General features: G+C 33.7%; 4 protein-coding genes and 1 non-coding gene across 7 annotated transcripts in view; 4 read left to right on the top strand and 1 right to left on the bottom strand.

Annotated features, from left to right (window-relative positions):
* Positions 1 to 3,665, bottom strand: part of LOC115725749 (uncharacterized) — a 6,195-nt gene extending 2,530 nt beyond the window's left edge. The window contains exons 1-8 of the mRNA XM_030655353.2: positions 3,492 to 3,665; positions 3,184 to 3,412; positions 2,866 to 2,991; positions 2,305 to 2,451; positions 1,917 to 2,046; positions 1,113 to 1,154; positions 594 to 815; positions 441 to 483 (exon numbers count right to left, since the gene is read on the bottom strand). Of these exons, the coding sequence (XP_030511213.2) occupies positions 441 to 483; positions 594 to 815; positions 1,113 to 1,154; positions 1,917 to 2,046; positions 2,305 to 2,451; positions 2,866 to 2,991; positions 3,184 to 3,412; positions 3,492 to 3,568 (1,016 nt within the window). The 5' untranslated portion in view covers positions 3,569 to 3,665. The remainder of the gene's footprint in view (positions 1 to 440; positions 484 to 593; positions 816 to 1,112; positions 1,155 to 1,916; positions 2,047 to 2,304; positions 2,452 to 2,865; positions 2,992 to 3,183; positions 3,413 to 3,491) is intronic.
* A 36,953-nt stretch (positions 3,666 to 40,618) lies between these two features.
* LOC115696029 (small nucleolar RNA R71) lies at positions 40,619 to 40,725 on the top strand. Its single transcript, XR_004007630.1, has one exon. It is a non-coding gene; the product is annotated as a small nucleolar RNA R71 (small nucleolar RNA).
* Positions 40,726 to 48,224: 7,499 nt separating this feature from the next.
* On the top strand, positions 48,225 to 49,247 carry LOC133039506 (uncharacterized). Its single transcript, XM_061118407.1, has 4 exons — positions 48,225 to 48,472; positions 48,559 to 48,777; positions 48,856 to 48,948; positions 49,022 to 49,247. Exons 1-4 carry the CDS (start codon positions 48,272 to 48,274, stop codon positions 49,145 to 49,147), a joined length of 639 nt encoding a protein of 212 aa, XP_060974390.1. The 5' UTR covers positions 48,225 to 48,271; the 3' UTR covers positions 49,148 to 49,247.
* Positions 49,248 to 54,687: 5,440 nt separating this feature from the next.
* Positions 54,688 to 62,563, top strand: LOC115725584 (disease resistance protein RPV1). 3 transcript variants are annotated; one of them, XM_030655158.2, is made up of 8 exons: positions 54,688 to 54,823; positions 54,912 to 55,387; positions 55,581 to 55,698; positions 56,560 to 57,655; positions 59,022 to 59,318; positions 60,043 to 61,047; positions 61,304 to 61,807; positions 62,068 to 62,563. In XM_030655158.2, exons 2-8 carry the CDS (start codon positions 54,946 to 54,948, stop codon positions 62,176 to 62,178), a joined length of 3,573 nt encoding a protein of 1,190 aa, XP_030511018.2. In that variant the 5' UTR covers positions 54,688 to 54,823; positions 54,912 to 54,945; the 3' UTR covers positions 62,179 to 62,563. The 3 variants fall into 3 exon arrangements, with proteins under 3 accessions (XP_030511018.2, XP_030511019.2, XP_030511017.2); XM_030655159.2 differs by having other exon boundaries at positions 54,690 to 54,823; positions 54,920 to 55,387; XM_030655157.2 differs by having other exon boundaries at positions 54,733 to 55,387.
* A 4,580-nt stretch (positions 62,564 to 67,143) lies between these two features.
* Positions 67,144 to 69,162, top strand: LOC133039342 (uncharacterized). The gene has a single exon (XM_061118214.1). It carries the CDS (start codon positions 67,144 to 67,146, stop codon positions 69,160 to 69,162), a length of 2,019 nt encoding a protein of 672 aa, XP_060974197.1.
* The last annotated feature ends 2,927 nt before the right edge of the window (positions 69,163 to 72,089 follow it).

Below are 72,089 nucleotides of genomic sequence, written 5' to 3'. Positions count from 1 at the left end.
GGTTCCTATCAATTGGTGTCAGAGCTGACTCTGATACCAACCACTTAGGTTGAACTTACTTCAAAAAGGGGTGCCTAAGTGGTCAAAGACCACCAACTAAACTAATCCCACATACTTAGGAATTGTGCGCGATCCTAGCACATCTATAGAAACATATGCATTAAAATAATCTAAAATCTTTCTTGAAAAGAATACACAATTGCTAATGCTAGCAGTTAAAAAAGATTATAGGACATTTAATGCATTAGAGATACCAACCCTTTCAATGATGTCAGAGAGAATCTCATCAGCAATAGAATGAATCCTATTCTATACAGAACAGCTATTTTTAATCTCAAGAAATGCTTAACGTGGTATAAAAAACAAATTTTAATAACAAACTAATACAACACAAACCAATTGGCAATGTATCAAGGGGAGAGAGAGGGAAAGAGAGATACCCGGAAGACTCGTCAAACACATAATCACTTTGTGAAGTCCCACCTGCAGCCCAAAAAACAACCCCAAACCCAAGCTCAGATAATATATCAAATTACTTTATCAGAAGATGGGTTGCAGTAGTCTTTTTACACGCAGAATAAATAAATTCTTACTTCCAGAGTCAGCATTTGCAGCGTTGGATGGTTCATCAGTTCCATCAGAAGAAGGCTTAGCAGCAGCATTTTCATCATCCCCAAACATATCAAATGAATCCTCAGATGGATTAACAGACCCTGAAGAAACTATTCCAGCATCTGTTAAACCAGACAAAATGTCCTTCCCTGCACTTCCAGATGGGCCTTCACCTCTTAAACGAGCAAGGTTTTCATATCCTTCTGAAATAATAACAATGCAAGTTGCAAACCACAAGAGTAAGTTGAAAAATTATGTGGAACTTTACAATAGAAACGAAATCGCATGCTTCAAAAATCATTGATACAATTTAATAAAACTTTTGTTTTCACATCCACATTCAAATATGAATATTTCTGGAGAAGCTCACACACAAAACATAAAGACTGGTTTAGCAAATATATTTCTTAATCAGGACGAAAAAGGGACCGAAAAAGAAATCCACAACAACAGTGTACTCTCACCCAAAACTAAGATTATGAAAAAACTAATTATCGTACCTGCTTCACGCTCGAAAACCTCTTTCTTTTCACTGTAGACATCTGTAAGAGGGTAAGTAAATTCAATAAACAACCAAGGAAGAGAAAAATAAAGACCAAGTTCTACTCCTTCAAAATTAGTGACCATTAGAAAAACCGTAACAGCTTTCTACTATAACCATTGTAAACAGCATAAATGCACTTTTTTCTCCTATGAGATTTAATGCAACTATAAAATCATGTCCATTTTGAGATTTGAAAATTTTAATTCTAAACTACAAAATTTTCCAATATATGCGTATATGTATGTAATGTATGAAAATTCTTAGGTAGAAAAATCAATTTTTCTCCCACTGTGGAACCATTTTTTTGTTTTTGACATCTATAGAAATTATAACTTTTTATTTATTTTTTATTTTTTTAATATGATAATGTATATTATAAAGAAGCATTTCGGGAAATTTCAAAAAGAGATTTCAAACAGCTAATCTCATGCATGATTATTTTTTTTAGACACATGAAATTGATTATTTTGAACTTTGCTTTCAACATTGAAAATTATTAATAATTTCTTGAAAACTGATGGGATGCCTGCTATGACCACAATCTACATCACCATATAAAAATAATTGAGTTATAATTTGTCTACAATAGGGACAAAAGTAATGTCAGAGCAAAAGTAATGCTGCTAGGGGCAAAATTGATGCCACTATCTAAGAAGCTCCCTATATGTGTATAAAATTTCATAAAGTTCACATAATAAAGTATGAAACTGTGTTTGTGTTTCCATTCAGCAACAAACATAGACGAAAATTAACAAACTACCATATTCTCCATTCTCCAACAACTTCATGGCATCTTCAGTCAGCTGGTCAAATATGGCCTTTGTTTCTGGCGACATTTTATCCTTTTTGTTATTTGAAGTTCCTTTCAATCTCCTCAAAGCTTGCAAAACCTATCAAGTGAAACAACATTACTCTATACTTAGTCAATCATACAAAACTAAAAGTTCAAGTGTTGTTCTGGTTCCCAGCTAAAGAAAAGCATATAGAATACAATATAGGGTATTTAATGATGTTACCCACTATAGAAAACAAATAATGGACTGAGAGAAAATGTTGCGGACAGGTAAAAGATGTGTTTCATGAAAGCAAGAATGTAAATTTAAGAAGAGCAACGTATTGTGCAAAAATTATAAATAAAACTAGATTACCGTTTCGCCTGGCTCAAGTGCATCTGCTATGCGTCTTTTCATCTTTCCAATATCACGAGACGTAAGCTCTTGAATATCGTCATCATTTTTTATTACTACTTTACCAGCGTATTTTGGTTCCACTTCAACACTATCAAGCCAAGCATCCTGCAAGAATTAACATGATGAACAAGTATAAATATACTTTTCTCTAAACTATACATATAATGAACAAGGATGTAACTACAATTCGTAAAAAGGAGCTGGCCCCAGTTCTTATCTAAATAGTAAAACTCAATAGTATTAGTGTACACATAATTCTGCATGAAAGTAAAGTAACAGCAATGCACAAATTGAATTAAATGGCGGAAAAACAAGAATAATATTAACCAAGTTCGTATAAATTGAGCATTACGTTTAATCAAGTACTAACGATAGCTAATCTATTTTGGCTACATTGTTACATTAATTTAGTCAAGCTTGCACACACTTTTTGGCTCAAAAGGCCTACATCCAGAGTATGAATATGCATGCATACGGTATGTTCGTTCATTCAACACAGCTCGGTTCCAGAATGTTTACCTTGATTTCATTTTCATTGACATATTCCACAAAATTTCCGTCAGCATCAAAATAACCTTCTTCCCTCTCTTTCTCTAAGTTGAAAGGTTCAATTTGAATGCCATCATCCACAAAATCCTCGTTTTCCTGTCAAAAGACACTCCGCATCATAGGCTACCCTTTATATTTCCATTGATCCCAATAAAGAAGAATCTGGCCAAATCATCTTGAATCGAAAAGAAAAAGAAAACAGCAACAAAGCTACACCAATTCAGTAAGGAAACATACAAAAAATCTCAAACGACCTCCATTTCTACAGATAAAGAGCTTGAAACTCACCTCATAAGTTACTTCAGCTATAGAGATATCGTTGATAATACCTCTGTTATCTTCACTCAAAAGCTCCGTAGTCATTTGACTACGACGCTTTGAGCGTTCCGTAGCAGCCTGACGAGGGTCTGTCAGCGGAGCGGGCTGAGGTTGAACCTCGTCTATTACTAATTTCTTCACCGCCGCTTCATCTCCTTCCTTCACTTTCTTCCCCTTAGGAAATCTAACCCTTTTTTTCCTGCAACAACAATAAAGAAAACCATCAACAAAAGAGAAATTAACCAAGAAAGATGCTATCTCTGTGAACACAAACTTACATTTGAGGTTTGGTTGATTCTTCATCGTCGTCTGGGAAAGGGCGCTTGAGGTTAGGTCGAGAGGAATTCGCCGCCATTAACAAATTGAACTGAGCTTTCTTTTCAATTTTCACCGTTTGGTTTGGCTGTGTCTCTGTCTGTTTTTGTGTACTAATTTCATCAAACAAGGAAATTGGTAAACTCTTGTTCTTTGTAGAAGAAAGACAATGCAGGGCCCACTATGTCGGAGAGTAGCCCATTAACATTGTAATGGGCCTTATTTTATATTGGATCCGTAACTTGGGCAAGGAAATTATTCGAAATTTTACACATATATTTTGTGTTTATTAAAACTTCAAAAAAGATTTTTTCAAAATGACATATAAAATAAAATTCAGCCTTCGTTATTAAATTCCAAAAACATTTACATTTACATGAAATTAAAATAAAAAGAAGAAGTTTATGTCTTGTCTTTTGACATGAGTGTGGGGCTGTGAGGATTTAGTGATTTGTTGTGCGTTTGTTTTTGTTTCGTTTCTTCTGATGGATTCTAGTAGTCAACAAGTTGGTCAATTGAATGATCAATACGACAATATACAGTTGGAGGAAGAAGAAGAGGAGGGTTACTCTGTGATGTCGTTGAGGATGTAGGCCAACCTATCGATGATAGGTGGTGTCTAGTTGGAAAGTTCTTAACCAAAAGAGTCATAGATTTTGACTCCATGCAGAACACGTTGGCTTCACTGTGGCAACCTGGCAAAGGTATGTTTGTAAAAGAGTTGGAACCTAATCTTTATGTTTTCCAATTCTATCATGAGATAGATATCCAGAGAGTTATTGAAGGGAGTCCTTGGACCTTCAATAGGTTCAAATTAATTTTTGAACGTCTAAAGGCAGAGGAAGATCCGAGGAGTGTTCGTTTGGACATGTGGGTTCAGCTGCATAATCTTAGAATGGGATTCATGACTGAAACCAATGCTAGGAACGTTGGTAATTATACTGGCTCTTTTGTTAAGTCCGATCCCAAGAATTTTATGGGCATCTGGAGGGATTACTTACACATTAGATTTACTGTGAATATAGAGCAACCCCTGAAGATAAGAATTAAACTAAAGAGGACTAATGGGAAGTGGCTGTGGTGCCAATTTAAATATGAGTTTGTTTCAATATTTTGTTTTATATGTGGGATAATTGGTCATTCAGAAAAGTTTTCCCACAAATTATTTGAGGTACCACTAAAGCAAATTGAGAAGCTATATGGTTTATGGATGATGGCTGAGCCACGTCGAAGAAAGAAAAAAATTGGTGCACAATGGTTGCATACTGAAACGGAGACTGATAAGCATTTTTTAGATGAGTTCGAGTCCTCAGGTGAAGCAGGTCATGGTGTCGATACTGGAAATCAGATATCCCGTGAAATAAGGGACTTTGTTGGCAAAAATTAGGGTATGAATGGTGGCAAATTTCGCACCATGCATGATGGAGAAAATAATGGCGTTAATAGTGGAAGAACTGGTTACAACCAAAATAGTTAGATGTTGAGAGCGGGAAGAGAGGAAAATTTGAATATACCTACCTTGATTGTCACAAATACGAAAAGGAGAAGGACAAATAAGGAAGGTCATGATGTTTTGAGTGATGGTGAAGAGGATATGAGCCCTGACTCTATTGGGCTCTCAAAAATTGGGTCATTGGTGGGTCCTGGGGTCCAGGCCCACTAAGGATTATGAGTATCCTTAGTTGAAATTGCCGTGGGCTTGGGAACCCACAGGCTATACAATTCTTTAAGGATCTTATGATCAAAAAGTGGCCCAAGTTTGTGTTTTTGTGTGAGACACTTAGTAAAAAAGAATCTCTTGAAAGACTCAGAGTTTCTTTGGGTTTTGAAGGACTCTTTGCTATCAAGGGTATTGGAAGAAGTGGAGGTATAGCTCTTCTATGGAAAATTCAAGCAGATGTACAGGTTATGGGTTTCTCTAGCAACTATATTGACGTGAGTATTCTTAATGATGAGAATGGTGTTTGGCGTTTGACTGGGTGTTATGGTGAGCCTGATGGTAGTAACCGTATTAAAACATGGACTTTACTTAGAAATTTGGCGGAGCAATATGATCTTCCCTGGTATATTATAGGTGATCTCAACAATGTGGCTAGTCATGATGATAAAAAAGGTGGTAACCCATACCCCGAGTGGCTAATCGAAGGCTTTAATCGCACCTTGACCGACTGTATATTGTGTGATATTGAGTTGACTGGGTATCCTTTTAAGTGGGAGAAAGGCAAAGGCACTAACAACTGGATTGAGGTTCGGTTAGACAGAGCCCTTGCAAATTAAAAATGGCTAGACATCTTTAACTCAGCAAGACTCTTTAATTTGGAAGGGTCTAGTTCAGATCATTGTCCCATTCTCCTTGATACCTGTATTGGTAATTTTGTTGCTACTAAGAAAAGATTTAGATTTGAAAATGCTTGGCTAAGAGAGCCAATGTATACTCAGATTATAGGAATCATCTTTCACTCATCATCAATAGGAACGGACAGTGTGACATACTATTATATACAATGAATGTGCAACTAGGGATTGAATGCTCAAATCAAGAGAAAGGGTAGCTTGTAAAGTTGGATATATATTTATTTATATCTTTTTATTTAAATATTATTATAAAATCTATAAATAAAAAGATTTATGCCCGCGAACTCTAGATCCCGATCATTATTCGCTAGATCTTCTAATGGATAAACTTTTACTTATGCTTGTTCTGGAACGGGCTAGGCTATAGTAGAACGGATGCCGAAATATTGTTCAAATCTATCTATTTCATGCTTCAAGGATTAAAACTGTTCTCTTCAACTTCGGCTTGCAGCCTAGTGAGTTAGGTCAAAAATTTATTGTTGTGGAATGGAATAAGTTGAAATTCAAAGACTTCTATATGCCTTGGGTTTTACAAGGAGTAATATGCCTTTTTTAAGTATTTGGGTATTCTTATTTGTGCGAATAGACTTTTGACTGCACAATGCTCATGTATCTTTGAGAAATGGTGGCTCGCATTAGAGTGTGGAGCTCAAGGAATATATCTTTTGTTGGAAGAATCACTCTTATTAATTAAGTTCTAATGTCCATTAATTCATTGCAACTAGGTCCAAATAATGTTGCTCTCAAAGAAGATTCTTGAAAAACCGTATTTTTGTAAATGTCAATTATATATACGAAAATACAAAACTGTATGCGTCTGCAGAAGCAGAAAGTAATTCTATTACTCCAGAAACCAGTTTTGCAGTGACAAAACAAAACAGGCACAATATAGAAATATTTGCAGAAAAATAAAGGGAAATTTGCGGCAAAAGTCCCCAAAAAGGTCACGTTGATACAGATTAGTCCTCAAGCTCCAGAAATAGCGGCGATAGTCCTCAAGCTCCAAGTTGTTGTTTGTCCGTTAGTCTTTTTTCTAATGATCCGTTAGTTGCTCCAAAAATAGGTCACGTGTTGATATTTTATTGGTTCAAATTAAAATTTCAATTAAAAATAATTAAAAACACTTATTAAAAATTAAAATAAAATCTTTTAATATTTTTAATTATTTTTTATTTTAAAATTTAAAAACATTTTTAAAATTATAAAACATTATTTAAAAAATAAAAAACCTTTTCAGTTTTTACTTTTTCGTTCTTTACCTCTCTCAATCTATCTACCTTCTTCTTCCTTCTTTAACCTTTCATCTTCTTCCTCCCATGGAAAATGCTTTCCAAACCCTAGTTCTTCAAAAATTCGAATCTCAAACCCACCGTGCCTATTACATCTCCGCCTTCCTTCTCAAACCGAGATATTTCGGATTTGGGAGATTCGAATCTCAAACATTAAGATTTTTTGGGATAATGAGGATTTATCAATCTCGGTTCTCCAATTCTTGAGCATTTTCCAATGAATGATTATCTAAATGAACCCCAGATGTGAGATTCCCGTAGCCCAAAGCCTGAAGGTACTTGTTCATATTTTTTTTTCTTCTTCTTTTCTTTTCGTTTTTGGTTATCTCTCTCTCTTTGTAGGGTCACGGATCTGGTCAGGTTTGAATGTGTGTATGTATATATATATAGTACATGTATAAAGCTAATAGCAATCTTTCTTTCAGAAATTAAACACATCAAAAAGAAAGCACCGACCTTCATTCTTTTTCCTTTCTCCTTCTTCTTCAACAAATTATCTTGGGCTGTGTTTTTCTCTCTTACACAGAATTTTCATTCCCAAATAATTCATCATCATTAACCCTAAAAGAAAGAGAGAGAGAGAAGGGTTTTGAACCCAAAGCCAAGAAAAGAAAGCAAGCCCCAATCGGGGATTTTTGTTGTAATCTGGCCAAGATCTGTGAGTTGAAAATAGAGTAATGGTTTTGGTTTTGATAATGGATTTTGGGTCATCAGCGAGAAGAAGACGAAGAAGAAAAGAAAGAAAAAGAAAAAAGAAAAAGAAAAAGAAAAAGAAAAAGAAAAAAAAAGAAAATCATTTTTAAATTATTTATTTATTTATTTTATTTTATTAATTAAAATAATAATTTGGACCAGTGATATTTTGACACGTGGCAATATTAAAAAAGTAAAGGGCTCAGTTAAAATTAGGATTAACGGACAAACAACAACTTGGAGCTTGAGGACTATTGCCGCTATTTCTGGAGCTTGAGGACTAATCTGTATCAACGTGACCTTTTTGGGGACTTTTGCCGCAAATTTCCCAAAAATAAATAACTTGACACAAGAGATTTGTACGTGGTATCAGTGTTCTCCCGAACACTCCTAGTCCACGGGGCCACGCCCAGAGAATGAAATCAATTAATAAAGCATCAAAATTACAAAGATAATTGACTTAAACAAGTTTAGACTCCCTCTAAAGTATTGTCGCAATCCTTTGTAATCCACTTTATGAATCTGACTTCTTGAAACACCTTCAAGCCCGAACTCCCTTCGTCTTTGAAGTGTGAGTGCTTACTTCCTCCCGAAGTAAGGCTTTAACAAGTCTTCTCCCGAAGACCAAAGTGCTTACTTCCTCCCGAAGTAAGGCTTCAACAAGTCTTCTCTCGAAGACCACTCTCTTGTTCAGTCAAGCCGTTCTTAACAAACTCTAGGATAGAGTAAGAACTGGTATATAAAACACTAGAACCTAGATGAACAACTAGGCTCTCACATAACAAAGAAACTCTATTCTCTCAAAAAAGATAAGTGCAAAAAATGAATAATGGAAGAGCTGATTCGAATGGCTGCTCTCTAGGCTCTATTTATAGAACATAGAAACCTTAGAGACAGTCACAAGATCGAATCTACAGCTGTATAAAAACTTTCCTAAGAAAACACGATCTGCAGCATCAGATTCGGATGCTGACGCAGCATATCAGACCAGAAACAGGAAACTTGCTAAAATTGGGTCCGATCCTCTATTAATACTTGATTCCTGCCAAAAATAGATTAGATATTCTGATTGTATCAAGATACAATCAAAATCATTAAGGAAAAAACAATAATCAAAGTTTCCTTAAAAAACCAACTTTCCATAAGAGAATTGCTTCTCTTACAAGAAGTTTCCAAACTAAGGAAAGTCTAGCTGAAAAGTGCATCTTTCCTAACATAGAAAAGAGCAACTAAAATCGAATAAACAAGGTAAGAAAATCGTGTATGAATGCAAAACAATCTTACCATAAAAGAAAAATATTTTGTCAACTAACTTGCCAAAAAAGGACTTTACAATCTCCCCCTTTGGCACTTTAGATGAACAAAATATTTTTTAACACATAGGTACTTGCAAATTAAAGTTAACAAGAAAAAATAACAACTCCCCCTGAGTGACACAATAGAAAACCAAAAACAACAAACAAACATGCTAACTTTAATCCAAAAAGATCACAAGTACCAAACACAACTCCCCCTCGAAAAATGGTCCAGAGTTGATAAAAATAAATTGAAAGCTTAATAAAATGCACAATAATTAAAAAATATTTTGACAACTAAATTGCCAAAAAAAAGGACCTAACAATCTCCCCCTTTGGCACTTTAGATAATCAAAATATTTTTAATTAACAAACACCTACAAAACAAAGTTAGTGAAACAAACATAAAAACTCCACCTGAGAAGCACAACATTAAACCAAAATAAAAAGCTAACTTTGACCAAAGACGAACACAAACACAAACACAAACCCCGAACACAAACACAAACCTCAACTCCCCCTAGACAATTGAGTATACAATTAAAAACCCAATTACTCCCCCTTTTTGTTTATCTATAAGGGCCAAAGACAAAAAGAAATGAAAATATAGAAATATGTCCAATAAAAATAAAAAGAAAGAAAACGTATGCCCCATAAAGCTTGATCAATGAGGATAGCTGCTTGGACATATCTTGCTGAACCTCCTCCATGGCAGCAAGACGATTGGAGCAGCAAGAGGAACATTTGAGGGGGTTTGTTCGGATTCCACCATTTTCCTTGAATGCCCTAGGTTCTTAGTTTTAGCCATGAATTTCTGAAAGGAAGAATGAGAAACAAAGAAGAAAGAACACAAAGAAATAGGAATCGGGTAGCTAGGTTATGAAAATAAAAGACAAAGGAAGTTGGTTTATATAATCATGTGAGAGAGGATAAAAGAGGAAACCAACTTAAAAAGAGAACCTACCAGCCCAAGAACACAAAAGGAAACCGCCCCACTATCTTGCAAATTTTTTTTTTCTCCTTTCCTTTTTTTTTTAAAAAAAAAAAATAAAGGAAAACTAGAAATACCAACATTATTTCCAAAAATATCCTATTTAAGACAATCTTTCAAGATTAAAGACACATTTCAATATGAGAGATCAAACTTTAAATGGAAACATATCAAAATAAATCAAGGAAGAATAAATATTGATACTTACCAATTAAGCACAAATTTCCTTAGCCCATGAATCAAGTCACCAACGCCTCCGTCTCTTTATTATTATTTTTATTTTTAAAGAACTGAAAATAAAATAAAATATGTACAATAAATATAAGGAATTCTAAACCATGCAATTTAATCGAAAATCATTACAAATGAAAAAAAAAATACATGTTATGCTTTCAAAAGAGAATAACTAATTAGTATCTCAAGAACAAATCATACTTAATTGATGTTGAGGAAAAATATGCATGTTATTAAAAATTGTGACCCAGGATTTTTAATTTAATTTAGTAGAGGAGACTTACAAATTTGAACACACTTGTCAGACATAAGTGTGTGCAGTGAAAATAGGATCATTGTCTTTTGCATGATTTTTCATTTTCGCCTTTTTCAATTTGATCCCGCAACTGGATGCTATCACACCATACTGAAGGTAGCCCTTTTCTATGGTAGTGCATCCTCATCATAGTTGCTAATTACAATGTTCCAGCTTACTCAAAAGATGGCTTTCACACCTCAGTGTGGGTAGCTCTATTCCAGCAAGGGGCCTGACAAGCAATTGAAACAAAAATCGCTCAACTCTGTATAAGAACAATATTTAATCCCAGACACAAATAAAAGTAACATGAACCTTTTAACTCAACTTCAAAAAGTATGATAAGAATGAGATCCTAACTAATTATAATCCAAAAGCATAAACATAATTTATCAAATTAGAATGAAAGAAGATTAAATGCTAGAAAAGAAAAACTTAACAATATTGTACAAAAATATGAACAAGAGAGATTAGACAATGCAAACTCCCAAAGACTTTGTAAGGGAGTCAAAGCGACTTGAGTCTAGGGCCTTGGTGAAAATATCAGCTAATTGTTTTTCAATATCAACATATTCTAATTGCAAAGATTTATTTTCAACAAGTTCCCTGATAAAGTGATGTCTTATATCAATGTGCTTTGTTCTAGAATGTTGAACATGATTTTTGGAAATATATACAGCACTGGTATTTTCACATGCAGAATGACAAGTAAGAATAGATGTGAGATGTTGGAATTATTTTACCAGGATCTTAGATCTACTCACAAGCATGTTGATTAACAACCTAAATATGAACTTCTAAAACGATAATAAACACATATAAAGTATGAGAAACCTTACAGTGGGTGCAGCGGAATAATATGTCTCCTTCCACTCAGATCTCTAACCCTTGATTCCTTTTTGTTGCAGAGTATAATCAAGATCTGAGTCTGAATGTCCTTCTCTTGGATTTGATCCTTCACAGTCTTCCAATCTATGATTGAGATACTGTTTGATGTGTGTGGGCACTACTCTCTCACTAAGTATTTCGAAATTGTATATTACTTGTGTGTTGTAATGATCAAAGAAGAAGAAGAGATGGGGGGCTATATATAGAGAAAATGGAAGCTCAACTTTCTGAAAGAGGCAGTTGAATTACTGAGTAATTGCTTAATTGCCTTATTTGGTGTGAGCCACCACTTTCCACTTATAGATAACTGCTAGGTTTAGGTTAGTAATTAATTTGGCATTAAAATTGAAAATAATAATTGGGAAATACACACAGAAGTGGCCGGCCATGGGTGTGATTGGGCCTCACTTGAATTTTGCAGTTTCCACAATTTTATTTTTATTTTCCCAAAAATGCCATTTTTCTAATTCTAACCATTTAAATGCCAAAACTAATTATTTAATAACTAAAATAGATTATTAAATAATATTGTCATTTAACATAATTATTAATTAGACATATAGAGTGTCTTAATTAATAAATAAACCTAGAATCTCTTTTCTTTACAATTTCACCCCTATTTAGTGAAAAATTCACAAATTAGACATAGTCTAACTTTAGAATTATAATTGATTAATCATAAATCAATTATTGAGTCTTACAAACCGTATGGTCTCAACTAGAATGGGGACCATAGATCTATATTGCCAAGCTTCCAATAAGTCGAACCGAATTTACCAAGTAAATTCCCTAACTTATTAATTCCTTATTGAATCCACTCTTAGAACTTGGAATTGCATTCTCAGACTTATATAGAGCATTCTATATGTTCCACGATATAGATATGCTATCTCATTTAACCATCGTTATAATCTTAATGTGATCAAAGATCCTCTATATAGATGATTTACATCAAGATAGGATAAAATTTACCACTTTCATCCCTCAATGTATTTGGCCCCTTAAAACACTTAGCTACCTGTAAATGATGTTTTAGTGATCTAAGAAATAGTCACTGAAACAAGAGCTCACCCATTTACTTCTATTTAGCTAAGCTCGAAGGGAATCATCACTTGACTTCTATACACCAGTAGAAGTTATAGATTCCATATTTATGTTCAGCGCTCCCACTCAGTTATACTATCATGTTCCCAAAATATACGTATCACCCTGACCCAAAAGTAGGCTTAACTAATAAATCATAGAACATGAATAACACTCCTGAGATTGAGCCTAAGCATATCAGGATTTAGATTCTTTTAATCTAAGATCAACTACTGATATTGACTTGGAAAGATACAACGGTAAGTTTATAATATCTTGACCAAGTTCAATATCGGTCCAGTCCAATGTATACTCCATACACTCGAAACTAGTATACTTTACCAATGTCCTGGAAAGAGCATAACACTTACTCGAAGTGTAAGTATACTTCATCGCTGATTATCACATCAGTGTAAATCCAAAACACTGATGAAACAAGGACTTAGTCTTTTGAATCATATAATCACAATCACATTCCACTGTGTTGACAATACTGTAATTGTGAATAAATATATGTTCTGGACTTAACTGATTTTGTGTATATATTAGATATATATATTAAACCATAAACATGAAAAATACATGTTAACATAAACCACTTCAAATCTCTTAAATTGATAACTAATCAGATTGTAATGGATTTTATTTAGGGCACAAAACCCAACAAACTCCCACTTGCACTAACATAAAACAAGTTGTGCATTCCAATCAATCTGTTGTCTTGATCTACAGATCAAGTGTAATATATTTGAATCCACCCATATTTCTGGAACCAGGTTCATAAATCATTATGAAACATCCTTAACTATTTGCTTTACTCATCAAGGTATACTGAAATCCTTACTGCTTATTAAGTACATCTGAACAAACAAACGACATATCTCTCATATTTTAAAATTTGGAACTGAGATAATGCAGTGTAGAATTTTCTTCAGTAGAATAATTTTCTGGTAATTTTGAATTTACAAAGTTATATATATCTTCTCTGATGGAGCTTGAATTATTATAGATGGGTTTTTACACTCTTCTAGAATAACTCCTCCACCCCCAGAGTAACCACCCTCTCAAAATCTTAATGAGTTGGTGTGGATATTAGGATTACTAATATATAGTTCCTTAATATCTAACATATAGGTCACTTTCATAAATCTTTCTTGACTGTCCCCTAATGTTCCTCATTTGATTACATCTCAGATGGCTCCCACTCAATAGTAGATATCTGGTTAAAAAAATTCTTTTAACCTCTTATTATTGTTTTGAGGGATATCTAGTTGTGACTTATTATCTTAGTCTGAAACTGTAAGTTTCTTTAAGACTAAGTCATCAACTTAGCAGTCTAGTATTTGAAGTGTAAAATACTTGCTAGAGATTAAGCAATCAAATTAAGATACCATAAAATTGTTATGAGGATTAGAAATCTTGACTCAAGTCATTCGAATGGACTATGCAAGAATTCTTCTATCTTATTCTCATAATTCTGATAAGTTATTTCTATCCACATGAATGGTTAGATTTGCTTTCTCAGTAGTGTTCTTAAGTTCCTATCACAAGTATCAACCAAATGAAAATGGGTAAAGAATTTTAAAATTCTCCCACTCAATTACGGTAGTGTGATACATTATCAAAGAACTTTATTGGTATCTTTTATTACAACAACAAATCTAAACTGGAACATATAATCAAGATCAAGGATTTATTCTGATAATAGCTAATTTATTATATTACTTCCATGTTTAAAATATGTGTCATAAGGAATACTGTGGAATGTAGTCCACCCCTAAGTATATAGAGATTATGATCCACCCCTAAAGGTTATGGAGATCATGACTCTCTAAGTGTTATAGAGATTATGTGGAGTTTCGAATATAATCCAGAGTTCATTAGATATAAAAGATCGTTGAACTGCATATTATTCTTAACTTTTTCTCCACCCCTATCAGATCTAAAGATCTTTTTATTAAACAAATTCTTAATAATTGTTTTAGAATTAACAATTATTCATAAACATAGAAATAATTTCTAGTGTTTATGTAATAATAACTTTGTAAAGAGTTTAAATAACTATTGAATTTGTATCAATAATAAAAACACATACACATACAAACATAATAAATATAATGATTGGTAATTGATATATAAGATAAAGTAATGAAGCTCAACTCATAGATTGCAATTTATTTGTAAAAAAAACTTAATTATAAATTCAAAAAAAAATGTTTGCAACATCATGAGAAAAGAACAGGGATTAAAATCCCAAACTTGAAATGCAAATTATTTTAAAACTAAAACAATTAATTCAAAAATAAATAAATGAGCTTCATCTTTATCTTGGACGAGTTCCCCCTTGGTCCAGCTTTCAAAACCAACTCGCTAAGATAGCACCTGAGTTCAAGCAACTTGGGTTGTAAGAAGAAAAAACAAATAAACAAGGTTAGTAGTCCACAATTAATAATCCAAATGGATAATAATTCACTAAAACACATTAGTTTATAGAAAGAAATACCTTGTTTCTTTGTAAGAAGCTTAGGACATTGGAGTTTCCAATGTCCTTTCTCATTGCAGTAGAAACACTTTCCTTTTGGTGTATCACCAGAAGCAGCAGCCTTTTTGTTCTTAGCTGTTTTCACAGCTTGAGCTCGCTTCTTGGTATTTTTCCACTTCTTCTTATTCTTGGGTTTGGAAGTAGAGGCAACGTCTGCCTCAGGATTACTCGTCCCATTACCATTTCCAAAATTCTGAGGTTTACTCCCTTTCTTCTTGGGTCCTCCAATCAAATTTTCATATGTCTGAAGGTCATTGACTAACGTGTGAAAGTCTTGTTCCTTCTTATTCATGACATAATTTGATGTATAGGGCAGAAAAGCTGGAGTCAGACTATTCAAGATAAGACTCACTTGAGTTGTCTGATCCATTTCAGCACCATGATTCTGGGCTTCCTGGAAATAACTTGCCATTTGGAGAAGGTGATCACGCACATTCTGATGGGGTTCCATCCGTGCGTTGAAGAATTTCTTAGTCGCGTCAAAGCGAGACTGGATAGATGCCATTCCGAATAGCTCAGTTAACTGCGTCATTATTTCTACAGCCGTGACAGCGTTAGCAAACCTTGTTTTCAAGGTGTCAACCATGCTGGAAAGCATGAAGTATCGAGCTTTGTTGTTAGCATTCTGCCAACGCTCGAACTTCTCTTTAACAGCTTTGGTTGCATTGTGGCCCGGCTGTTCAGGAGACGGCTCAGTCAACACAAACATGGCACTTTCACCTATGAGAGCAATATTAATGTTCTCTTTCCATTTAGGGAAGTTAGATCCATTTAGCTTATTTTCAGTCAACAGTGATAACATGGGATTTGACATGGCAATTCAGGATACTACAAAATAATAAATAGAAATCAATTATGGTTTAACACAAAATCTTATTCAGAAATTATTAGCACATAGCAAATGACAAGAGAAAATACTAAAAAATATACAATCCTAAATAATTTCTAAGGTTTTCAACAAACTGATATCAGTGTCCCGTTTAGGCAAGAGTCAAAGCTACCATCCATTGAATAGAGTTGTCAGCTCATCTAAAATAATAAATATTCTAGCAACCTTTTATTCGATCGAAAAGAGAATCCGACGTTGTCCCGTTTAGGCGAGAGTCAAGATCATTCCTATTTCATGAGCTTCCACCATTATTTCATACGTTTGTAAGTCTTATACAGTCGCCACCATTAGGGTGATCAATACTAATATAAAAAACTTACAAATATACTTATCTTTCGAGATTAAACGGTGTTAACTTGCTAATGAACGTTCCTCCATTAGGCAGGATTACTCACTAAAACAATAGCTATGTAAAACCAACAATGGAGATCGAATATCTTAATAATAATAAAGCTCATTATTTAAAGTGTATTTTCTTCTATTATTTATTTATTTTAAATATATATTTATTAAATTTTAAATTTAGAATAAAATTCTAAATAAAATTTAATTTAATATTTATAAATTAAACTTAGATGGTTAAGAAAATAAAATGAATTATTTCCATCTTAGTATTAATTTTCCAATAAATATTAAGAAAATTATTTAATTTAAGTTGTATTAATTTAAATTAATTTGCAACTCAAATTTAAATTTTGTATAAGATATATATATTGTATTTCGAAAAATTAAAGTATAAAATTATACAATTTTCGAAATACATTAAAATAAATTAATCTTTACTAGAAAAATACTTCAAGCAAAATACTATCTATCTAGATTTTCTTTGTCTAATTAATTTAATTTCTAATAATAATATATTTTAGTTCCTTTATTTTAAATTTATCATTAAATGAAAAAAAATCATTGATTTAAGTTGATTCAAAAAATTAATTAAATAAATAATTAATTTACAACTTTAATCTATTTTTCAAGATAAATTCAAAATTATCTTGCATAATCAAATGCAATTTCGAAAATATTGATTAATAAAATAAATAAAATATATTTTGAAAATTATTCAAATTTAAGTTGTTATAAAAATTTTCAACTTAAAATAATTTTCTATTTAATTAAATGTCATGAAAATAACAATATTTAAGTATCATGATGAAAATCAACTTAGATATTTAATTTTCAATTTAATTAAATGTATTAAATTCAAGAAATAAATAATTAAGTATAGAGAAGGCTTAATTATTAATTTCTAGTTTAATACTAGGAAAAATACTCTTAACTTGAATTGTACCAAAATTAATTATTAAACAATTAATTTCACAATCAATGATATTTTCCTGTTTTAATATTAGAAATAATAACTAGTATAGAAATAACTATCTAGAAAAAATCTCAATTTAACTAAGTATCTTTTCAAGATTTGGAAAATATCTAATTTAAGTTGTTATAGAAAGAATCTAAAATAAGAAACTTAACATTTTCCAAATAAAATTTAATTAAATATCAAAATTAGGTGGTAACTACCTAATTTAAGAATATTCCATTTTAAGTTTAAAATCAGCTTAAAAGATATCTTAAGAATCTTCAATAACCGATTCCTAGAATTTCTCAACTTAATATTAAATTCAAAAGATATTCAAATTTAAGTTGATAAGGAAAATTAGTTAGAAATAACTAATTTATAACTTAAATAGGAATATTTAATGAAATAATTAAAGTAAGTTTCAGAAAGAATCTAGTTAGTTAAAATTCTTTATTTAATTAAATACAAGAAAAATACAAATAGTTTATCTAGAAATAATATCTTAAACTAAAAGTGTTTTTCTTAAAATTAACTTTAAAATATTAAAATGAAAATAAATTTCATATATTTTAAAAGTTAATTATGTTGCTAATCAATTTTATTAGGTTAAACTAATTTAATTAACCTAGTACAGTTATTCAAATCAGGCAAATGGGCCTTCACAATTGGGGTAGTTCATGTGAGGGGGAGCTGGGTTTAGTATGTCGTACCCACTTCTATTGGCCCCCATCTCTCACACAAGGCCCAAAAGAGAGGAATTTAACCTTAAAATAAATAACTGTTATTAATTGAATAGGTCCAAAAACTAAATGGACCTAAATAAAATCTATCAGGGTGTGACATTTTATTTAGCAACAACCTATATGCATCTATAATAAAATAAACATATAGGCTCACACAGGCACACAGATTTGGATGGACCCTATCATGTTACTAGGTCATACACAGATGAAAGAAGAATGTAAAATTTACCTGTTACAAATTATTTACTTGACCTATTGACAATTGAACCATGGGTTAAAATCAGATCATTGGATCTGTCAACAAGTTAACCATGGCAATTTAGATCAAGCAATAATAGGTTTTAGAAAAACTTACAAACAATCTAATACACATACTCCTGCAACAAGTTAGATTGGATAGTTGGATGTAGGATTTTTTTTTAATTTTAAATAATTAATTATATTTCGAAAATAATTAAATAATAAAAAATATTTTCGGATTTTTAAATGAAATAAAATAATATTTAAAATTAAACCTACAATTTTGAAAAATTAGGTTTCAACTAACCTAAATATCATTTCAAAAAAAATTTTGCTAACTTACCTTTTAAATTTCATGTTATTTTATAAATTAAATATTCAATAAAATAAGAAAATGATAAATACATACCCTTTTCTGATTTTATAATTTAATTTAAGTAAAAATAACAAAATTTAAAAGTTAACAAAAATATCTTACTTCTATTTGAAATACCATGATTATAGTAGTCTTATTTTAAACTTAAATAAGGTCAAATTACTTAAAATAGAATATTTTATAAAAAAAATTTAATATCTGACCTTAGATTTAAAATTAAGATAAAATAATCAAATTTTAAAAAATAAGAAAAAAGGTAAGCAAAAAATGATTTTTACCTATTTTCAAATTCAAATTACACTAATATCTAAAATTAATTTATTTCTGATATTAGATTTGAAATATGAAAAGTAAAAATCAAAATGCAAAACTACACAAAAATTGGAAGTTAATTTCATGAAATAGCATGAAAAATCGAAGAAAACGAAAAAATTTGCGAGCTAAACGGATGGTCTGCGAAGCACACCATCCAGGTGCACATCCTTGGGCGCAAGGGGCTGCTTGGGCGCACAAAGGGTGTTGCCAGCAGCCATCCGCGCGCACAAGGGTGTGTCACCACCCTCGATTTTTTCAAAACTTCAAAAAATCATAACTAATTCAAATAAAATCGAAATTGAGTTCTGTAAAAAAGTAAATTGCTTAAATTTTTCCAAACTATCCAATAAAAATAATCCGTGAAACAGAAAATTAATTATTTTTCCTAGAATTTCACAAACATCAATCAATCATCAATACAACACACAAAACAACATGATACCATCCAAATCACATACAAATCGTTTTAAGTCCAAATTTCTTGCAAGCAAATCAATTGCCATGGCTCTGGTGCCAGTTGTTGGAATTATTTTACCAGGATCTTAGATCTACTCACAAGTATGTTGATTAACAACCTAAATATGAACTTCTAAAACGATAATAAACACATATAAAGTATGAGAAATCTTACAGTGGGTGCAGCGGAATAATATGTCTCCTTCCACTCAGATCTCTAACCCTTGATTCCTTTCTGTTGCAGAGTATAATCAAGATCTGAGTCCGAATGTCCTTCTTTTGGATTTGATCCTTCACAGTCTTCCAATCTACGATTAAGATACTGTTTGCTGTGTGTGGGCACTACTCTCTCACAAAGTATTTCGAAATTGTATATTACTTGTGTGTTGTAATGATCAAAGAAGAAGAAGAGAGGGGCGGCTATATATAGAGAAAAGAGAAGCTCAACTTTCTGAAAGAGGCAGTTTCCTGAATTACTGAGTAATTGCTTAATTGCCTTATTTGGTGTGAGCCACCACTTTCCACTTATAGATAACTGCTAGGTTTAGGTTAGTAATTAATTTGGCATTAAAATTGAAAATAATAATTGGGAAATACACACACAAGTGGCCGGCCATGGGTGTGATTGGGCCTCACTTGGATTTTGCAGTTTCCACAATTTTATTTTTATTTTCCCAAAAATGCCATTTTTCCAATTCTAACCATTTAAATGCCAAAACTAATTATTTAATAACTAAAAGAGATTATTAAATAATATTGCCATTTAACATAATTATTAATTAGACATATAGAGTGTCTTAATTAATAAATAAACCTAAAATCTCTTTTCTTTACAATTTCACCCTTGTTTAGTGAAAAATTCACAAATTAGACATAGTCTAACTTTAGAATTGTAATTGATTAATCATAAATCAATTATTGAGTCTTAAAAACAGTATGGTCTCAACTAGAATGGGGACCATGGATCTATATTGCCGAGCTTCCAATAAGTCGAACCGAATTTACCAAGTAAATTCCCTAACTTATTAATTCCTTGTTGAATCCACTCTTAGAACTTGGAATAGCACTCTCAGACTTATATAGAGCATTCTATATGTTCCATGATATAGATATGCTATCTCATTTAACCATCGTTATCATCTTAATGTGATCAAAGATCCTCTATATAGATGATTTACATCGAGATAGGATAAAATTTACCATTTTCACCCCTCAATGTATTTGGCCCCTTAAAACTCTTAGCTACTTGTAAATGATGTTTTAGTAATCTAAGAAATAGTCACTGAAACAAGAGCTCATCCATTTACTTCTATTTAGTTAAGCTCGAAGGGAATCATCACTTGACTTCTATACACCAGTAGAAGCTATAGATTCCATATTTATGTTCAGCGTTCCCACTCAGTTATACTATCATGTTCCCAAAATATACGTATCACCCTGACCCAAAAGTAGGCTTAATTAATAAATCAAAGAACATGAATAGCACTCCTGAGATTGAGCCTAAGTATATCAGGATTTAGATTCTTTTAATCTAAGATCAACTACTGATATTGACTTAGAAAGATACATGTTACTATATAGTTATGAACACTACGCAAGTATACGCAGTGAAGTAGTAGTCACGCAAGTGAGGTCGAACCACAGGGAATTGGACTAATTACTACTAAATTATACTTATGATTCTATCTGGCAAATCAATACTTTTTGCGAATTCGATAAAATAATTCAGAAACTTAAAATGACAAATGAATATTAATCAAGATGAGAGAATAGGGAGGAGAATCCTGTTGTAAGTTTACCAAACGTTAATGCCTAATTGCTATCCTTTTCTTGAAGTGAATGACAAATTATAAATTAACCTAACTCTTTTCAAATCTTTTAGGTTCTAAATCACATGTTCTCTAATTAACCTCTTAATTAAATTAACATGAAATCAGCATTAAGCAATAATCTAATTATCACAAAGGCTATGTAAATACTTTTGTTTCACATCAAAACCTAGATTATCCAATTTTAGCATTCTCAATTCTCACTTTTCAGATTTCGAATTGAGATCATGAAACATGTAAAAGCTGATCAATCTTTCACATGGAATTAAACACAAATATAGATAATTTTCACAATCAAGATGGAGGAATGACAATTATTTATTAACTAGGCAAAAACTTAAACAACATTCATCATCCTCCCTAAATGGGAAATTTAGCTCATAACAATAATAAAAACATCCATGATTAATTCTGAAATAACACTAGACATAAAAGAAAGAATAAGGGTAAAAGAAAGAAACTAGAAGGTAATATCGCTCCGGGTCTTCAAGATCGCTTCCTCTCCTCTCCCATCCACTTTTCAGGTCTGTTCTTGCTTAGTTTGACCTCCTGAGTCGTATTCCTTATATAGGGATGAAAGGTGTGCCTCCAATTGAGAAAAAAATCTGAATTAGGTCAAAGCTGCATTTTTCCGTACCTGGTCGCGACCAACTTAAAGGCTGGTCGCGACTACAGGCAAAACTCGAAAAACCGAGTTTCTACCGAATCTCCCAAGTCCCGACCGTGGTCGCGACCACAGAAAAGGGTCGCGACCTGGCTTCTGGCTAGTCGCGACTACTGACACCAGTGAGCAGATTTTTCCAATTTTTTACTAGTTTGTCCTGTCTTTTCATCAGTTGACTGAATTTGACTTTTGATACCCCGGGAACCTGAAACAAGGAAAATCAAGCGTAAAACCGCTCCAAAAGACACCAATAGACGAGAAAATGCTTACTTGTTAGACCCGAAACATAGGCTAAATATAACCTAACAAAATTCCCCCAAACTAGATTCTTACTCGCCCTCGAGTGAGATAATAAAAACTAACTACGCTATCAGATAATCGTTATACTGCTGCCTCATGCTCTGCTTTCTTCCTTGCACAAACTAGAATTTCAATCCTACTAACTCTAATAATTAATTCAGATGCTCATTTCATACACTATGCATAACCACAAAATTTATTCACAAATGAAACATTGTTATAAAAGTTTTACTCTTTCCAACAGTTCCACAGCCCGATAGCTCATAAGCTTGCATGCTTACCTCTCTCCACTAATGTCGACAATATCCTTTCGGAATCAATAGGTCTTTTTGAGGTTTAGAAATTATGGCTTAGATATTCAAAAATCGACAAAAGACGTTTTTGGCTCAAGATATCATAAGCACACAAATAGAACCCACAAGCTTCTTGCTTTTTTCAAAACCCCATAGTGTTCCCACATTCACCAAGATTGAGAAAAGATATATTTATTTTTCTCTAACATCACTAAAATAAATTTTTCTTTCTTGAATAAACTTTTCCCAAACACATCTTACTTTTTATTGTGTTTTTTTTTCTCTTCAGTGACATTGAGTTAGAATTTTTTTTTCTCAATCTTGCAAGTTCTTTTCCCCTCTAACTGTTTTCTCACACTAAATATTTTTGCTCCCCCGAACTAATTGTATAGCTTATGATATCTTGGATAAAATGGTGAAGACAAAATTAATAGTGTAGATACAATTTTCGGTTCAATGCGTGAAAAACATAACAGGTTTTGGCTCAAGAGGGTCAACTAGGGATAAAATTTTTATGGTAGGCTTGAAAGGCTCAAACTATCCAACAAATGCCTAAATCATATTCCTATTGAACATTGTCAAGGATTTCGCCTCAAAAGAACAAACATGCAAGTTCTAAGTTATCCTGTTAATCTTACCACAAACCATAGTAAAACAATTATAACAATTTTCACATATTGACAAATTACAATCATACAAAGGTTTCTAAGCATCCAAACTAATCCAAAGTTAACAGAATCAAGCACATAGTTATTTTGCAATTTTAGATTACATTACACTAAACAGCAACATACAACTATCTTCTAGCTTATTGCTATTCCTTAACTAAAACATAAAAATTAAAACAGAAAATTAAAATGCAGGAAATTAATTAAAATGCAGGAAATGAAAATTTTTTAAATCTCTCCCCCCAAACTAAATATTACATTGTCCCCAATGTATACAATGAAATGCAGAGAGAAGAGACTTACCTGAGACCCTTTCAGAAAGGGTTGGGTGGCGGCGGCTGATCATATGGATAAAACTGAGGAGGTGGCGCCAAGTAATTCGGGTCATCAATCCCGATGTTCATTCTGTTGATGAGAGAGTTAAGTTGGTGAACTTGTCCCTCATCATGTATACTCCTCTGCACCATATAGTTTTGCATGTGGTTGTTTTGCTGAATTATATAACTCAGCTAGGCACGAGTATATTGCATTGCCGGATCGATAGGCCCAAGCAATTGTGGGTGCTGTTCCTTCTCTTCTTCGACACTAGGCTCTCTTTGCTGCCTTCGGCCTTGTGGTGCATCAGGTTGAGGTTGGCTATAAGGATGTGGCTCTTTTAGCCTGTTGACAAATGTGATGTCCATCTTTTGTAGTGGCACCACAGTGTTATCAAACTCCAGTTGTGGCACATCATATGCCCCGTAGAGTTCAGTTATCACACCCGCCAAGCCAAGACCACCACCTGTGGCTCCTTGTACAATTTTCTCAATGCTGTTTCTGATGACTTGTCCAATATTAATGTTGTACCCCTTCATAATGGCATACACATATTTGAATCCATTTGGACATCTGAAAAGTGTTTACTCGGCACCAACCGAGCACTCACAAAGTACAACCATGTCTTTGCCACCGGGTTTATCTCACACCTGTGTAGAATGTTTGGCGACCCGTCTTGGTCGTCATTGTCGTGGAATCTCAACCCCGAAAATCCCACTGTTTCAGCCACATCCACCAAATCAAACTGCTATTCCTCCTCAATAATTTGGAGGCGTTGTTCCTCCTTAAAATAATTCAAGACAGAGAACATAACATTGAATGCATCAGCAGTGGCGGGAACCTTCTTTCCTTGCACCTTCACCTCCCCATTTCTGCGCTCGGGCCAATTGGCGAGAAATTCACATGCCATAGTCACATTAGCCCGGCCCTGAGCATCTACGAAACTACCCCAGTTCATCCTCTCAATTTGAGCCCGAATTGCTTCGAACCTAGGTTGACGCCGCAAGGGATTTTCAGGAAATTCAATACCCCGATCTTCAATGTAAGGCCTAATTTTGAGCCTCATGAAACGATTTTGAGCCTCCACATTTACGAATCGGGTTCTATCGAAACCCGTAGCTGGCAGGTTTGACGACGAACTTCTTCAACATGCCTTGTTCTTTTTGGCCCCATTATCTCAGAAATAAAACTTTTTTTTCCTTTTTTTTTTGTAAATAATTCTAAGAAAAATTGGGCAGCACCTCCCCTTAATTTTCTACTTCCCAAAAAAAATCAAAATCACTCAGAACAGTGCAAATAATACCACTAACAACTCAATACCGCAATATAATTTCAACAAACCCAATATCAACAACAATTTTCTCACAATATTCACTATTACCACCAAAAATCCATAAATAATAAATCAATTTCCTAAATATGATAGGAAGTGATACTTACAAACCCAAAGAAGCTTTTACTCCACCTCCATTGTTGAATATCCTTGAAAGCTTGAGGTTGAAGATGAAGAACAATGGTATTTTTGGATTTGGGGTAATATTGATGATTTTTGGTGTGATTTTTGATGGAAAGTAAAGATTGATGAGTGAAATTGGGTTTTGGGATGAATTGGGATTGAGAAATTGGTTGAAGATGAAAGAATTGAAGATTTTGGTGAAGAAAATTTGAAATTTTCGAATGGGAGAAGGTAGGGTCGGCTGAGGTTTTTGAATAATTGGGGTATTTATAGAAATTCGCGAGCTGGTCGCGACAAGCCCAAGGGCTGGTTGCGACTAGCTCGAATTTGAAAAATCCTGGGCTTCTGGAAAAGTGTGTGGTCGCGACCACGAAAAAGGGTCGCGACTAGCACAAGCCCTGGTCGCGACCACCGGAACCAAAAATTTTCTCGTGGTTTCTGTAATGTCCCAGTTCGCGACCAGGGTCACGACTACCAAAAAGGGTTGCGACCCAGGAACCTGGTTGTCGTGACCACTGGGTTCCCAGTCCCAAATTTTGTTTTTCACGTTTTTCACGATTCAACTGGAAAAATTTAATGTCTGGTACTTGACTAAAAATTTAAAACACTAAAAACTCTAAAACATAGACTAAAAACATAATCAAAAAGTCTGGAAAAAAAATTAAAGAAAACACTTGGGCTGCCTCCCAAGAGTGCTGTCTTTATCGTCATCTAGCCGGACGCTGAGTTGTTGTCTAGAGAGGCGCCAGAATAATGGCAGACTTGGCTTGGTCAATTTGACCTCCTAAGTAGAGCTTTAAACGCTGTCCATTAACTTTGAAAGTTTCTGGACCTTCACCTTTCAACTCCACAGCTCCATAGGGAAACACCTTGACCACGGTAAACGGTCCCGACCACCTTGACTTTAGCTTACCAGGAAACAATTTCAACCTTGAATTGAAAAGTAATACTTGCTGCCCAGGTTGAATCTCCTTCCTAACTAAGCCTTGGTCATGCCACTTCTTGGTTCTCTCCTTGTAGATCTTAGCATTCTCATAAGTCTCATTACGAAACTCCTTCAGTTCATTCAATTGCAGTAGTCTTTTCTCTCCTGCAGCCTTCAATTCCATGTTGAGAGTCTTCATAGCCCAAAAGGCCTTATGTTCTAATTCCACCGGCAGATGACAAGCCTTTACAAACACCAACCGATATGGTGACATCCCGATCGGTGTCTTAAATGCCGTTCTATATGCCCACAGTGCGTCATCTAACTTTCTAGACCAGTCTTTTCTTGATCTCTGCACTGTTTTCTCCATAATCATCTTTATCTCCAGGTTAGAATTTCAGCTTGGCCATTACTCTGAGGATGGTACGGTAGAGCAATTCTATGACGGACACCATATCTTGAAAGAAGTGCTTCGAACTGTTTGTTGCAGAAGTGACTCCCTTCATCGCTTATGATTGCTCGGGGAGTACCAAACCGAGTGAATATGTTCTTTTGAAGGAAGCGGAGAATTGTTTTACCATCATTTTGTGGTGTTGCTGCAGCTTCAACCCATTTCGACACATAGTCCACAGCCAATAAGATATACAAATTGCTAAAAGATGAAGGAAAAGGACCCATGAAGTCTATTCCCCACACATCAAACAATTCCACTTCCAAGATTCCCGTTAAAGGCATTTCGTTCCTCCTTGAGATATTACCAGTACGCTGACAACGATCACATGCCTTCACAAAAGTACTAGCATCTTTAAAGAGTGTTGGCCAAAAGAATCCACTCTGCAACACCTTAGCATCAGTTCTTGTCCCACTGAAATGTCCCCCACATGGTAAAGCATGACAATGATTTAGGATAGAGTACATCTCCTCTTCAGGCACACATCTTCTAATTATCTGATCAGCACAGTGCTTGTAAAGGATTGGCTCTTCCCAATAATAATGTTTCACCTCAGAAAAGAACTTTTTCAATTGTTGACGAGAAAGCTCAGGAGGAGTTATTTTTGCAGCCAAGAAATTGACATAATCAGTATACCACGGTACCATCAGGTTTTCCCTCACACTAAAGAGTTGTTCATCAGGAAATTGCTCATTTATCTGTACCTCTTTCGTATTCTGGCTCTCTTCCAACTCTAGTCTTGACAGATGATCTGCTACCAGATTTTCAGTGCCCTTTTTGTCCTTTATCTCTAAGTCAAACTCTTGGAGTAGAAGTACCCACCGAATCAATCTTGGCTTTGCATCTTTCTTGGTCATAAGGTATTTAATTGCTGAATGATCTATGTAGACAACAACCTTATGTTGGGTTTTATGCCCTAAATAAAACTCATTTCAATATAATCAGATTTACTTATTAATATAGATCAGAAATAACATTTAATGTTGCATGGTTCACATGATTTATTTCATGATTATATGTACATAATGTATAAATTCATCTGAAACCCTTTTCACATACTTGATCATGTTTATTGTGCCGTCAACACATTGGAAAGTAAACATGACTATGTGAATAAAGTTTCCTAGATTTATCAGACACAGGGTTTTACTGATATGATCATCTACAACAAGAGTTTACTTGCATTTGGAGAAGTGCTATGTTCTTTCCAGAACATTGGTTAAAGTAAAGCTCAGGTTGGATGCATGGAGTATGCATCGGAAGGGACCGATATTGAACTTTGATTTAGATTTATTAAACTTACCATAATATCTATTCAAGTCAATATCGCCAAGTTGATCCTAGATCAAATGTTCTTAATCCTGTTATGATTAGGCTCAATCTTGAAAGGCTATTCGTGTTCTTTGATTTGTTAGTTAAGCCTACTTTTAGGTCAGGGTGATACGTACATTTTGGGAACACGGTAGTGCAATTGAGTGGGAGCGCTAGCATAAACATGGAATCTATAGCTTCTATCTAGCGAATAGTAAGCAAAGGATGATCTCCTTCGAGCTTGACCAAACGAACATAAATGGTGGAGTACTCATTTCACATAAGCTGAAATATCATTTATACGGGGTCAAGTGTTTTAAGGAATAAATACATTGTAGGGTGTAACGGTAATTTAATCCCTTTACAGTGTAGATCATTCATATAGAGGATTATTGATCACATTAGGATTATAAAAATGGATAACTAATGATGTGTCTATATGGTGGAACATATAGAGCATTCTATATACTGAGAGTGCAATTCTAAGTTCTATGCGTGGATTCAACGAAGAATTAATAAGTTAGTGAATTTTAGTGCTAAATTCTTGATCTACTTATTGGAAGCTCGGTTATATAGACCCATGGTCCCCCCACTAGTTGAGATAATATTGCTTGTAAGACTCATGTAATTGGTTTTGATTAATCAATTATAATTCTCAAATTAGACTATGTCTATTTGTGAAATTTTCACTAAGTAAGGGCGAAATTGTAAAGAAAGAGTTTATAGGGGCATATTTGTTAATTATGATACTTTGTATGGTTCAATTAATAAATATGATAAATGACAATATTATTTAATAATTATTTATAGTTATTAAATAGTTAGAATTGGCATTTAAATGGTTGAATTAGAAAATTGGCGTTTTTGAGAAAATCAGATGTAGAAAAGGTAAAACTGCAAAATTGCAAAAAGTGAGGCCCAAATCCACTAGTATAGGGCCTGCCACTTTTGTAGGAAATTTAAAGATATTTTCATTATTTTAATGCCAAATAATTCAAACCTAACCCTAGTGGAATGCTATAAATAGATAGTGAAGGCTTCAGGAAAATTACACTAAAATTTCTACACTTTTCTTCAGACTTTCTGAATCAAAAAAAACTGAGCCTTCTCTCTCCCTATCTTTAGCTGACCACTCTCTCTCTTCTTCTTCAATATTTCGAAATCCTTAGTGATTAGAGTAGTGCCCACACACATCAAGTGATACCTCAATCATAGTGAGGAAGATCGTGAAGAAAGATCATCAGCAAAGGAGATTCAGCATCAAAGATTCAGAGAAAGAGATCCAGGTTCAGATATTGATAATGCTCTGCTACAGAAAGGAATCAAGGGCTAGATATCTGAACGGAAGGAGTCATATTATTCCGCTGCACCCAATGTAAGGTTTATTAAACTTTATATGTGTTTATTTCATCGTTTTAGAAAGTTCTTATTTAGGATGTTAATAAACATACTTGTGAGTAGATCTAAGATCCTGGTAAAATAATTTCCAACAACTGGCCTCAGAGCCATGGTAATTGATTTACTTGCAAGAAATTTGGACTTTAAAACGATTGTTTGTATGTTCTTTGGATGGTATCATGTTGTATTGAGTGTTATTTGATGATTGATTGATGTTTGTGAAATTTTCGTGAAAAATAATTGCGATTTTATCTCTGGAATTATTTTAATTGGATAGTATGGAAAAAATTAAGCAAGTTAGCCTTTTACAGAACTTAATTTGGATTTTATTTGAATTAGTTATGATTTTTTGAAGATTTGAAAAAATCGGGGCTGTACTGATATTTTCCTGCGATCGCAAATCTGTCCGTACAGTTTCGAAATTTTTTGTTTTTCTTCAATTTTTCATGCTTTTTCATGGAATTAACTTCCAATTTTTTGTGTGGTTTTGTATATATACTATTACTATTCCTAATTCAATTCTAATTATCATTTTGACTTAATTTAATTTTTTTTTTAATTTAATTCAAGATATTAGTGTAATTTGAATTTGAATAGAATTAGTATTTTTCTTTTTGCTTAAAAATCTATCTTATTTTTAAATTTGATTATATTTTTTTTTAAATTTAAGGTCAGATTTATTTAAGATATTTATAATATCTTTTAAGATATTTAAAAATGTCTTATCTTTTAAGATATTTATAATATCTTTTAAAGATATTTATAATATCTTTTAAGATATTTTAAAAATATCTTATCTTTTAAGATATTTTAAAAATATCTTATCTTTTAAGATTTTTTAATTAAATCTTTTTAGATATTTTGACCATATTTAAATTTAAAATAAGATATTTTATAATCATGTAATTTTAAATAGATATAAGATATTTTGCTAATTTTTTAAATTTTGTTATTTTATTTATTTAAATTACATTTAAAATTTGAAAAAGATATTTATTTATCTTTTCTAATTTTTTATTTAATTTTTATTTATAAAATAATATTTAAAATTTAAAAGTAGTTAGCAAATTTTTGAAATGATATTTAGGTTGGTTCAAACCTAATTTTTCAAAATTGTAGGTTTAATTTTAAATTTAAATATTTAATTAATTTTCGAAATTTTTTTAAAATTTTTTTTTCGAAAATCCATTTTAATAATATTTCGAAATTAATTATTTAATTTAAAATTAAATAAATCCTACATCCAACTATCCAGCTAACCTTGTTGCAGGAGTATGTGGTTTTAGCTTGTTTGTAAGTTTTCAAAACCTATTATTACTTGATTGCAAATAGCCATGGTTACCTTTTGCCGGAATCTAATGATACGATGGCTCCCTTGGTCAAGATAATAATTTGTAACAGGTATATTTACAATCTTCTTTCATCTGTGTATGACCTAGTAACATGATAGGACCCATCCAAAGTGTGCCTGTGTGAGCCTATGTGTTTAATTTTATTATAGATGCATATAGGTTAATGTTGCTAAAATAAATTATCATAGTTTTTGATAGAATTTATTTAGGCCCATTTAGTTTTTGGGCCTATTCAATTAATAACAGTTGTTCTTATTAAGGTTAAATTCCTCTCTTTTGGGCCTTGTGTGAGAGTTGGGAGCCATAGAAGTGGGTACGACATACTGAACCCAACACTTCCCTCACACAAACCACCCCAATTGTGAAGGCCCATTTGCCTGATTTGAATGACTGTACTAGGTTAATTACACTAGTTTAACCTAATTAAAATTGATTAGCAACATAATTAATTTCATTTATTTTGAAATTAATTTAAGAAAAATATAGTTTAAAGAATTATTTTTTATTCTAAGCTAAACTATATGTATTTTCTTATATTTAATTAAATATAGAATTATAATCATCTAGATTCTTTCTGGAACTTAATTTAAATTTTTCATTAAATATTCTTATTTAAGTTGATATTTAGTTATCTACAACTAACCAACTTAAATCTGAATATCTTTTGAATTCAAAATTTCAAAATTAAGTTGAGGAATTTTAGGCATTGGTTATTAAGATTCTTTAGATATTTTTTAAGTTAATATCTTTTCGAATATTAACTTAAAATGGAATATTTTCAAATTAAGTGGTTACAACTTAATTTTTGATATTTAATTAAATTTAAATTTGAAAAATATTTAAGTTCTAGATTTTTTCTAATACAACTTAAATTAGATATTTTTTTTCAAAATTTGTGGAAAAGATACTTAGTCAAATAAGATATTTTCTAGATAGTTATTTCTAGACTACTTATTATTTCTAATATTAAATAGGAAAACATTATACATTGTGAAATTAATTATTTAAATAATTAATTTTGGTACAATTTATTTTAAGTATATTTTTCCTAGTATTAAACTAGAAATTAATAATTAAGCCTTCTCTACACTTAATTATTTATTTCTTGAATTTAATACATTTAATTAATTTGAAAATTAAATATCTAAGTTGATTTTTATCATCATACTTAAATATTTCTTTTTCATGACATTTAATTAAATAGAAAATTATTTTTAGTTGAAATTTAATTTTTCAACTAAATTTAAATAATTTTCAAAATATATTTTTTCTTTATTTTATTAATCAATTTTCGAAATTGCATTTCTTAAATGCTAGAATTTTGAATTTTATCTTGAAAAATAGATTAAGTTGTAAATTAATTATTTATTTTAATTAATTCTTGGATCAACTTAAATCAATGATTTTTTCATTTATTGATTAATTTAAAATAAATTGAATTAAAGTATATTATTAGAAATTGAATTAATTAGTCAAAGGAAAATCTAGATAGAATATTTTTGCTTGAAGTATTTTTCTAGTGTATTTAATTAAATAGAAAATTAATATTTAAGTTGATTTTCATCATCATACTTAAATATTTGAAATTTTTCTTATATATTTAATTAAATAGGAAAATTATATTTTTTGTTGTAAATTAATTTTATTAATTAATTTTGGGCCAACATTAAATTAGAATAATTTTTCCAGGATTTATTTTTTATTTTAACATGCATTTTTGAAAATTGTATCCTTGAATACTTTAATTTTTCGAAATGCAATATATATTTATAGAAAATTAAATTTGAGTTGTAAATTAATTTAAATTAATTTTGTAACAACTTAAATATTTTTTCTAAATATTTATTGGAAATTATTACTAAGATGGAAATAATTCATGTTATTTTCATATCCATCTAAGTAAAATTTATAAATATTAAATTAAAATTTATATTTAGAATTTTTCATTCCAAATTGGAAATTTTAATTAATAAATATATATTTAAAATAAATAGAATAAATAAAGAGAATCAAAGAAAATACAACTCACTTTAAATAATGAGCTTGATTATTATTAAGATATTCGATCTCCATTGTGGGTTTTACACCGCGTTTGTTTTAGTGAGTAATCCTCCCTAATGGAGGAACGTTCATTAGCAATTTCGCACCGTTTAACCTCGCATGATAAGTAGTTTGTAAGTGTTTTGTATGGTATGGATCACCCTAATGGTGGCGACCATACTTGACTTGCAAATTATGAAACAATGGTAGAAGCTCATAAGATAGAATTGCCTTGACTCTCGCCTAAACGGGACAACGCTGAATTCCAATCTTGATCGAATAAAAGGTTGCTAGAATGGTTATCATTTTAGATGAGCTGACAACTCTATTCAATGGATGATGCTTTGACTCTCGCCTAAACGGGACAACGTATCGGTTGTTGAAAAACCTTGGAAATTATTTAGGATTGTATGTTTTAGTATTTTCACTTGTCATTCCTACTTGCTATATGCTTATAATTTCTGAATTGTGTATGAATTTATATTGAACCATGTTATTTTCTGTTATTAAGTTGTAGTTTAATTTCGAATCTTCATTGTTGGTCCAACATGTTTGTTTATCTAATGAGATAAATCCCTAGTGGATTTTCACCATTAGACATACATAATAGTGTTAGATCTCGAAAGATAAATATTGTATATGCGACATCTAGCTGTTCATCAATTGATGACACCTTAGACTAGTATTTTTACAATATGAAACAAGAAGATTACATAAATAAGATTACTTTGACTTTCGCTAATCGAAGCATCGTTGGATTCTTATTTATAATCGAAATTATCCTAATTCCTCTTCGCTTATTCATTTCGAATTAGCTCCATAATATATCATTGGATGAATGGTCTATAAATCATTTCATGTCATTATATTTTCTCTTAAGAAATTAAATGATGCTTATGATTATAATCCCGAAATTCTATTCCCAATTGATATAAATCCTCAATCTTAGAAATCTCCTACTTGTATGGGCAAATCAGACTTAGAGTTATATTAGTAGTGCTGGTCCAAGAAAGAATTACTCATTATATTTGGTTGAATTTAAGTCTTTGACTTTAATTTTAGAATCCAAACATAAATTTTCTTATATTTCTAATTCCAGAATACAATACAGTTACACTTTCTCAAGTGTTTAATATCCATATTTTATTAATGGATTAAAACTGTATGGAATATGAGTTAGGTATTCTGTGACCAGGATCCACTTGCAGTATTCTAAGAACTCTTTGATGTAACTATACCTAAGTCATCAAAACGACACAACCACATTTTTCTTAATCTATGGCATTTGTATCTTGTTCATAGTGGATTTGACAAGATCAATCTCTGCAAAGAGTTAATATGCCTATATCCACTGAAAGTAGTTCATCTCATTCGTAGATGGATGTACATTCAGGGGTGGATATGAGTTTTTCGTTGTATTCTTAAAACGATCACTCTAGATTATACCTTTTAGCAAAGAAATTTGAAATGTTTGAAAAATTTCATTAATTTCTAGCAATGGTTAAAACCATTAAGGTAAGTGGTTAAAGATCTTGCGAACTGATAGGGGTGGAGAAATAGTTAGTAGATATGCAGTTCAAAGATCATTAAATTGATTTTAGAATTATATCCAAACTTACCTCCCCAGAAATTTCGAGTTGCATGTTGATGATTAGTTACTAGTCGTTGCCTAAATCCTTTTATGGTAATACAATTTCAGAATGATGTAATGGTTGTATACTTCGTGTAAATCATTACTAGATTCATGGATGACCTAATCAAAATCTTAAGAAAAGCTAGAACTGTTAACCATGGTTTGTTAGCTATTCTAAGTGATTAGGGGTGGACCATCCCAATGTCAATAGATAAGAAAGTGTTTGTTCAAACAAATACTACTTTTCTAAGAAAATGACTAAGTCTGAAAAACAAGTAGCAAATAAAGGAGATATTTAATTCTTGATTCCAAAAGTGTTCTATCATCTTATATAATATATGATGATCCCACTGCCTCTGTTATCTTGTCACAACTAAAGAGGTTAATACCATTTAGTTTTCTTCGACATAATTCACGGTACCTCGTCGTAGTGGGAGAGTTTCTAGGAATTCACCTTATTATGACTTGGGAGACACTAGTGATTAAAATCCATTGTGAGTTTAAACAAGTAATGGATTGTCAAGATAAGAAACTAAGAAGAAAAGCCAATAGAACTATGGTTTAATCCATTCACATGGAATAACCTAAAGTTTTCTATTACAAGGACATAAAAGGAAATTTACGTTTATAAGTCCATTCAATGGACTTAACAAAACTTCCTGTTCCTAGTATTATAGGTTTGAGTTTATCTAAATCTATGGCTTGTGGTATACCTGGTAATTACTTACTCTAATGCAAGCAACTTACTTTAGTAAGATGCTGAAGCATTTTCTTTCTAATGGCAATCTATAGAAGCTTCACAACTTCTTAGGTATAGATTTTATTTATCTAAGGAAAAGTCTTAACTATTCCAGAAAATATAAAGCCATGAAAGAATTTCTTACATCAACAGTGAGAGGTCTTAGATATGCTTTTGTATGCCTTAGACCAGACACCTGCTGTTGAGTGGGAGTAATGAGTAGGTATCAGATTAATCCAGGAGAAGAACATTGGAAGACAATCAAGTAAATTTTAAGATTAAGAAGATGAACTATATGTTATTCTATAAGGGTGTGTTTAAAACTCTTAGACTACACCATATCAGATTTCGAAATTTGCCTTTGTGCTAGAAAATCTTTCTGATAAGATGGTGATTACTCTGGGGGTGGAATAGTGATTTTGGAGAAGTGTAAAAACCTATCTGAAGTCTATAGGTCTACCAGAGAGAGACTGAATGTTAAAGCTGCAGGAAAGGTACTTATTCAGTCTAAGGAAAGTTCTATACATCTTTGGCACCATTCCAAATTGCCTTAAACTACTAGTGTTAATTTTCTGATTAACCAAAAGTAGTTGCCAAAGGTATAGAATCCAGTATCCCAAGAGAGTAAACATATAGAGAGGAATTTCACATTATCAATGATTTTGTGATTAAGGAAGAGTAATAGTGGAGAAAAGGTTGTGGTTAATTCAACCTTTCAGATCCTATTACGAGGAGTTTACTACTACTACACTTGATTTGTATATCAAGGTGTTGAGATTAATTGAAACGCACTTTTTGTTTTATATTAGTGCAAGTGGGAGTTTGTTGGGTTTTATGCCCTAAATAAAACTCATTTCAATATAATCAGATTTACTTATTAATATAGATCAGAAATAACATTTAATGTTGCATGGTTCACATGATTTATTTCATGATTATATGTACATAATGTATAAATTCATCTGAAACCCTTTTCACATACTTGATCATGTTTATTGTGCCGTTAACACATTGGAAAGTAAACATGACTATGTGAATAAAGTTTCCTAGATTTTTCAGACACAGGGTTTTACTGATATGATAATCTACAACAAGAGTTTACTTGCATTTGGAGAAGTGCTATGTTCTTTCCAGAACATTGGTTAAAGTAAAGCTCAGGTTGGATGCATGGAGTATGCATCGGAAGGGACCGATATTGAACTTTGATTTAGATTTATTAAACTTACCATAATATCTATTCAAGTCAATATCGCCAAGTTGATCCTAGATCAAATGTTCTTAATCCTGTTATGATTAGGCTCAATCTTGAAAGGCTATTCGTGTTCTTTGATTTGTTAGTTAAGCCTACTTTTAGGTCAGGGTGATACGTACATTTTGGGAACACGGTAGTGCAATTGAGTGGGAGCGCTAGCATAAACATGGAATCTATAGCTTCTATCTGGCGAATAGTAAGCAAAGGATGATCTCCTTCGAGCTTGACCAAACGAACATAAATGGTGGAGTACTCATTTCACATAAGCTGAAATATCATTTATACGGGGTCAAGTGTTTTAAGGAATAAATACATTGTAGGGTGTAACAGTAATTTAATCCCTTTACAGTGTAGATCATTCATATAGAGGATCATTGATCACATTAGGATTATAACAATGGATAACTAATGATGTGTCTATATGGTGGAACATATAGAGCATTCTATATACTGAGAGTGCAATTCTAAGTTCTATGCGTGGATTCAACGAAGAATTAATAAGTTAGTGAATTTTAGTGCTAAATTCTTGATCTACTTATTGGAAGCTCGGTTATATAGACCCATGGTCCCCCCACTAGTTGAGATAATATTGCTTGTAAGACTCATGTAATTGGTTTTGATTAATCAATTATAATTCTCAAATTAGACTATGTCTATTTGTGAAATTTTCACTAAGTAAGGGCGAAATTGTAAATAAAGAGTTTATAGGGGCATATTTGTTAATTATGATACTTTGTATGGTTCAATTAATAAATATGATAAATGACAATATTATTTAATAATTATTTATAGTTATTAAATAGTTAGAATTGGCATTTAAATGGTTGAATTAGAAAATTGGCATTTTTGAGAAAATCAGATGCAGAAAAGGTAAAACTGCAAAATTGCAAAAAGTGAGGCCCAAATCCACTAGTATAGGGCCTGCCACTTTTGTAGGAAATTTAAACTGATATTTTCATTATTTTAATGCCAAATAATTCAAACCTAACGCTAGTGGAATGCTATAAATAGATAGTAAAGGCTTCAGGAAAATTACACTAAAATTTCTACACTTTTCTTCAGACTTTCTGAATCAGAAAAAACTAAGCCTTCTCTCTCCCTATCTTTAGCTGACCACTCTCTCTCTTCTTCTTCAATATTTCGAAATCCTTAGTGATTAGAGTAGTGCCCACACACATCAAGTGATACCTCAATCATAGTGAGGAAGATCGTGAAGAAAGATCATCAACAAAGGAGATTCAGCATCAAAGATTCAGAGAAAGAGATCCAGGTTCAGATATTGATAATGCTCTGCTACAGAAAGGAATCAAGGGCTAGATATCTGAACGGAAGGAGTCATATTATTCCGCTGCACCCAATGTAAGGTTTATTAAACTTTATATGTGTTTATTTCATCGTTTTAGAAAGTTCTTATTTAGGATGTTAATAAACATACTTGTGAGTAGATCTAAGATCCTGGTAAAATAATTTCCAACACCTTATTCCTAATTAGATAGGGTCGGAACTTATCACAAGAAAACACAATTGCCAGCATCCCTTTCTCTGTAGTGGCATAATTTAGTTGAGCATCATTTAGGGTTCTACTAGCATAGTAGATTGTGTGAAACACCCTGTCAACCCTTTGACCCAAGACTGCTCCGATTGCATAATCACTTGCATCGCACATCAACTCGAAGGGCGACTCCCAATTTGGTGAAGTGACTATTGGTGCTGAAAGGAACGCCATTAACAAGTAAACTGGACAATGGCTTGGAGATCTTTGAGAAGTCCTTAATAAATCTTCGGTAGAAACCAGCATGTCCCAAGAAACTCCTTACTCCTTTTACAGAAACTGGAGGTGGCAAATTTTCTATTGTTGACACTTTAGCCTTGTCCACCTCAATCCCTGCTTTTGAAATTTTGTGTCCCAGATTATCCCTTCTGTTACCATAAAGTGGCACTTCTCCCAATTCAGCACCAAATTAGACTTCTCGCATCTAATTAGCACCTTCTCCAAATTCTCTAAGCAATGATCGAATGATGAGCCAAAGACCGAGAAATCATCCATAAAGATCTCAATGTAGGATTCAATTAAGTCCAAAAAGATAGCCATCATACACCTTTGAAATGTAGCAGGGGCGTTGCATAATCCGAATGGCATTCTTCTAAAAGCAAAAGTACCGTAGGGACATGTGAAAGTAGTCTTTTCCTAATCTTCAGGTGCTATGGCTATTTAGTGGTATCCAGAGTAGCCATCAAGAAAACAGTAATATTCTTGCCCCGCAAATCTGTCTAGCATCTGATCAATGAAGGGCAAGGGAAAGTGATCTTTCCGGGTTGCTTTGTTGATACAGATCCTCCAACCAGTAACTATTCTTGTGGGAATCAACTTATTCTTTTCATTCTTGATTACTGTCATTCCCCCTTTCTTTGGAACTACTTGCACTGGACTAACCCATTTACTATCTGAGATGGGATAGGCCACCCCAGCATCTAACCACTTGACCACTTCCTTTCTGAAAACTTCCTTCATAGGTGGATTGAGTCTACGTTGTGCATCAATTGTTGGCTTAGCATTTTCTTCCATCAAAATTCGGTGCATCACAGTTGAGGGACTGATTCCCTTGACATCACCCAGTGTCCAAGCAATGGCCCTGTTGTGCACCCGAAGTACTCTAAGCAATCTATTAGTTTCCACATCAGAAAGTGAGGTTGACACGATGACTGGGAGCTTCTTATCCTCTCCCAAGAACTCATATCTCAGATGACTAAGAAGCACCTTTAACTCAAGCTCTGGAGGTTTTTCAGTCGATGGCACAAGCTCTTTGGGCACAACTCCCAGCTCTTCATGATACTTCCTGTTTAATGGCCCATAAGAATCGAGCCATTTAGCATAACCCAATACTTCTTGTCCCTCTTGCTCCGTCAAATCATCTTCAATTAGACTCAGTTCGAGAGGATCATCTATCAGCTTTTTCTCACTCACAATTGTATCAATCAAATCAACGAAGAGACAGTTATCACTTGCATTTGGGTATGTCATTGCCTTTAACACATTAAAGACCACTTCTTCTCCTTGGACTCTCAGCTTTAATTCACCCTTCTGAACATCGATCAAAGCTTGGCCAGTTGCCAAGAATGGTCTCCCAAGAATGATTGGGACATTGCTATCTTCTTCCATATCCAGAACAATAAAGTCAGCATGAAAGATGAACCTGTCAACTTTGACTAACACATCCTCAATGACTCCTCTAGGATGAGCTAGTGATCGATCCGCCAATTGTAGAGTTACCGTAGTTGGCTTTGCTTCCCCCAACTGCAATCTTGTAAAAACTGAGAGAGGCATCAAGTTAATGCTAGCTCCCAAGTCACATAGCGCATTAATTCCTTCAATTCTCCCAATGGTACAGGGAATAGTGAAACTCCCTGGATCTCTGAGTTTGGGAGGGAGTTTCTTTTGAAGAATGGCGCTACACTCCTCAGTTAATGCCACTGTCTCATAATCCTCCATTTTTCTCTTTTTGGACAAAATCTCCTTCATGAACTTCACATAACTCGACATCTGTTCTAAAGCCTCAGCAAAAGGAATGTTGATGTGTAGTCTTTTAAAGACCTCTAGAAATTTTGTGAACTGCTTGTCTAGATTGGTATTTCAGAGTCTCTGAGGATAAGGAATCTTCACACGATGATCAATACTGACTGGTGGAGACTGTTGTGGTGGTGCAGGGCTTTCAGTAGCCTTCTTTTCTGTTGATGTTGGATTTGGTGTTGATTGATCTTTAATCTCTTTTGAATCATCTCGGGCCCATCATATTTCTTACCACTCCTCAGAGTAATTGCCTTGCAGTTTTCTTTAGGATTAACTTCAGTTGTACTAGGCAAATTTCCCTGAGGACGGGTTGCTACCTGAGTTGCTAATTGCCCCATTTGAGTTTCTAAATCTTTAATGGAAGATCCAGTTTCAGTCATAAATAGTAACAATAAATCTGTCTACAAACCAGAATTTCCACTAGAGCTTTGTTGCTGAGTATACTGTTGGTTCTGCGTCTGGTTCTGATTTCTTTGTTGATAGAACCCACTGCTCCTTCGGTTGCTTCCTTGGTTGAACCCAAAGTTTTTATTTTGATAATAATTTCTAATGGCTTTAGCTTCATCCATTGGCAAATCACTCACATCTTTCTGGCACTCAGAAAAGTGATGGGAACCTCCACATAGCTCACAGACTACTTGAGCTTGTTTGGCTTGCACTACTAGCTTTGTCAGGGCCTCTACCTGGGCTGTCAGCTTTGTGATGGCATCCACTTCTAGCACACCAGCTACCTTCTTAGCTTGACTCCTTTCAGTTGGCCACTGCTGATTGTTTAGGGCCATCTCCTCCAACAGATCATAAGCCTCATTCGCACTCTTTCTCATAAATGCTCCACCAGCTGCAGCATCTATAAGAGTTCTAGTATTACCAACTAGCCCGTTGTAGAAGTTGTGAACCAGCATCCACTTCTCAATACCATGATGAGGGCACTTTCTGATTAAATCCTTGAACCTCTCCCAAGACTCATGGAGAGACTTATTCTCCTGTTGACAAAAATTGTTGATCTCTCCTCGCAGCTTAGCAGACTTTGCTGGGAGAAAGAACTTAGACAGAAATTTAGTGGCCAAGCCATTCCATGTAGCAATAGAATTTGGTGGTAAGGAGATTAACCAGCTCTTGGCTCTTTCTCTGAGTGAAAATGGAAACAGTCTCAATCGGATGGTGTCATCACTAACCCCATTGACTTTGAAAGTCTGACATAACTCCATGAGGTTCGATAGATGCAGATTGGGGTCTTCAGAAGGGAGTCCACCAAACTGACTGAAGACTGCACCATTTGTAATATGGCAGGCTTGATTTCGAAGTTGTTAGCATCTACCGCCGGTGGCCTGATACATGACTGCACCCCCGTAAGAGTAGGGAAAATATAATCTCTCAAGCTGCGGCCATTAGCTTGATCTTCAACGACACCTCCATTATTACCGTTGTTGCCTCCATTATTTGCAGCATTAGCATTAACATTGGCAGCCATGATTTCTGATGTTTCAGCAGTTGCTGAAACTCTTTCTTGCCTTTTGTTCATTCTGTTTCTCCTACAAGTTTTCTCGATTTCAGGATCAACTTGTACTATGACTGCTTGTCCTTGACGGCACATACACTCAAGATTCCTGAAATAGATAAAGAAAATATTGCAAGAAACAGATTAGTAATTAGCAAGAAAAATAAGCCAAAGTAGAAGTTAGTATAATTTTGTGTAATATCAATCTTTATACAATTCCCCGGCAACGGCGCCAAAAACTTGTTACTATATAGTTATGAACACTACGCAAGTATGCGCGGTCAAGTAGTAGTCACGCAAGTGAGGTCGAACCACAGGGAATTGGACTAATTACTACTAAATTATACTTATGATTCTATTTGGAAAATCAATACTTTTTGCGAATTCGATAAAATAATTGAGAAACTTAAAATGACAAATGAATATTAATCAAGATGAGAGAATAGGGAGGAGAATCCTGTTGTCAGTTTACCAAACGTTAATGCCTAATTGCTATCCTTTTCTTGAAGTGAATGACAGATTATAAATTAACCTAACTCTTTTTCAGATCTTTTAGGTTCTAAATCACATGTTCTCTAATTAACCTCTTAATTAAATTAACATGAAATCAGCATTAAGCAATAATCTAATTGTCACAAAGGCTATGTAAATACTTTCGTTTCACATCAAAACCTATATTATCCAATTTTAGCATTCTCAATTCTCACTTTTTAGATTTTGAATTGAGATCATAAAACATGTAAAAGGTGATCAATCTTGCACATGGAATTAAACACAAATATAGATAATTTTCACAATCAAGATGGAGGAATGCCAATTATTTATTAACTAGGCAAAAACTTAAACAACATTCATCATCCTCCCTAAATGGGAAATTTAGCTCATAACAATAATAAAAACATCCATGATTAATTCTGAAACAACACTAGACATAAAAGAAAGAATAAGGGTAAAAGAAAGAAACTAGAAGGTGATATCGCTCCGGGTCTTCAAGATCGCTTCCTCTCCTCTCTCATCCACTTTTCAGGTCTGTTCTTGCTTAGTTTGACCTCCTGAGTCATATTCCTTATATAGGGATGAAATGTGTGCCTCCAATTGAGAAAAAATCTGAATTAGGTCAAAACTGCGTTTTTCCGTACCTGGTCGCGACCAACTTAAAGGCTGGTCGCGACTACAGGCAAAACTCGAAAAATCGAGTTTCTGCCAAATCTCCCAAGTCGCGACCATGGTCGCGACCACAGAAAAGGATCGTGACCTCGCTTTGGCTAGTCGCGACTATTAACACCTAGTGAGCAGATTTTTTCGATTTTTCACTAGTTTGTCCTGTCTTTTCATCAGTTGACTGAATTTGACTTTTAATACCCCGGGAACCTGAAACAAGGAAAATCAAGCGTAAAACTGCTCCAAAAGACACCAATAGAGGAGAAAATGCTTACTTGTTAGACCCGAAACATAGGCTAAATATAACCTAACAATACAATTGTAAGTTTATAATATCTTAATCAAGTTCAATATCGGTCCAGTCCAATGTATACTCCATACACTCAAAACTAGTATACTTTACCAATGTCCTGGAAAGAACATAACACTTACTCCAAGTGTAAGTATACTTCATCGCTGATTATTACATCAGTGTAAATCCAAAACACTGATGAAACAGGGACTTAGTCTTTTGAATCATATAATCACAATCACATTCCACTGTGTTGACAATACTGTAATTGTGAATAAATATATGTTCTGGACTTAACTGATTTTGTGTATATATTAGATATATATATTAAACCATAAACATGAAAAATATATGTTAACATAAACCACTTCAAATCTCTGAAATTGATAACTAATTAGATTGTAATTGGTTTTATTTAGGGCACAAAACCCAACATGAGAGTATAGCAATTATCAATAGATCTAAACCCTTGTAAAATGCATTGTTTATCACTGTTAAGAACAAAACAATGATCATTGTCAAAATGACGGTATACCCTTGATTACAAATCTGACTAATGCTAAGTAAATTGGCTTTTAGTCCCTCAACAAGCATAACATTTTTCAACCTTGGTAACCCTTCAAAATTGAGAGTTCCCATACCAATGACATTTCCTGTTAAACCATTACCAAACGTGACCTCACCACATTGCGTTGGTCTGATATTCACTAAAAAATCCTTGTCACCTGTCATATGTCTAGAACAACCACTGTCAAAATACTACATTTGAGAAGCAGCACTTTTATCAGAAAAACCAGCTAGACATTTTTCTTTTTCAATCCATTTTTGTTTCAAAGCGCTATGTTTCTTTTGAAAAAATTTCAAATTACCAAAATAATTTATTTTAAACATATTTTGCAACGTGAAACATTTAGGCCTGATATGTCCTTTAATACCACAAAAATGACAGAATGGAACAAAACTTCTTACTAGAGATCTTATCCTTTTTGAACTTACTGGAGACTTTGCTTCTGTAGACGACATTTTTGTTGCAGCAGATCTTAAATTTGCAGCAGCAGGTAAATTCGCTGGAACACAAGATTTTACAAATTTTGTTTTTTCCAGAACTTTCAGTACCATTTGATCCAAGACCAGCAAAGCCTCTTTGACCTGCATTCTGAGCTTCCTCAAAAATAGAAGATCCAGGGTTAAGCATTTGAATATTTTTCTTGAAATTTTCAAGTTCCTTCTTTAATAGAATAATTTCTTCATCTTTTAAACAAAAATCAGTCTCAAATTCTTTAATTTTCAATTCAAGAGATTCAGTTTGATGAGACAATTGTTTATTTATTTTTGATAATGATCTATTTTCAGAAGTAACCTGTATCCACTTTTCATACATAACCTTGTAAGACTCAGCCAGTGACTCCTCACAGATGTCAGATTCATCAGAATCAGAATCAGAATTTTCTTTTTCAATGGTATTATTCAAACATACCAATCTTTCTTTCACCTGTGAATCACAAACAAACTTAGAAGAAACTGAGGTTAGTGCAACATTTTTAGAAATATCTTCATCACTATCAGTTTCATCGTCACTCCATGTGACATTGAAACTTTTCGTATTCTTTTTCAGTGTATTTGCACATTCAAAAAGTAATTCTATTACTGCAGAAATCAGTGTTGCAGTGATAAAACAGAACAGGCAGAATATAGAGATATTTGCAGAAAAATAAATAACTTGACACAAGAGATTTGTACGTGGTATCAGTGTTCTCCCAAACACTCCTAGTCCACGGGGCCACGCCCAGAGAATGAAATCAATTAATAAAGCATCAAAATTACAAAGACAATTGACTTAAACAAGTTTAGACTCCCTCTAAAGTATTGCCGCAATCCTTTGTAATCCACTTTATGAATCTGACTTCTTGAAACACCTTCAAGCCCGAACTCCCTTCATCTTTGAAGTGTGAGTGCTTACTTCCTCCCGAAGTAAGGCTTCAACAAGTCTTCTCCCGAAGACCAAAGTGCTTACTTCCTCCCGAAGTAAGGCTTCAACAAGTCTTCTCCCGAAGACCACTCTCTTGTTCATTCAAGCCATTCTTAACAAACTCTAGGATAGAGTAAGAACTGATATATAAAATACTAGAACCTAGATGAACAACTAGGCTCTCACATAACAAATAAACTCTCTTCTCTCAAAAAAGATAAGTGCGAAAAATGAATAATGGAAGAGCTGATTCGAATGACTGCTCTCTAGGCTCTATTTATAGAACATAGAAACCTTAGAGACAGTCACAAGATCGAATCTACAGCTGTACAAAAACTTTCCTAAGAAAACACGATCTGCAGCATCAGATTCGGATGCTGACGCAGCAGATCAGACCAGAAACGGGAAACTTGCTAAAATCGGGTCCAATCCTCTATTAATACTTGATTCCTGCCAAAAATAGATTAGATATTCTGATTGTATCAAGATACAATCGAAATCATTAAGGAAAAAGTAATAATCAAAGTTTCCTTAAAAAACCAAATTTCCATAAGAGAATTGCTTCTCTTACAAGAAGTTTCCAAACAAAGGAAAGTCCAACTGAAAAGTGCATTTTTCCTAACATAGAAAAGAGCAACTAAAATCGAATAAACAAGGTAAGAAAATCGTGTATGAATGCAAAACAATCTTACCATAAAAGAAAAATATTTTGTCAACTAACTTGCCAAAAAAGGACTTTACAATCTCCCCTTTTGGCACTTTAGATGAACAAAATATTTTTTAACACATAGGTACCTGCAAATTAAAGTTAGCAAGAAAAAATAACAACTCCCCCTGAGTGACACAATCGAAAACCAAAAACAACAAACAAACATGCTAACTTTTAATCAAAAAAGATCACAAGTACCAAACACAACTCCCCCTCGAAAAAGGGTCCAGAGTTGATAAAAACAAATTGAAAGCTTAATAAAATGCACAATAATTAAAAAATATTTTGACAACTAAATTGCCAAAAAAGGACCTAACAATTTTGAAGCAAATTAAAGCAATATGTAGACATTTTCTTTGAAAAGGAAAAGAAGAGCTCAATGGTCTAGGGTATGTCGCTTGGGCAGATCTTTGCAAGTCTCTGAAAGAAGGTGGGCTGGGGTTTTGAATGTTGTTACTTTAGAACCAAGCAACTCTTGACAAAGTATGTGTGGGCTATTTCAACAAAGCAAGATAACCTTTAGGTGAAATGGGTACATAGTGTGTATTTGAAAGATCAAAATTGGTGGACACTACTACAATGTTAGCCTTTAGAGGCAGTTTTTTCAACCCCATTTATAAAAAGGGAAGCTAAAGGGTGTGAAAATACCCGCTATGTTCGAAATTGACATTTAGAGGCGGTTTTTTGATAAAAACCGTAGGTATAAAATTGCATTATACCATTTAGAGGCGGTTGGAAATTAATTTTTATTTTTTTTTTCTGAAATACCCTATGCCGTCGGTTCCTTCATAGGAACCGACGGCATAGGGTACACGAAAACCTGACACGTGTACCCTATGCCGTCGGTTCCTATGAAGGAACCGACGCCATAGGGTCGATCTCTGAATAAACCCTATGGCTCGTCTTCCTCCTTCATTTCACTCAGCCATTTCCCCACCCAGCAAAAACCAGAGAGAAAAAAACCCAGCCAAAACCCTCGCCGAACCACCTTCCCTCAACCATATCTCCCCCATTTCTCAACCATTTCAGCCCATTTTTTTTTTAAAATCCTCCATTTTCGATACTTAATAACATACACCTAAAAAGTTCTGATTTTTTAGCCTCTAAAAGTGTCATCCGAACCCAAATAGTAAATTTTGGGTGTGAAATCCGGCCACCCATTTTTGTTGAGAAATTGTTCAATCTCAACCTCGTTTAAGGTATAAATATTGCTTCTATTCTTATTGTATTATGTATATTGTTTTATTTTTTGTTTTTGTAAATTATTATTTGAGTTTTTTTATTTTATTAGTAATATTATTGTGTTTTATGTGTATAGTGTCGGGATTTTTTACGGTGGTCGTCGGATTGCGGTTATTAGGTAATAATTTATACCACAATGTATAGTATATATATGTATTTGTATATTTTATTGAATATTTGTATATAATGTGTGTATATATTGTGTATGTGTATATAGTGTGTGTATATTTTTTATGAAAATAAATTTTGTAATTGTATTTTATATATTTTTTTGCAATATATATTTATTGTGAATAAAATGACATTGGAGGGATTTCATTAGTTTAGAAATAAAAATTTTAAAATGGAATTAGTGTGTGATATAATTTTATTTTTTTGAGATAATAGTGTGAGATATAATTGATTATATATATGTATGTATAATTTAGTAACTAAGTAACTTGTTACAATTTTTTATAACTAGTTATAAGTTATGAAATAATTAATTTTGTAATTTCGTTGTATTTCTTTATATTATAGGGGTTCGGCATAATTTTGTGTGTAGCGTATTTGGGCTTGCAATTATAGGTATATAATTTTACTAACTTTTTCTTAATATATAATTAATTATCAATGCATGTTAGTTGAGTTTGAATATCTTAAATATTCATCCGTAGTGAAGTAGGTTCTGCGAATACATGTACTGCGGTCGGATGGGTGGATTAATTTTGTATTGTTTATCTGTTTTGTTTGTTATTTTAGGCACTTGTAAAATTTTTGGGAACGTCCAATTACAGCCGTTATGCTGCCGAAATTTCGGTAGAATTAGGATAAATCTTACTAAAACCATTCATAATATAGTTAATTATAACATAGTAATAAGAAGTTAGGTCACATAAAAAATAATAATATTCACATTTATGAAAACTTTTTAATTTTACCAACATTATAATCAACTAAACAACCTAATAACATGAACTAATGTAAAACGAAAATTTGAGTAATTTTTAGATTAATATGAATAAATTGTGTGAGAGACTTAGTTAGTTACATTGTGTAATTAGTAACTAGATATAATTAGTTACTAAATAAATTAACAAAATAAACATATAAAATCCTTCTTTTTTTATTTTTTTTTTCTTTCATTTGAGAGGTTCAATGTGGATTTTTATTTTTCAAAGAAAATAAAGAGCAAAAGTTAATTAAAAGGGGAAAATATTAGTTAATACCTTTATTGGTTTACCAAAAATTTTTCCCCTCAATTTTATTTATTAAAAATATTTAACATTTTAATAACATTCTAATCAACAAAACAACCTAATAATATGAACTAATCTAAAACGAGAATTTAAGTAATTTATAAATTAATATGAATAAATTGTGAGAAACTTAGTTAGTTACATTGTGTAATTAGTAACTAGCTATAAGTAGTTACTAAATACTGAATTTTTTTTGGATAGGATTTTTGTTATGGATAAATCATGGATGCGTGAGGAGAGAGACACACTGCGATTTCAAGTAGGGTTGTGAATGGTCCTGAATACTTAACAATTTGTTTATGCTTTTAATATTTCATATACACTACTTGTTATATATGTAGCTAACTTTGAAGTTTGTTTGTTAATGGTGTAGACATGGCGAACTCGTAATCGTGATCCGATTCGGGAGCAGAAAATGAGTGTCCAACCACAATACCTACACGAGGGCCGACGCAAATGAATGAAATATCCAAACTAATGGATCAGGGCAAAAGAGTGGCCCTCGAAGTTAATGATAAAGGTCAATACTGTGGAAAAAGCTATGCGAAGCTCGTATCCACTCTGGGAGTCAGATGTCGGCAGACAATAGGGTTGGCTTATAAAAATTGGAAAGAAGTCAACCAGACTCTGAAAAATAAAGTTTGGAAAGACATTCAGGTAAGCTATTATTTGTTAGAATTTTGATTTGTTTTTCTATTACTCCAAATGTTGACTCTAACCGTGTTTGTTTTCCTTCAAAATAGACGGGGTTCATTGTGCCGGACACCTTCAAACATGATTGTCTCATCCTAGCTGGGAAGTTAATGAAAGACTTCAAGAATAGGATGACAAAAGACATCATAATGCCCGCGTTGAAAGAGAATGATCTGGGACGACTGGCACAAGTCCCTGAAAAGCACCCGGAGATCGACGCTGCTGATTGGTGCAAATTTGTTGAAAGTAGACTAACTCCTGAATTTCTGGTACGCTAATTATATTAACACTAAGATAAACTCTTAAATACAAGTACATGTATCTAATGTATTTTTTTGGCATTGTAGGAATTGAGTAAGGTGCAACGTGAACGTTCCTCAAAAATTCAATCCAGACATCGAAGTGGTCGGAGTGGAATGGTGAACGTACGGGAAGCTGTGGTAAGTAATACTAAAAATTTAATGTGCTATACAATTTAATTGGTACTCATTTCATTGTTATAACGTTATGTAGAAAAAGGACCTCGAAGTTGCAGATCCTCCCCGCCACCGTGTTTGGATTAAATCTCGCACCAAGAGTAGAAAACTTGTCACTGATTACGACAAGGAAATTGCCGAGAAGATAGTAAGTATATATTAATCCTTAATTGAGTTCTACTCATGAGTTAGTGTATATAATTCATATACTAATTGCTTGAATATATGCGTGCATTAGGCTCAATTAGAGGAGAAGCTTAGTCAGGGACAAATTCGAGTCCGGGGCCAAAACGATATCCTCACGTTGTGCGCCGGACACCGCAGCATCCCGGACGTGTCGTGGCCGCCGGGTATGCTATTACTTCAAATGTTATTTATTTAGTTACACAAATGAAATCGTTGCTAATTTGCATTTTATGATTTGTAGGTTCCCGACTGTGGCATCTCAACTGTTCGGCAGGAAGAAAAGGGAAGTGTCTGATGTTGTGGCTCGGCAAGCGAAGGAGATTGAACAATTAAAAGCCGAAGTCCAATTCCTTAGCAGCAGAGGAACGCCGCCGAACAAGAGGAAGAAGGAGAGGTGCGGTGAGGCGTATGTTCCACAACCATACGCTCCTCAGGATGAGGTACAACCACAAATTTATGCTGAGGAGTTCATTTCCCTCAACGACCAAGGTATCCTATACAATTTTGATGACCATGCGGCCCTTAATCAGCAAGTACATCTCTGCTCTGACAACATCGACAATATTGTGGCCCGAGGGTATTTGTACGAGCATGTGGGTAAGATCAAAGTTCACTGCCAGGATTACGATGATTCACATGCTCGGATCATGGTTTCGGAAATCCTGCAAGAGGACGCTGAAATCCCAGTCCCAATTGAAGAGTTCAGATATGTTAGGGACGTGTACCATATGTTCCTTCCTTGGCCTAAACACTTAATTTTAACAACCGAGGTAACTTCTCAACTGAAATTAATTATTAATGATTAGTGGAGTTTGAATATCTTCAATATTCATCCGTAGTGAAGTAGGTTCTGCGAATATATGTCTTTGCGGTGGGATGGATGAACAAACTACTGTTATATATGTGTTATTTGTCGTTATACAGCCATGTTCAAAATTTTTGGGGTCATTCAATTACAACCGTTATGCTGCCGAAATTTCGGTAGAATTTAGATAAAATTTGATATATATATATTATGTTCTGTTTTGTTTAAGGTCCACTCGCTCAACCGCCCTCAAGACGTGATGCGTCAAAGGGGAAAGCTCCGATGCTTTCTCCACAAAGCCGTGGTGCACGGGAAGATGAGTTGTTCACGGAAGAGAAGATGGCGTTGATCCCTAATTCGCTAAAATGGATGATTCATGAATTCCTAAGGCTCAAAGATAAACGTGATATAATCACAATTTCTGTCCCCCAAGGATTCATTGCACCGCGTACCCAGATCATTTTATCTGGAGAGGATTTGCAGCAGGTTGCTACGTGTAACTACATCGGCAACCAGGGAATGCTGTTTGGAATGATGTATACTCTTCTTTAATCTAATTAACCTTATATCAAATTATAGTTAAATTATTATAAGGCACTAGCACTTTTTTTTGGCAGGCACATATGGGAGAGCATCAACGGTCTGAGAAAATTTTTCAAGTTTTACGACCCAGAGCTTCTCACAGTGCATGGGATCAGCGATGAAGAACAGAGTCAATCTTTTGACGATGCGGCAAGACGATTGGCTAATTGGTTATCATTAATGAACAGCAACCACCAAATGTTCTTTATTCCTTGGAATATCGGGTAAACTTTATTAAATTCTTTAGTGCTAATTGTTCATTTCTATATTATGTCTTCAAATTATTTTTATACTATCTTACTTATATTCCAATATAATTTTCTAGGATGCATTGGACGCTAGTGGTGGTTGCGCCAAGGAAAATTATCCATTTAAACCCTCTAAAAGGCCGCCCAATTCCCGAAGAAATAGAACAAATGATCGGAAGGTAATTATTTAATGACTTCTTATGTAACGAATTTAAATTAACTAACGAATTGAAATGCTAATATAATTTTCCCAAACAGGGCATTCATGTATATAGGGGACGCACATCAGTATCTTGGCCCGTGGCAAGGAATTTCACAAGCAAACTGTCCAAGACAACCTAAAAGCCAAGAATGCGGTTTTTATGTTTTGAAATATATCACTGACATCGTCGCACGTGCCAACCCCAACCGTTACATAGAAGATCAAAAAGCTGTAAGTTTTAATTATTGATCATAGTATATAAATTTTATAATAACAAATATATAATATACATATACATAAACTAATATAAATTTTTAATTTTTTTAATGTTTGGGGGTAAGAAGCAATACGATCCAAAAACAGAAATTTTACCACTACAGCGAAAGTGGATCGAACAATTGATGGCGGTGATTCACGGTGACGATTGAGGTTCAAAGGTCGAAGAATTTTTCTTCATTATGTAATTTTTATAGATTAACTTGTAATTAGATTTATTAACTTATTAATATTTTTAACTAATTTTACATGTTTGTGTAATATTTAATTATTTTTATGAAATCAAATTATGTTTTTACCCAAATTTAATTACTATTTAATTTAAAATGTAATTAATATATAATTAAATTAAATAAATATGTAATTTAAAATTTAAATAAATATGTAATTTAAATTAAATATAATAATATATAAATTAATAAATATAAAATTAAAATTATATAATTAAATTAAAAAAAATGAAAAAAACTGAAATCTGCTCACTTTTGGCGTCGGTTCCTACGCCATATATGGCGTCGGTTATTGGCTAGGAACCGACGCCATATATACCCCTATGGCGTCGGTTCCTAGCTAATAACCGACGCCATAGGGGTATATATGGCGTCGGTTCAAATAAACCCTTTAGCGTCGCCCTGATAGGCGTCGGTAGCGAATTTCGCGAAAACCGACGCCTAAAGGGCTTAAAAACCGCCTCTAAAGGGTGTTTTTGTAGTAGTGGGAGCTAAACTTTTAACATGCATAGCAGTTGGTACTGGAGGCAAATAATGGTTGTTAATTAGAGACAAGATTAAACAAATTACAAGTGAGCAACATTTCTTATTTCTTTGATACACCATCAGTCGAGGTTATAAGGCTCTTCTTCGTACTCTTGAGAAGGTAATTAAATTGGGTTGGACAAGTTTGGGAGAGACTTTCCATTCTAAAGCATCATTTCATTCTTATGATAGCTGTCTTAAAGAGGCTGTAGACAAGAGACAGATTAATGACATTTAATATTTGCCAAGATAATACTTGCTTGATGTGTGGGGTTCAGGTTGAATCTATTGAGCATCTATTTTTTAGCTGTTATTTTAGCAAGGTTTTCTAACAAGTGATTAAAAATTGGCTTGGATGGAGATGTATGGGATCTAGTTTTCCTACTATTGTGAGATGGATTGATAGATAAAAAATTTCTAAATTTTGCAAACAAGTATATATATTGCCTCTATTGCTGCCTTCGTGTATCACATCTGGATGGTTCGAAATATAGCCTTTTGGCTTCAAAGTGTACAAATTGTTACTGTAAGTTGTCAAAGAATTCAGCAAGATGTTAGGAGTAGAACTGCTTTGATTCTTTCGAAGAAATTGAAGAAAGTAGATGCAAATTGTTTATGCACTTGTAATTGTATAAAATGTTTATTTTTTTTTTTCACTCCAAGAGTTTTGTATAGAATGAGTTTAATCAAGTCTTTTTGGTGTTGTTATACTGTATAAAAGTTGATTGTTAGAGTATATTAAGCTGAAGTTGATTCATCAAGAGAGAGAGTAGGGTTCATATTGATTGAGTTGAGCAACCGAGTCAATTTGTTCATCTTGTGCAATAAAAATTTTACTTACCAAAATAAAAATAAATAAATAAAAAACACATATGACTAACTATTTAAATCTTATTTTTCACAACACAATATTATTTTAAATTTTTTTTTTCTTAAAACTGGATATCTACTAATAAGTACAATAATATATAACGTCGTCTAAAATATTGGACAGCTTAAATTATTGCACAATGTCTCATAATTTGTAAGGCACAATTTACTTTATTTATATATATATATAAATAAAAACTCTAAAATTAGAATAAAAAAATAATAAATGATAGAGCTTTTGTGTGATCCCAAATCATGTGTATTTTTAAAGAACACTTCTATTCAAAAAAAAAAAAAAAGTTCATTTAGGTTTCCTAGTTTAATTTTTTTTTATGCTTTTTATTTATTTTATATTTTTTTCTTCCCATTTTTCATTTTTTTTGCCCAAAGTCCTGAAAGAACTTAGCCGGCCCTATATATAATGGATGAAGATTATCTATAACTACTATAAAAGTGAGAATATTGTTTTGGGCTTCTACATATTAAATTACTAAAAAGTCCTCACTTCTCACCTTTAATTTATTATGTTGAGGTTAATCATATATAAAATATGTGGTGATTAATTGCTTTTTTTTATTTTTTATTAATAACTACTATGACAATTTTATTTTGGGCTTCCACATATTAAATTTATTATGTTGAGGTTAATCATATACAAAATATGTGGTGATTAATTGTTTTTTTTTTTTTTGACTAAATTATCATTTATATGTGAATGATTGAGTTTAATTGATTAATAAAACTAAGTTTTACTCAATATATGTAAAAACATGTTTTATTGTTTTTTTTTATTCAATATAGTTGCATATATATATATATAAATATATATACATATTTGTAAGAATAATAGTATGCAAAAATAAATATTTAGAGTTTTTTTTTAGCAAACTTAGCCTTAACTTTATCACCCTATATAATTTACTAAGAATTACATATTATAATTTCACATTAAAAAAATAATTTTAATATTTTTAATTTTCTACTTTTTGTAAAGAATTACATAACATAATTTCACATTAAAAAAATAATTTTAATATTTTTATTTTTTTTACTTTTTATAGTATACATTCTTCTATTTTTTTTTTCTTTTGGTCTTTTTCTTTTTTAAAAAAAGAGAAAATAAGTGTTTATTAAAGATTTTTTAGGACCACTATTAAATTGTATTTTTTTTTAAGATTATCTTTGAACTAATCCTATTGTTAAATATAAATGAATTATGTTAGATTTTATCGCATATAATAAAATGTTCAGATCGTATTCAATGAGAAATATAAAAATTGTGTTATATTTTATACAAACATTTAATTTGTACATGACGCATGCTATACTGAATTAAAACTCAACCTTGACAGAAAGTGGAGTTGGAGTCAGATTGCTTAGTAGCAGTACAAGCTATTAAGGAAAAATCTTATCTTTTAACTGATTTAGCACATTAATAAAAATTTTATATTTACTTCCAAAAAGATTACACGTGCGTAGCACGTGTTGTTGCAACTAGTTATATAAAAAAGGGAATATAACAATATCAATAGTGCAAATTGCTTGGTCTAGTGGTATGTAATGTTAGGCTTTTTTAAATTTGATTTCAACCATCAAGAATAAAAAATGAATTGTAATTTGTCCCACTATAAATTTCAAGGAACTTTCCCTCATATATTTATGTACATATTCCATAGACAAAATATTAGTCAATAATGCAATTACTCAATAAGGACAAACATTGTGGCGGTTGGTACTCTATACATATAGTCACCTATAGTTTTTACCCTCTAGTGGGGTCCTATAGCCTCTATTATTGATTTTAAATTGACCAAAGAAAAAACGAGAGATATTAAGTGGTGTCTATAGCTTCTTCTTCATCTCATCATCCACAAAATTTCCAAGAAAAATCTCACAAGACCACCAAGTTCTAAAGGTAAGTATATATATAGTCAATATTTACTATAAATTTGGTATGAAAATTTATGTAGTTTTGCTCATTATTAATTCTATTGAATTGAAAGTTTTGTAGTGAATTATGATTCTATCAATATCAATATGACACCAAACATTAAATACGACGTTTTCATAAGCTTTAGAGGTGAGGACACTCGTAACAATTTCACTAGCCATCTCGAAAAAGCATTGTCTGATAAAAGTTTACAAGTTTACATAGATAAGAGGCTCGAGAGAGGTGAAGAGATTTCTTCAGCTCTTGTGAAAGCAATAGAGGAATCAAAGCTTTCTATTGTTGTTTTCTCAAAGAATTATGCATCTTCGAGGTGGTGTTTGGATGAACTCGTTCATATTTTGAAGTGTAAAGAAAGAGATGGGCAAATTGTTGTTCCGATATTTTATCACGTCACTCCAAGTGACGTTAGAAAACAAGTAGGGAGTTTCGGTGACGCATTTCGTGAACTTGAAGAACGCTTTAAGAGAAATGTCGTCGAGTTTAGTGGATTGACTCGAGTGATGAAGACTGCTTTAATATCGATAAAAGGTAAAATTATCTTATTGTTGATATTAGATGAATATGAATTATTTGTTAGAAAAAATAATGAACATTACATACTATTTTATTTACTAGCTAGTTTGAAGATACTTATATTACATTTAAGTTTAAAATTGAAAAGATATATATATATATATATATATATATAATAAGTACATATATATTATTTAATTTTTTTAAGGGTACTTCAATGGTGCACATGAAGAATGCTTTAGATCAAGTGAGTCTGATAAATTGACTAAGTGGAGGACTGCTTTAACATCTGTTGCTGATCTTTCTGGTTGGCCAACACCATTAAGGTAACTTTTATTATTTAGTTTATTTTACTTATTATGAAAATCCAAATTATAACAACTCCCCCATTCATATATAAAACATAGGAAATTAATGAAATTTCTAAAAAAATTTTAAAAAAAAAATGAACAAGAAAATACTAGACCTTATCAAGCATCCTATAACAAAAAAATCATACCTTTAATCACAAAAATGATCTTTTGATGTGATTAATTATAAATAATTATTTTTATGTTGTGACTAAAAAGTTCGTGATTAAAGACATTAGTCACAAAAATTATAATTTAATGTGATTAAATGTGTTTTTAGTCACATGACTGAAAATAAATTATTGACAACTTGTATTTAAATACTATGTTTTAGTCACAAGTGACTTTTTATTGTGACTAAAAAATCACATTTAAATACAAAAAATTTATGTGTTGGGACTAAAAAATTATCACTCAAGATAGCTATTTTTTTATAATGATCAAACAATAGAATAATATTATTCATTTAAATAAGTAAAAAAAAATACAATTTAATGCAAATATTTTAATTATTATTTATAATATAATCATATAAAAGTATGATAAATTACAATTTAATATGAATTTGGTACACCAAACAAATATTATAAGAGTTGCATATAATTCATTGACTTTAGTGCAATCTTGTTGACCATAACGGGCCTAAGCATTCATAGTATTCAACTTATGTATGTGAATATTTTAACATGTTTATATATATATATATGTATATATATATATAATATATAACATTTTGAGAAACTTTGAGTTAATTACTTCATGCACCATATGCATTTGTAGTGGTTGAATTCCAACTAATTAATTAAATTTTCTTTGTTTTTGGTTGTATTATTCAAGGTGTGATGAGTCCGAGTTAATTGAGGAAATTATCAATGACATCTTGAAAAAATTAAATTACATGTCATTAAGTATTAATCTTCCGAAAGGTTTAGTTGGAATGGAGAGACGAATTAAACATCTTGAATCATTGTTTCTCACCAAGTCATCATCATTAGATTCTCAAATTGTAGGAATTTGGGGCATGGGTGGTATAGGCAAGACAACTCTAGCACATGCCCTATTTACTCAAACTTACTATAAGTTCGAAGGTCATTGCTTTCTCGAAAATATTAGGGAAGAATGGCAAAAACATAACAAACTCGATTTGAGGAATAAACTTTATGGTGACTTATTGAAGGAAGGAAATCGAGATTTGATCATCAACAAGTTTGTGAAGGATAGACTTTCTCGTCGAAAGATACTTATTGTTCTTGACGATCTAGATGATACAGAACAATTTGAGTATTTAATTGGCGATCGCGATTGGTTAAGCCATGGAAGTAGGGTGATTGTAACAAGTAGAAATAAGCAAATGCTTAAGATTATTGGGGTTGATTGGATCCATATGGTTGAGCAACTAGCCAATGATGAAGCTCTTCAACTCTTTAGTTTCAACGCCTTCAAAATAAAAACCCCACCAAAAAATTATATGGAGTTGTCAAGAAAAGTGGTGAATTATGCTGCAGGCATGGCCTTGGGTCTTAAAGTTATAGGTTCATCTTTGTTTTCGAAGAATAAAAAAGATTGGGATAAAGCTATAAAGAAGTTTGAAATATATTTTTCTAATCTAAAGATTCAAGATGTGTTGAGAATAAGTTATGATGGACTAAATGATCATGAAAAAGATGCATTTCTTGACATTGCTTGTTTTTTAAAAGGAAAAAGAATTGAGGTTGTTGAAGAAATTTTGGATGGTTGCGGATTTGAGGGTACCATAACTAATCTCATTGATATGTCTCTCATTAGTGTCACTAATGAGAATAAGATATGGATGCATGATTTGGTGCAACAAATGGGTAGGGAAATTGTTCGTGAACAGAGTCCTAAAGAGCTTGGGAAGCGTAGTAGGTTGTGGCTTACTGAGGAAGTATGTCGTGTTTTGCAACATAATTTAGTAAGTACTACTTAAAAATTTATTCTATTAATGTTTTAGTTTTGTTTTAATTTATAACTGCACACATATACTATAGAAAATTGTTACTTTTAGTGAATTTTTTAGTCACAACATAATTTTTTTATGACTAAATGTGATTTTTAGTCACAACAAAATGTTACTTGTGGCAAAAAATAGCATTTAGATTCAAGTTGTCACTAATTTAGTTTTGGTCACAACAAGTATTGTGACTAAAAATATATTTAGTCACAGTAGATTGGAAATTTTGTGACTAATACTTTAGCCACGGACCTTTTGGTCACAACATAAGAATGATGATTTATAATTAGTCACAACTTTTTTATTTTTAGTCACAAGTTTTGTTGTGACTAGAAGTAAAATTTTTTGTAATGACAGGGTATGGGTAAATATCATTTTGGACCTTGTGTTTTGTAAAAATTACCGAATTGACTATTTGTTTTGTTAAATGACAAATTAGACTTTGTATTTTAAAAAATAGTACTCTGAACTGATTTTTTATCAGAATAAAACTTAATAATAATCAAATCTAAAGTTTTATGATAAACTGATTATGTTTTCTATTCGTACTAAGAATTGTCTTTAAGTTCACTATATTAAAAAAAAAGAGCATTGTTATTGGGCACTAGTAGTGCCTAGTACCTCTTGACATGTCCCCTTGTCACTGGTTAGCGATACTCTCTAAAAATTATTACATTAAACTATATGGGACCTTATACTTAATTGGACCAATAGCGATATTGACACATAGAAGAGTGCTAGGCATCACTTGTGCCTTTTAGCCATTCTCTCTAAAAAAATTATCAAAAATTAAGCTGAGAGACAATATAGGGTCTATTTTATCATTTACTAAAATAAGAGATCCAATTAATAACTTTCACAAAACACGGTGTTCAAAATAGTTTTAAACCTAAGGTTATTAATATTGCATATATTGAAAGAGAAATGCTAAAGGGCACCAGTGGTGCTTAGCACCCTCTTATATGTCAATATCGCTATTGGTCCAACTAAGTATCTGTCCCATATAATTTAATACAATAGTTTTTAGGGAGTATCGCTAGCCAATCGCAACGCGACATGTCGAGAAGGTGCTAGGCACCACTGGTGCTTAATAGCAATGCTCATTTTGAAATACAAATTAAGCACATTGGTTCTTTTGGCTAAGATGACATTAATTATTACTATACCATGAAGAGGACAATGTACATGGTTTGTTTTTTTTTTGGCTTAGATCCTACTCATAGCTAGGTCAAATGGGTTGGGGAGGCCCTTATTGTTGGTGTTGTAGTTGTAAAAGTAATATGCAATTAAGTTGTGTAATATAATCTCTTTTTTATACAATTTTCAGGGTACTTCAACGATTGAAGGATTGTCACTGTATACACGTGATATTAAGCATGACATTGACATAAAACCTTCCACCTTCAATGAGATGTACAATTTAAGATTGCTTAAAATTATTGTATGCATGGGGAACTACAAATTACGAGTTTTAAAAGGTCTTGATTTTCTTCCAGATGCACTTAGATATCTCAAGTGGGTTCAATACCCATTGAAGTCTTTACCATCAACTTTCATTCCACATAATCTTGTTAAACTTGATATGCCCTTAGGCGAGTTTGAGCATCTTTGGAATGGACTCCAGGTAAGAATTTTTTATTATGTTAAATAAAATTAGACTTACTTATAAAGTGTTGAGTATAGGAAATTATAACACTTTATTGATATCTATGAACAATATGTATTGCAAGCTTAAACACTTAGACAATGAAATTCAACTCATTTTTACAAACTTATTTGGATTTGATCTTTTTCTCAGATACTTAGAACATCTTTAAATCTTTCTAAAATTTTCTAACTTTCTATGTTAATTAATAACAAGTTTCAACCATTACCTAAATAATTCCACATTTTATTTTATAACTATTCCCCTAAGTAATTTTATGTTTCTTCTAAAACGTTATAGCAAATGTATTGTTGAGTCTAATACAACTAAAAACCAGTTACTATGTTCATAAATCAACAATTAAAATAGCTCTTTGTTGATAGTGTTAATTTAATCGTTACACAATGAATCAAATTGTGTCTTAGTTTCAATTGGAAAATAGGAACTTTATATAGACTAGTCCAATGTGTTTTGACACTTGAAACTAACTACACTTAACTGTAAAAGACTAACAATAGAGCTAACTAACACTAACTTACTTAATTGTGCTAACGGTCACAACTAACTACAAGTGTTTTAGATTTCTTCTAGTATTTTCGTAGAACATTCGAAACTGTTCTAGAATTTGCAATGACTTAAGAAAATGCACTTTATTTATATTAATTAAGTTGATGAAATGAATCTATTCTTCCTTTGTTTGCAGCATGTGGATAGCTTAAAGTATGTAAAGCTTTGTTTCTCAAAAAAGCTATATAATGCACCGAATTTGTCTAGGGCTAATCTCAAGAGTGCAGATTTTAAAGGTTGCACAAGTTTGGTTGAAGCTCCTTCAATGAGGTTTCAACAATTAGAAACAAATAACAATAAGGTAATTATGAACCAAATTACATCAAAAGTTTGGAGCCAAAGAGAAGATTTGTTAAGATATGGATCATCAATGGGAATCGAAATCCATGAAAACTCGTTGAATCTAAGCGGTTGTTCTAATCTCAAAACTCTTTCACACTTGTCTGGAAATATTGAATATATATACTTACGCTCGACTGCAATAGAAGTATTGCATCATTCAATTTGGTGTCTTGGACATCTATCTTTGTTGGATCTCAACAATTGTAGAAGCCTTAAAAATCTACCAAAAGACATGATTTGTAAGTTGGAGTGTTTGAAGGAACTAAACCTAGGTGGTTGTGTGTGTATCAACATGTTTCCAAAGCTTCCAAAGAACATAGTGAAAGTAGATTTGAGTGGAACATCCATTGAACAAGTCCCCTCATCATCATTTGATTATTGTTTTTATAGTCTTGAGGTTTTGTCAATGAAAAATTGCACACAGCTTGGATCTATTACAACAAGTCTCAGCAAGTTGAAGATGCTTAATTACCTTGACATTTCATATTGCTCAAAATTAAAGTGCTTTCCACACATTACAGAGCCTCAGGTACATTTGGCGCAACTTTATTTAGATGGATCAGGAATTGAAGAGATACATTGGTCAATTAAAAAATTAATTGGGCTAAGAAAGCTAGATTTGAGACGGTGTAAAAATCTTAAATCTCTTCCGATAGGTATTTTTTGTATGAACCACTTTGAGTATCTTTACCTACCTGAGCGTTCAGAAATGGAAAGTTCATCATTTTTGAGATTTGAGTATCAATACTACCGCGATGCTTATGACATAGCTAAAACATCCATCTCAAATCCATTCCAAGTATGTCCCCATGCAACTTTCATATTATATTAAGCTGATAATGATATGTGCACTCGAAATATTACCAACATAGTAATTTCCTTAAACTAATCAAATTGGGACAAATATTTTCAAAAATATTGTCACGTCACTATGTGTAATATTTTGTACATGCTATAAGTGAACATATCATATTTATCTTGACTAGCTAGTTTTCTTATATATATTGAAATTTCTTTATGAATATTTTTATCTTATTTTTATTTTACTTATGCAGATAACAAATTACTCTGAAAAAGGTTATATTCATCCAGTAGATCAAATTCCATTATGTATCCCAAACCAATCTGAAGGATTATCCATGGACTTCAAGTTTTCATCAACTCAACTTGATGAAACCATCTCAATAACTCTTCCTTTATGCATAGTTGTTGAGTTTGTGGAGTTAAGAACTCATGATGAGATGATGAATCATATTATTCGATGTGAAAGCCATTTCATCAAGCATGATAACACAACTCGAAAATGTGTGTTTGTGTTTCCTAAACAAGCTAATCATGCCATATGTTTCGATTCCAAGAAATATTTGCTGGTTTGGTATGTGAATGAGATGTGTAGCTATATTCATGATACAGTTAAGGTTTCTTTTGACTTCTCCATTATAGATGTAAAAGGGAAACAACATCAAGTTGGGAAAATTAAAAGGTGCGGAATCCATGTGTATGATAATAATGAGAAAATTTATCACAACTATTTTCCATTATTGCTTTTCATATCTAAGGTACGTAATTCATAAACTTCCTTCATATTATTATTGCACTTATAATTTCTTTCATCATATTAGGTTCTTATAACTAGAAACATATGTTATAAACAATATAATTATGAAACATTTTTTGCACTTAACTATTATGACAACTAAATATTTCTACATGAGTATAATCATGATAAAATAAAACAAACTATATATCAAGAAAGTTACAAAAAATATTAAAGTTACAAAATTCTTGAGCTAATTTGGTTAAAAATGTGCATTTGTAGGAAAGAAATGGCAACCATTTCAATATGTCAAACCGCAAGGGAATGAAGAGCCCTTCTGATATCATTACAATTGCACGACGAGACAGATTAGGGAATGAAGAGCCCTTCTGATATCATTACAATTGCACGACGAGACAGACTAGGGAATGAAGAGCCCTTCTGATATCATTATAATTGCACGACGAGATAGAATAGGGAATGAAGAGCCCTTTTGATATCATTACAATTGCACGACGAGATAGACTAGAAAATGAAGAGCCCTTATGAAATTATTACAATTGCATGACGAGATAAGCTACTACAAGTCTAGGGAGGCAAGGTGCATGGAATCCGGCGTATCACCTCAAAAATATATACATATTTAATTTTAAAGTAATAATATTTACACACATTTTTACATCAAAATACTTTGTACACACTTTTGTGAGTACTTCATGTTTCATCAATTTGATTGATTGAAATCTTTTATCATAATATTTTGATATAAATTGTATGACAAGAGGGACTACAAATTTATGGAGGCAAGTGTTGGAATATGTTTTACCAGGATCTAGATTTACTACCATGTATGTTATTTAACAACCTAAATGTGAATTTTTAAAACAATGTAAATAAACACATATAAAGTTTAGAAAACCTTACATTGGGTGCAACGGAATATAAATGGCTCCTTCTACTCAGATCTCTAACCCTTGTGTTCTGTTTGTAGTAGAGTATCACCAAGATCTGAGCCCGAATGTCCTTCTCTTAATTCTGGATTCTTCACAGCCTTACACACTATGATTGAGATACCACTTGATGTGTGTGGGCACTCACTCTATCACTCAAGGTATGAAAATTATGAAGAAGAAGAAGGAAGAGAGAGCGGGTTCGAATATAGAAGGAATAGATGGCTCAATTTTTTCTGAAGGCAAGAAATTTCATCACCTTTTAAGTGTGAGCCATCACTATCTATTTGTAGGCAACCACCTAAGTTTAGGTTAGGATTTATTAGGCATTAAAATAATGGAAATATTAAGTGGAAATTCCATAGGAGTGGCCAGCCATAGTAATGGGCCCCACTTTGGAATTTTTCCACTTTTGACAAATTTTCTCTTAATTTCTCAAAAATGCTATTTTTCCAATTCTAACCATTTAAATGCCAAAACTGTTTATTTAATAATATAAAATTGCCTTTTAATATATTTATTAATTAGAGTTAATAAAGTCTCTTAATTAATAAATAAGACCCAGAATCTCTTTTCTTCGCAATTAAGCCATTGGTTAGTGAAAATTCACAAACTAGACATAGTCTAATTTTAGAATTATAATTGATTAATTAAAGCCAATTATCTGAGTCTTACAATCAATATGGTCTCAACTAGTATGGGCACCATGGGCCTATACAACCGAGCTTCCAATAAGCAGAACTAGAAGTAAATTTCCTAACTTATTAATTTCTTATTGCATCCACCATAGAACTTGGAATTGTACTCCCAGTCATATAGAACGCTCTATATGTTCCATGATATAGATACGCTATAAACATTAAACCATCGTTCTAATCTCAATAATCAAAGATCCTCTATAGATGATTTACACCGAGTAGGGATAAATTTACCGTTTCACTCCTCAATGTATTTTATCCTTAAAACACATAACTTCCTATAAATGATATTTCAGTGAACTAAAATATAATCACTGAAACAAGAGCTCTTCCATTTACCTCTATTAAGCCAAGCTCGAAGGAAATCATCGTTTCACTTCTATGTCCTGATAGAAGCTATAGATTCCATATCTATGTTTAGCGCTCCCACTCAATCACACTATCATGTTCCCAAAATGTACGTATCACCCTGACTAGAAAGTAGGCTTAACTAACAAATCAAAGAACATGAATAACACTCCTGAGATTGAACCTAAGCATGTCAGGATTAAGATCTTTTGATCTAAGATCAACCAATGGTATTGACTTAGAAAGATACAACGGTAAGATTATAATATTTTTAGCAAGATCAATATCGGTCCCAGTCCAATGTATACTCCATACATCCGAAACTAGCATACTTTGCCAATGTTCTGGAAAGAACATAACACTTATGCAAAGTGTAAGTACACTTCATCGCTGATTATCACATCAATGTAAATCCAGTGCACTAATGAATTAGGGACTTTGTCTTTTGAAGCATATAATCACAATCACATTCCACTGTGTTGACATCACTGTAATTGTGAATGACTATATGTTCGGGACTTACAAATTTTGTATATATTAAACCATAAACATGAAAACAACATGTAAACATAAATGACTTCTAATCTTTCATTGATAACAAATCAGACTAGATTGAAATGAGTTTTATTTAGGGCATAAAATCCCAACAGCAAGGTGCATGGAATTCGCTCGCCACAAAAAATATACATATTCAATTTTAAAATAATAATATGTACACAATTATTAAAATACTTTGCACACACTAATGTGAGTACTTATCTCATCAATCTAATTGGTTGAAACTTTTTATCTTAATATTTTTTTTAGAATCTACAATTTCTAACACTTAAGATACACAATTAAAACACAGTGGCACAAATTATGGTAATATTAAAAATTAATTGTACATCCACAATTAATTATGGTAATAATGTAGAGCATTTTGCAAATAGAGTTTAACAAAGTTTTTGCCCAGCCCAAGCACAAAAAACCAAACCCTAGTACCCTATGAGTAACACACTCAGAATGTTCAAGTTCCAATCTGAAACTCTTTCTCTTTCGTAGAGAGTGAAACATAGGGTTTCAAACACGAAATTAAACAATCTCATACATAGATCCAAGAGTAGATTTACACACAAATAAAATAGAGAGATTAATCAAACAGAGCTAGATCAGAGACACATGATTAATCCCAAAGTTTATAACCTCAAAAAAAGGGGCTACGTCTCTGTCAAGTTCGCCTCAGAGTAGCTTGATCTTTCATTATCACAATAGGTAAATTGCAAGCTTTCTTTATATTCGAACCACAAAACTTTATAGTTGATAATCTTTGTGTTCCATTCTTTGATTTTCTCACAGATTTTTCTTCTCAGTCTCACACTAACTCTCTTTATTTTTGTTTTACGTCTCTCGATTACAATGGAGCTCGAAAGAGCTTCTCTCTAATATCTCGCTCTAAGCTTAACTCACAAAGAAGATGAATGTTGTAGATAGTCTCTTTAGCTTTGAATCTGGGGTTTTTATAAGCTTCCAGTAGTTCATAGAACTATAGTTAGAGTCTTTCATGATTATGTTATTTGTAGCTGTAATTAGTTACGAGTTTGTTAGTTTTTAAGTCGTCGAGCACAATTATAATACTTTTGTTGTGATCTGTTGTAACAAACTGGAGCTTATAAGTGGATTAAATCTTACAATTTTGATATAAATTGCACGACGAGATGGACTACAAATCTAGGGAGCACTACAAATTTTTTTTACTTTTAGTCACAACAAAACTTGTGAAAAGTTAAAAAATTGTGTATGTAGTGCTTGCTGCTACGATGTATTGCATATGGATGAATAGAAACAAGTGCATCAATGATAATTGTTCTTATACGGTTTCACACATAGTCAAAGAAATTCAGAGAGTGGTTAAATATCAATTAAACATCACAATACAAAACATGATACTAGTAATTATAGATTGATTAGCCGATTGTTGGCTTGAGTTGTGTTATTTTGTTTGCTGGTTTGGCTCCTACTGGAGCTTTCTTGTAACTTTGTTTATTGATTAATGAGAATTTCCCTCATTTGATCTAAAAAAAGTAAAACATTTCTAATTTTTTAATTAGGGGGCCATTTTAACTAAATTTAACGCAAAAACGAACTTCATATTCACGTCTTAGTAGTATGAAATCATTGTGACTAGTTGTTTGGGGGGAAAAAATTGAACTTGGAAATAAAATGGCCCAACAAAATAAAGGACTACCAAAAGGCCCACATTGAAAGGGCCCATTAAAATAAATATACCCAAGCCCAAGAATATAAAAGTAGGCTCGACTCGATATGACCAAACCACCAATCCAGATTGCCAATCCATAAGGGGGCACTACGGACAAAAAGGAGGAAAACGATAAACAACAGGGAGCGAGTAAAGGGAGTGCCGACGGAAGTAGAAGAAGAAACAGGAAGGAATGAGCAGTCGACGAATCAAGGATTAACTACAAGTAAAATAGTATACCAGGACCAGAAGAGGCACCCGGATACCTTTCAGACGGAGGAAATACCTGAAAACGCCGACGGAGAAAGTAACTAGAGCACAATAAAAGGGGACCGAGGTAACACAACTTATGGAATAAAGGCCCCCGACGGATGAGAACTTGGATCCCCGTAGACAAGGATCCCGTCGGAAGTGGGAGGAAAACTAAAGCGTAAAATATGAAATTAATAAATTTAGGAATGTGATGCCGATGGACACAACACCGAAGCTAGGAAGAGTAATAACTCTAAAAACCCACTAAAGGCACTAACACGTGTAGCGAGAGAGTTAACTACTAAAACACAAACACGTGGCAGAGGGCAAAAAGAATGAAAGAATAAGAACACGTGTCAACATGACAATGGTTAAATGATAAATAATCCATGCAAGCAAAGAAGACGTAGGAGATATATAAAGAAGGATCATGTAAAAGAAAGGGGATTAGGAACTGAAAAAAGAAGGACCCTCAAAAAGAAATCTTGAATGTTTTCCGGCCAAAACAGTTTGGCGCCGTCTGTGGGAAGATTTTTCTTTTTCTCAGTAAAAGAACCTTTTCGTAAGATAATCAACAAAAGATATGGCAAATGAACAGGAGGATCTCACTCTTCAAAATAACCCAAATAACCTCCTTGGAACACCGGCGAACACTGGCGACGCAGGCGAGGACGCAGTAAACCCAACCCCACCATGGTGAGAGATCCTGGAGAGGCTGAAACAACAAGAAGGGAAAATGGCAACCCAGGGAATGGAAATTTTCCTTCAAAAGGAACATATCCAAAGGCTTGAGAGCGAAAATGGACAGATGAAAGTTGTCCTCGAAGGGTACCAATGACCACCACATGCGGAAGAAACTTGTAATCGCCAGATGGGAGGAGGGATTGAGAAGGAAAATCACACTGATAATAACGACCTCTCAGGCAACCATACCCGATGCATGCATGAAGAAATGGGAGAAAAAGGAAACTTAGCGATTCAAGAAGCCCCAGTTCACCATAGGGATCAGCCCAGAAGGACGAGGGACGAGGTGGAAGAGATAACTGAAGCGGAAGCACTCCGCACAACACCCCGAAAGCAAACCATGGATCCAACAGTTGCTGGAAATCCGTCAACGGCGAGTAAAGAGACGGAGAGGCTACAGGAAATGATGTGGAACAAATTGATAGCATTAGAAGCGAAAAGCCAGATGGGAGTACACTGCGAATGGGCTCGAATGGAGGGGTCAACCCTTTCACCGTTCGGGAACCACATCCTGCGCGTGGAAGCCCCTCAGCGTTACGTGGCCCCTAAATTAACAGAGTATAACGGGACAGGAGAACCCTCGGAATACGTATGTCAGTTTGAGCAAAAAATGTTAACTGTCTCCGTCCCACTAGAGGACTTGGAGGCGATCAAGTGCAATACCTTCACGCAAGGATTGAGAGGACCCGCTCTACGTTGGTTCCACAACTTACCATCCAGCACAGTAAATTCTTACCAGGATCTCATCCTAAGATTCCAGGCCAATTTCGCGATAAGTGTGCGAACCGCCAAGGTGGATACAGACCTAATGTTAATACACCAGCGCCTCGACGAACCTCTGGAACATTTTATCAACAGGTTTAGCGAAGAATACGTCAGTATCCCGAAATGCACTGATTCAGTGGCGACAAAAGCACTAATGCAAGGATTGATACAGGGTTCAGAATTAAAGAAGGCGATCATAGTGGAACCTGGCCTGTCCCTCACAAGGGCCCTGACTATGGCAAGAGGATATGTGGCCTTGGAAGTAGAAGAGAAGCGACACAATGAGGAAGTGTCGCGCGAAACTTTGACATCAGGAGATACTTTCCTCTTCGAATCTAAGAATCGAACACCAGCTGCACGGCCTCATAATAAAACTGACAACCGCTCGGCCAACGAAAGGAACACCCGAGGGACAGTAATGGTGAGTATGGGTGAGGCGGGGCAGCCGCACGCCCAGCGGGGAGAAGAGGAGCTACCACGGATGACCATTACCCTAACTGAGTTGATAAGACGACTGCGGGGATTGAAGGAAACCAAATGGCTCCCAAGAATGACCACGGACCCCGTCAAGAGAGATAAGGGGCGATATTGTGCTTTCCACGGAGAGCACGGCCACGCAACCTACGAGTGCAGGCAGTTGAAGATAGAGGTCAACCGTCTAGTGAAAGAAGGATTCTTCCGGGACTGCCTCGTTTCGGACATCGCACTTTACATCCAACGTGGGAGTAACAAGAGCCAGGACCAGTCCCCTCCACCGTACATTAAGAAAACCGTAAATGTCATCTCGGGAGGGTCAGACCTAAGTGGGAATTCAGTACGAGCTTCGATGGCCCATGCCCGACGGGTCCAATCAGTAAGGGCTATGACGTCAATTGACAGCGATGGCCCTGACGTGCTCTTATCATTTAACCGAGGGGAAGCCTCTGAATTAGAACACCCCCACGATGATGCTCTTGTCATCACCCTGGACGTTGCTCATGTTCGAATGAAACACATGCTTGTCGACACTACTGGGAGCTCAGCCAACATTCTGTTTGCCGGGGTTCTGAAAGAAATGGAAATCGAAGACCTAAAAGCCCAGGACACCCAGGTCACACTGGTAGGATTCTCAGGTGAAAGCGCTGTTGCTCGAAGTTTCGTCCAACTACCCATCTACGCGAACGGAGTCAACAAATTAGTAAAATTTTTAATTGTGGATTTCCCGTCGGCCTACAACGCCATCCTCGGCAGGCCGTGGATTCATGCAATGAAGGCGGTCGCGTCGTCCTACCATCAAGTAATTAAGTTCCCCTACAAGGGTGAGGTAAGGGAGATTCGAGGGGACCAGCTGGGGGCCCGTGAGTGTTACTCCTCATCTTTGAGGAACAAAAACAAGTTATAGCAATTAATCAACTCCTCGACCCCGACGAAAGAACAATCACCGGCGCTAGAGGAGTTGCTGGAAGTACCCATATACCCAATGGACCCAGCAAAAATAACCTATATCGGCACGAGACTTACTGGAGATCGGAAGAATCGAGTCATAGAATTATTAAAGGAATATGTCCAAGTATTTGCATGGGATCACTCAGACATGCCCGGAATAGATCCGACCATCATTACTCACAGATTGAATGTAAACCCGAACTACATCCCGGTCAAACAGAAGAGACGAAAAATGGGAACAGATCGAAACAAGGTAGTAAATGATGAAGTTGCAAAAATGCTTAAAAACAATACCATCGAAGAGGTACAATATCCAACTTGGCTCGCCAACCCCATGGTAGTTCCCAAAAAGAATGGAAAGTGGAGAGTATGTGTAGATTTCACTGACTTAAATAAAGCTTGTCCAAAGGACATTTTCCCGCTGCCACACATTGATATGATAATTGACGCCACCGCGGGGCACGAACTAATGAGCTTCATTGACGCCTTCTCAGGGTATAATCAAATAATGATGCACCCTCCCGACGGAGATAAAACATCATTCATCACTAAACAGGGGACATACTGCTACAAGGTGATGCCCTGTGGACTTAAAAATGCTGGGGCAACGTATCAGCGAATGGTGAATAAGATGTTCGCCCAACAATTGGGACTTACTATGGAAGCTTATATCGATGACAATGTTAGTGAAATCCAAAGATGGCGCTGACCACGTCGATCATCTGCGAGAGTGTTTCTAGATCCTCCTCGCCCACTCGATGAAGCTCAACCCAGCCAAGTGCGCTTTCACTGTCGGATCGGGAAAGTTCCTAGGTCATCTAGTAACTCGACGAGGGGTAGAAGTGAACCCAGACCAAATCGAAGCATTTCAAGCGACAGGACAACCCCGCACCGTGAGAGACATCCAAAAATTAACAGGTAAGATAGCCGCCTTAAGCCGCTTTATCTCAAAACTCTCAGACAGAAGCCTTCCATTCTACGACTTACTAAGGGGAAACCGCAAATTCAATTGGGACGAAAAGTGCCAGCTGGCCTTGGAGGCATTGAAAAAATACTTGACAACGCCTCCCGTCCTTTCAAAACCAGAGCCCGGCGAAACCTTGCTCCTCTACCTCTCCTTGTCTAAGTATGCTGCAAGCTCAGTACTGGTAAGGGAGCAAGGGAAGACGCAGTTACCGATTTATTACACCAGTAAAACTTTCTCGGGGGCAGAGGGAAGATACCTAATAATCAAAAAATTAGCATGGGCCTTAGTCACTTCAGCAAGAAAACTTCGGCCGTACTTCCAATGCCATACAATCTCGGTCATGACGTCTTTCCCACTAAAGCGGGTCTTGTACAAGGCAGGGTATCCGGAAGACTAATGAAGTGGGCGGTAGAATTAAGCGAGTTTGATATACAGTACTTGCCCCGGACGGCTATTAAGGGGCAGGCGCTGGCAAATTTTTTGGTCGAGATAACCCCGGAGCCTATCCCGCCCGAGAAGGAATTCGCCAGAAAGGACTGGCTACTGAAGGTAGACAGATCCTCAAATGTCAGAGGAAGCGGAGTGGGAATAGTATTGCAATCACCCGACGGGGAAATGATAGAGCAGTCTCTAAAGTTAGGCTTCCGAGCTACCAACAACGACACTGAGTACGAAGCTCTAATCCACGGGACAAAACTGGTAAAGGAAATGGGAGCCGAGAGGGTACTAGTCCAGTCAGATTCTCAGTTGATAGTTCAGCAGGTCAAACGAGATTTTGAAGCCAAAGAACTGAAGATGGCCAAGTACTTATCCGAGTTAAGTGACGAAGACAATACTTCCCTAAGACTACAAGCTGCTGACGACGTCGAAGAAAGAAGGGAGCACACCTTGACCCGAATGCAGAATTACTGCTCCGCGGTGGCGAAACAATACAATAAGAAAGTAAGGCCAAGGAAATTCCTCCCAGGGGAACTGGTCCTGCGGAAAGTTTTTCAGAACACGGAAGAAACCCGAGCGGGAAAGTTGTCCACCAACTGGGAAGGACCGTACCGAGTGATAAACCCGACGGGAAATGGGGCATACAGGCTGTCCACCATGGACGGAGCCGACATCACAAGAAGCTGGAATGCAAGGTACCTCAAGAAATTCTATGTATAAATTAAAAGTTAGGAACTTTAAAGTACATGGAAACCATCATCGAAATTTCTCTTTAAAATAAATAAAAATGAGGGGAATTCGGAAAGTATCGTCCAAGTTAAAAATAAAAAGAATAAAGACCTTTTACAGAAGGCAACAAAAAAGACCTTTTACGGAAGGCAACAAAAAAGACCTTTTACGAAAGGCAATGCAAAGACCTTTCACGAAAGGCAACATAAAAGACCTTTTCACAAAAGGCAAGAATAAGACCATTTGGTACGATAATATATAAAGCACAAAAATCGTAAGAGGACAACCAGCAAGTACAACATAAAAAAAAAAACCAAAAACTCCTTTCGAAATTAAAACGTATGGATAAGCAAGTACATGTCGAGAAACAACAGAATATAAAGTAAAATTATCATTAATAAAGAGCAACAAGAACACGAAACAGAAAATCCATTACCCCACCTTACACAAAAACTAAAGTTTTATGAAAAGAGAGTACTTTCTCTATTTTCAAAAAACTGGGGGGAGTAGTGGCCCATACAAAATATGATAAATGGGGTGTTATATAACGCCGACGGCGTAAACTTACAAAATTTACATAATACAAACCCAAAATATGAAAAGGTGCCGACGTAAGCCTACAAGGTAAATAAAAAAAAAAGGAGAGGAGACCCCCTACACGGAGAAACTCTCCCTCTGCTGAAACATCCTCCGCATTGCAAGCCACCCCCGACAGTTGGAGAAAGAAGGAGGGCGTATGATCTCGGATA

The sequence above is a fragment of the Cannabis sativa genome, chromosome 6 (assembly GCF_029168945.1).
Source record: "Cannabis sativa cultivar Pink pepper isolate KNU-18-1 chromosome 6, ASM2916894v1, whole genome shotgun sequence".
Classification (NCBI taxonomy): domain Eukaryota; kingdom Viridiplantae; phylum Streptophyta; class Magnoliopsida; order Rosales; family Cannabaceae; genus Cannabis; species Cannabis sativa.
The sequence above is the reverse complement of the archived record's forward strand: the minus strand, read 5'-3'. Positions and strand labels throughout refer to the sequence as shown.

Excerpts from the sequence above, each read along its gene's own strand:
- LOC133039506 (XM_061118407.1), top strand. The coding sequence starts at position 48,272 with ATGAATGAAATATCCAAACTAATGGATCAGGGCAAAAGAGTGGCCCTC. Across the intron at positions 48,473-48,558 it reads AAGTTTGGAAAGACATTCAG|ACGGGGTTCATTGTGCCGGA; the intron begins GTAAGCTATTAT and ends CCTTCAAAATAG. Across the intron at positions 48,949-49,021 it reads TGAACGTACGGGAAGCTGTG|AAAAAGGACCTCGAAGTTGC; the intron begins GTAAGTAATACT and ends AACGTTATGTAG.
- LOC115725584 (XM_030655158.2), top strand. The coding sequence starts at position 54,946 with ATGACACCAAACATTAAATACGACGTTTTCATAAGCTTTAGAGGTGAG. Across the intron at positions 55,388-55,580 it reads TGCTTTAATATCGATAAAAG|GGTACTTCAATGGTGCACAT; the intron begins GTAAAATTATCT and ends AATTTTTTTAAG. Across the intron at positions 57,656-59,021 it reads GTGTTTTGCAACATAATTTA|GGTACTTCAACGATTGAAGG; the intron begins GTAAGTACTACT and ends TACAATTTTCAG.
- LOC133039342 (XM_061118214.1), top strand. The coding sequence starts at position 67,144 with ATGGGAGGAGGGATTGAGAAGGAAAATCACACTGATAATAACGACCTC.